General features: G+C 36.3%; 2 protein-coding genes across 3 annotated transcripts in view; one reads left to right on the forward strand and one right to left on the reverse strand.

The window, feature by feature from the left end:
• Window positions 1-3481: 3481 nt before the first annotated feature.
• On the reverse strand, window positions 3482-52403 carry LOC100164109 (neurogenic locus Notch protein). 2 transcript variants are annotated; one of them, XM_008181815.3, is made up of 19 exons: window positions 51739-52402; window positions 45745-45832; window positions 28151-28428; window positions 26031-26229; window positions 23748-23881; window positions 20461-20817; window positions 20113-20268; window positions 18693-18875; window positions 10476-11019; window positions 9627-10393; window positions 9249-9543; window positions 7619-9172; window positions 7347-7542; window positions 7110-7280; window positions 6494-7045; window positions 6085-6423; window positions 5740-5985; window positions 5387-5606; window positions 3482-5263 (listed from the first exon to the last, which is right to left on the reverse strand). In XM_008181815.3, exons 1-19 carry the CDS (start codon window positions 51827-51829, stop codon window positions 4329-4331), a joined length of 7305 nt encoding a protein of 2434 aa, XP_008180037.1. In that variant the 5' UTR covers window positions 51830-52402; the 3' UTR covers window positions 3482-4328. The 2 variants fall into 2 exon arrangements, with proteins under 2 accessions (XP_008180037.1, XP_001948396.1); XM_001948361.5 differs by having other exon boundaries at window positions 3482-5606; window positions 51739-52403.
• Window positions 52404-62440: 10037 nt separating this feature from the next.
• The window catches only part of LOC103308451 (A-kinase anchor protein 9), a 9871-nt gene continuing 8976 nt past the window's right edge, over window positions 62441-63335 (forward strand). The window contains exon 1 of the mRNA XM_016802006.2: window positions 62441-62544. The gene's annotated coding sequence lies outside the window, so the exon portion shown is untranslated. The remainder of the gene's footprint in view (window positions 62545-63335) is intronic.

The following is a 63335-nucleotide window of genomic DNA, read 5'->3' on the forward strand; positions in this document are numbered from 1 at the left end:
AAAAAAAAATAGTTGGGGTACGCAAAAAAAAAAATTAAAATAGTAGAGGAGCTCCGTCCCCTGCGCCCCTCCCCCCAATTCGAGCACTGGCTATACAGTTTTAAAACAAAAATAAATATTACGAAATTGACTCATTTATTGAAAAAATCGTAATTTTTTCCCAATAAAAATTTTGATATTTGAAATTATTTCGATAATCTAGATTATTGATCAACGTGCAGACTACAGACCAACAGGCAACAAAAACTAGGTACATAATCGCATTCTGCAGGCTTGATGTTAAATAATTGAATTCTAAAAGATTTAAACTTTAAAGTATTAATTTTTATTATTTTATGTTATCTTATAATCACATTACCCATGGCATAATTGATAATTATTATAGTATATTTTAAGGTATACCTAAATAGTATATAGGATGAAATGTAAAATAGATAATATATTTTAGTCTATGATTAGCCAACGAAAAAAAGTCCAATAACATTTCGTGGGTTCAGAACCAAAAGGTGCCATCTCAAAATATCAAATTGTTCAAAAGAGCCATTTTAAACTTGAAACTGTATTATTTTTTTCCAAAATTAATGATTTTTAAAAATTGGCACATCTAAAAATTCACAAATTTGTTGTGCGTTAACACTAGCAAATTGTTTTTTTCTTTCAAATCAAAACTTAACGAAAAAACAAAAACAAAAATGTAAACAATTTCCGATAAGAACCAAAAAGTTCTTCAGATTATTGAATCGTTTGGTTGTTAATATAATTTTTTCCACTTAATTAGAACTTTTTCGTACTCAATTAAATGAAGTAGATGTTTTTACTAAGACGTTACCAACCTCAAAATAATAAATAATGTGGCATTAGCTTTTCATTTAAATAGATACCTATTTAAAAGACACTAGGTACACGGATAGAGGGCGAAGGGTTCAGCCACCGACCCCCGCGAAGTTCTCTCAGATTATGCAATCGTATAAATAATTAAACATGAAGTTATATTGTTTTAATTTTCATACCCACCCAACCCCTCTCTAAAATTTGTTCTGAGTATGCCCATGCCTACTTAATTTATCATTTACAAATTGTTTATAGAAATCTTTGTTTTTTTGATAAATATGCAATAATTATTAATATTGTATCTACTATCGTCCATCATATTATTATTGTATGGTTGATACAATAAAGATGAGATAGTACTTTTTGGTTGTCACTGGTTTATTTTATCATGTAGAAAGAACCCTTTGATTTTAACACTATCTATTGATAAGAACCAAAAAGTACTATTTAGATTACTATCAAATAACAAATGTGTAAATTTTATCAATTTAGCAGCACCATTGAGTTCTTAATAACTCTTTAAATAATGGCCCTATAAGATTGGATGTGGGCTTTGATTATTCAGTATTGTCTATTGATAATTAAACCCGTGTGTGTGTAAAAAATCGATTTAGCATCTTTTGGTTCTGGGCCCACGGTTTGTAGAAAAAAACTAAAAAAATTGAAAATGTCCAGAAACAGCTCAACATCATCATGAGTGAAAATATTTTTAAAATTGTATGGAGTATAGAAAATGTTAAACTACTAATATAAAACATCTAGTACAATAACCAAAATCAATTTTATCATGAATGCACCAATTTTTCCATCGGAAAACATACTGAAGTTGAAAATTAAAGCATTATGTCGACTACTTATCGTGAACACAAATACGAAAAAAATTTTAAAACATACATATGTATGCATATTTTATATATCTGATATCAATAATCAATCAAAACTGTCTGATTAATATAAGTATATAATATAAATGAATAATCATTTGAAGTATCAATCAGCATTCAATCGACCCCATTATTTGCAACTTTACTATTATTATTCAAGCTTACATGGTAATTGATAAGGACACCTCCCAAAAAAGTAACGGTTACGATTTATCTAAATTTCAAAGAATGGAATAAAAAAAAACGAAACAAAAACATGTGCGTAGGTTCCTTGCATGGATTTAGAGTAGAAAGTTGTCTATATCATTACGAGGACTGTCTCGTGTATTTCCGGTTAAGATATAAATGAAACCGATGATCGGAAACAATCATTTCCTGTTTCAGCGACAACTTCCGGTCGACGTCTTCTTGTACAGGCCTCACGTCCGTTCCACCCGCCTTAATCACATGTACCATTCAGCCACCGCTTGCATTAAACACAATATTACATATTACTAAATCCTACATTCCCGGACGTTATTGACCCACATATTAGTAATAACAGCTATATCTAGAAAAGTATTTTCAATAAACCATAAAATACTTTTGATTTTTGCATAATACAATTTGGTATAGGTACCTATATCGCTGATTGTTAATTTGAGTGGTACTACCTACTATGTTTCGAAGATCAAATGTACACATTACAAGAACTTTAAATTACTTGCAATATAACTTAACCTAATTAATTTGTATCTCATATTTAACTAAATGATAAGCCCAAATCACGATATATAATGAATATATAATACAGTTTATCTAATCAACTCATATAAGATATATATACAGCAATATAATCCTCTCCTTCTTATCATTGAAGTCGACCGCCATTTACAAAGCCGGCAATGTTTAATAACACCGTATATATGTATGTATATAATATGTATTTTGTATATGAATAAATGTAAACATTGCCTGCTTTATGAAATGGCGGTTGACTTCAACATCATAAAATAAAGATAGTATGAAGATGGTCTGGTTGTTGTATAATATCTATAGACAAACTACGTCTTATTTTAAAGTAAAAATAAAGTAAAATTGAAGAGGTGTGCAGGTTCGGGGTATGCAAGAGGTATGCATCTTTTCATCTGTGGAGGAGTTATCCTAATTAGGTATATCAGTATAAACCTTATAAATACATGACAATGAACATACAGCAACAATAAAAATGCCTATCAACTATGAGTTGATACCATTTGTAAGTTGTAATTTTCTTAAAAAGTTAACTAAAACTTTTTAATATCATAAAGTTATAACATACCTGCCACAGTAGGTTAAATAAAAAAAGGGGTGAAAGTTATCCAAGTAGATTGTTTATGGAATATGACTGTTACATGTTAATATTGCCTACTAGAATATTGCTAAAATACATTTCGAGAGATAACAACTGTTCAATTAAAAATATATAGATTTAATTGTATTTTAATGTAGTTGTTTAAATACAAAAAATATTACTTTATATTATTATTGTATAATATAAAATACTATATAATAATCCTAGGTTTAGGTATATTATAAAGGGAGTAATGGGATTTTTGCTATAAATTAAACCCATAATATAGTTCTAACTTTACAATATAAAAATTCAGGAAAGGACTAATGATTTTATTTAAATTTATTATAATATATAACATACAGAATTTTATAATATATATATATATTATGTATATATATACATCAATAAATTTACATGTATTATGTACATGTACGAATAAAAATAAACAATGTATTTTTTAATTAATCTATTTGTCCACAACATAAAATTACGAGAAAAAAATTATTACAATAATATTTCAATAACAATAATATTAAAAATGTCATGTGATGAGATCGTGAACGAACAATCCCTGGATGATACAAAATGTTATTTACAAAAAATAAAAATAAAAATACATTTAGATCCCTAGCAGTCTTGTCGTTGTGCTTATTAACCACCGAATAAGTCTAGTAGATTATTGTAAGATTGTTCGATAGATTGTTTTCCATATCTCGACAAGACAACGAGACAAATTAATCAAAAAGAGAACAATAATAATAATAATAATAATAATAATAATAATAATAATAATGATAATAATAATAAAATAATAATAATAATGATAATAATAATAAAAATTGGTAGACACCATGGCCATTATGGTACATAAATAATGGGTGGGGGGAGGGGGAAGAAATGGTATACGATGTCAATATTTATAATAAAAATAAAAATGTACACGAAAGCGATAAAAATATGTATATGCATTTATAAATAAAATCTGTACTTTAAACAATATACATATGTACACAGGGTAAAGAGAGAATTCGTTTAAAAACATAGAAAAAAAAATTATTCAACATATTCGTAGGTTATAAACACAAAACATAAAAATGATAAAATAAAAATAATAATAATAATTGTAAGCTAATATGGTTGGTATTGGTGACGACGGTCGCCGAAACTGTCGACGATGGCACCGAAACGATAAACGCAAGGTAAAAGGACAATAACAACGTTATAATTATTCACTCGGACCTGTCTCAAAAGGGGACAGACGCACACGGATGAAGACTTTACCTCGCCCATAACTCGTTTTAAATGTAAACGGCGTCCGACACTTTGTTCAGGTGACCGTTATTGTTGTTGTTGTTGTTGTTGGGCGGCGACGATATGCCTTCTGACCAGTCGGAGTTAGAGTTGGGCGAAGACGAGGACCAGTGCCACGGTGAGTCGGGTGACGGCGTCGGGAAACTCTCGGGTGCCGCATCCGATGGGGGTGTCAGGTACTGCTGCGCATGCTGTGATTGGGGAGGTTGCAGCGATTGGGGCGTCTGCTGAACGCTGCCGTAGAAGTGATGGAACTGGCTGAATGGATCCACTGCTTGCATGGTGGCATGTCGAAGCGCCTGCATGTGTGTGGGTGACGTAGGTAACGACGGTCGTGTCTTGCCGGGTGACGGCGACATTACCACACTGTGTGGCGGTGACGGTTCCTGGAACGACGTCTGCATGCCCATCATCTGTTGATGAATGACTCGGTAGTCGGGTTGCTGCTGTTGCTGTTGTTGCTGCTGCTGCTGCTGCTGATGCTGTTGGTGGTGCATCGCCGCCCCATAGTTGGCCATCGGTCTCTGGGACGCTGAGGGCAACTGCGACAGGCATTCCTCATAGGCAGGAGGCTGTTGCGGTATGCCACCGACACCACTACCATACAGCCTGGACACGTCCAACGCCATCAGGTCCATGTTGTTAGGACCCCCAGCGCACGTCACGTCTAACCCAAATGGCTTCTTGTTGCTAGGTGCCGCCGCAGTGGACGACATGGCTGACGACGGTGGTAGGGGAGGGGGTTTTTTCACGCTACCCTTCCGCTTCAACGACAGGTTCGAGTCCATCGAGTCGGCAGGACTCGTCGGGTTCGACGGTTTTGACCTCTTCTTGCCCTTTGCCGTGCCACCACTACCTCCGTTGCTCAACTTCATTCCGGGTATGTTTATGTTGGAATGGGCGGACATCATATGCTGCGAGTCTGTGAACAAACACATCCCAAGGTCAATCTCCGTCGCTGGCGTTGTCGTATTTGTCATCGTCGACGACGTGTTCTTGGGTAGTGGCACTAACGGCCGTGAGACCCGGTTTCGTTGCGACTTACTCATGAAGTTGTTGTTAACAGGCACCATGGTCTGGGCATTAGGGTGAGCCACGTGGGAGTCCAACAGTCTAACAATGTCGTGGTGCAACCGTTCGCTGGCCACATCCCGAGGTAACCTTTCCATATGGTCTGCGATCTCACGGTTCGCGAAATTATCAAGAAGCGCTTTGCATGCTTCAAAACTGCCTTCTCTAGCTGCCAGAAACAACGGTGTTTCGTCCTGGATACAAAATAAAACAAAAGTATCGTTTAGAAAAATATTTTAAATCTGTGCTTAATGCCTGTAAAATTTAGAGCTTATTCGCTAATTGAATTAAAACTGATAAAAAAAAAAAAAACATATATATTTTTACCTTATCGTCTTGAGCGTCTTTGTTGGCGTTGTTGGCCAGCAAAATATTGACTGCGTCTACATTATTCACTGATGCAGCCCAGTGCAAAGCCGTTTTTCCACTATTATCTGGTATGTTGATATCGGCGTCAGCATGAATTAGGTCCTCTACCATTCCTTCGATGGCTAACCTAGCTGCTAGGATCAATGGTGTCGTACCGTCGTGCATCCTCGCGTTTAAATTTGTCGACCGGTTTCTCAGTAAAATCTACAAATATAATTTAAAAAAATACCATTAATAAAACTGTTTTTTTTTCAACTACAATACATTTTCTTGTGTGTTTAAAATAAAAATAAATTAACTTACTTGGAAAGCACCCATTGCGTCAGCGGCTACGGCGGCATGCAATGGTGTCCGGCCAGTATGGTCTTGAAAGTTAACGTCAGCACCCATATCCAACAAGCGTTTGGCTGCATCTGCTCTAGCATATCTTGCGGCCAAATGCAATGAAGTTTCACCAGTCTTATCAAGCGTAGCGTTCAACTCTGCACCTTGTGAAACTAATTCTGATATCATGTTAGTTGTAGCGTCTTGATCTCCTTCGTCCTCATTATCAATGCTCGTGTCCAATCCAGCACCACCAGCTACTGTCACATCCATCAGTCTAGTCAACCCACCAGGGAGTCTTTCATTAACTTCGGTTTCCTATGAAAAATAAATAAGCCTCGTTTAGTAATATACAAATTAAACATCGTAAATATTCTTATAAACTTACTCTAGACGGTGGTGTGTACATGACAGTTGCCTTATTATCGTTAGAATTTAAAGTACAGTGACTCCAAACATCATCGTAAGGGTTATCCAAAGGTTGTGACAATATCGGAGCTGGCCTATGTCGTTTTGCTGGAGGCATATCACCCTCAGCATCTTCGTCTGACCAAGCACCAGCACCTCTTCCCATGGTCATTATACCACTATTCATGTCCATACAGCTCAAGGTCATGTTATTCTGTTTCATCGTTCGGAGTTCCTGTCCATCGGGTACTCTTCTTTGAGTACTTGTTCTACTGCTGTTACTGCCAGTACGTAAGAATCCTTCTGGGAACCATGTTATACCATTCGCTTTCTTGCGATGTGTGGATATCAACACTCCAAGACTAAGGCCGACTACTAGTATCAAGAACATTCCAGTCAACACTAACGCTGTACTACTCCTAGGTTGTTCAATTGGAATTTGACTTCCCGGTCCGACACCTTCTGCCTTGTAAATAGGAAACGATGTTGATAGCGCATGACTAGCGGCTGAAGCAGCTAAAAATCCAGCAGCCTAAAACAATGAATGCACACTATTAGTAAAATCTCTCTTAAATTTTTTTTTCTGATTGACTTACCCCTGTGCCACTTGAGAAACATTCAACATCTCTGGTAATCTCACATTTCCTATTATCGATTTCTAAATAAACCACGACAGCTCCAGGAGGACTTTCTGCGGGGAATATCATCTGTTTTCCGGTCAATTCATCTTGTTTCACTCGGACTGTAGCTCGTAACTCTCGACCCACCTAAACAATTTGTTTTATGTCAAACATCTACAATTATTTTTTAACCATTTTAATGGTTCTACTTACCTCTCGCAAGAAAGAAGTTAAATTAGACAATAGTTGATGATAGTCCATCCGTAAAATGAGACGCATGGCACCTTCAGCGATTTTAGGTGGTTCTCTTTCACAATCCAAGCCATCCCAATTACATTCGGCATTATTGCATCCATAATCACAATGTCCATTAGCATAATGACTTTGACAATATGCATCATAGATCGGACTAAAATACATTAAAACAAATTAATATAATGTATTCATTAAACATACAATAAATCAACAAAATATAAAACACATACTTGCAAGGCATTAGAGTTCTTTCACAATCTCTACCATCGTACAAACATTCAGGTGTATTACACTCCGCGTCACATCGTCCATCAGCAAAAACTTGCCAGCAGTTTTTGGTTGTAGTACAATTTCTCCAAGGGTTCAATCCGAGAGAACAATCACCACCGTCGAAATCACAGGCAGCTGTATTACATTCTTGATGGCATCTGTTATCTTGAGACTTAGCAGTGCATCCATTAGTTATACAAGCAGCCAGCTCTCGTTCCCAATCGTAATCTTTTTTTGTCATAATGCCTTTGGATGGGAATTTTCCCAGACCTCCTTTAAACTTGGAATCATAAATATTACAATTTTTTCCTGACCAGTATATTGGACAGAAACACGCATAATCTCCGAGTTTATTTTGACAAGTACCGTCATGTTCACATGGATTACTTTCACATTCATTATAACTATCGACTTCACAGTGAATACCTGCCGTGCCCGGAGGACATTCACATTGATATCCTCCATGTTCTAGTGAGTGACATAAACCATCACCTTGACAAGGACTAGAGTCACAATCTACACCGAAGAATTCACAATTCCTTCCAGAGAACTCTTTCGGACATACGCATGTATGACCACCTTCCACTTGAGAACATACACCACCGTTTTGGCACGGACTGCTTTCGCAGAAGTTGACTTTAGTTTCACAATGTCTGCCCATGTATCCAGCACGACAGTTACAGTGGAAATTGTTGACTAATTGAACGCAGTCCAATGTCCCATATGGATCACAAGGGTTTGATAAACATTCATTTATGTCTCCTTCACATCTGTGGCCAACAAATCCAGCTGGGCAACGACAATCGAACCCTCCAACTCGATCAATACAAGTGCCGTTGTTGTGACAAGCTTCGGGTGAGCAGTCATCAATGTTTATGTCACAAATAATACCCAGTGTACCTGGTGGACATGAACAACTAAAGCTATTGATTAAATCACGACATGTTCCACCGTTTTGACACGGATTGGGATGACAGTCGTCAACGTTCAGTTCACAATTTTGTCCCTGGAAGCCACGTGGACACTGGCAAGAGTATCCCGCAACTAAATCTCTACACGTTGCTCCATTTTGACAAGGCGCTGAATCACATTCATTGATTTCTTTCGTACAATAGCTACCAGAATAACCGTCGGCACAATGGCACCTATGACTATTACCAATATCTTCACAAACACCCCCATTATGACACAGAGCATCACGTCGAACACCTTTACGCAACGATGCATCGTTACAGGATACCATTTCCACGTCACATACTTTGCCCGTCCAACCGGGCTGGCAAACGCACTGGTAAAGGTTCTGAATTTGTTTACATGTTGCTCCGTTTTCACAGGGTTGTGGTATGCCTCCGCCACCACTGCACCAGTCTACCAATGATTCGCAGTTCTTGCCCGTATAGCCGTACGCACAATGACATGTATAATACTTTCCGTGATCGAGGCATGTACCACTATTCTCGCAAGGTGACGAATCGCATTCGTTTATTCTAGTTTGACAATTTAATCCAGTATACCTACATAAAACAAATTAAATTGTTTTTATTAATTGAAACGAAAATATTTAGGCAACAAAATAATTATTTTACTTACCCAGTTGGACATATACAAGTGTAGTTGTTAATACCATCGACGCAGGTGGCGCCATTCATACAGGATGAATCTGTACAATCCTGGTCATTAGTTAAACAGTGCATGCCAGAAAACCCAACGGGGCACGTGCAAGTGTACGAATTTACATATTGTTTGCAAGTGGCTCCATTCAAACAAGGTTGAGATAGACATTCGTCGACGTCTACTTCGCAGTGACGACCAGAAAACCCGTCAGAACACATACAAGTATAATCGCCAATGCCATCGAGACATGTAGCTCCGTTTTGGCAAGGTGCTAAATTCAAAAATTAATCATGGTTAGAAAATTAAAACTTGGGATATCTAGATAACAACTTTAAAAACAGTAAATTGACTCACAAGAAGCGCATTCGTCAGTATTTATCACGCAATCACGACCCTGAAACCCAGGAGCACAGGCGCATTTATATGATCCGTCAGTGTTTTGACAAGTGGCACCGTTCCGACAAGGTGCAGTCAATGCACACTCATCCACATCTTCGTTGCACAAGCGACCTTTCCAACCAATCGAACATTCACATGCGAAATCTAAAAAGTTGCTGGAAGGCGAACACTTAGCGCCGTTGCGACACCTGTTCGGTGTGCATGGGTCCAATCTGCTCTGGCATTCCGAGCCAGTAAACGGTAGTTGACAGACACATTTGTAAGCGTTCACCAAGTCAATGCACGACCCTCCATTTTTGCACGGGTTAATGGCACAGTCATCGATGTTTACATCACAGTTGTGCCCAGAATACCCGGGTTTGCATTGGCACGTGTAACCGTTTACACGGTCTGTGCACACTCCACCGTGCTGGCATGGGTTCGAACTGCACTCATCGATATCAATGTCACAACGTTTTCCAGTGTATCCCGGCCTGCAATGGCATATGAACTGGTTGAGGCCGTCCTCGCAGCGCAACGCATTCAGGGAACACGGGTTGCTGGCACATTCGTCGATATCGGACAAACACCGGGGACCGTAGTAACCTCGAGGACACTCACAACGCCAACCAGCCACTAGGTCCACACAAGTTCCGCTGTTGGCGCAAGGGCTACTGGCACATTCGTCCACGTTCATCTCGCAATGCAAACCAGTGAAACCTGCCAGACAGTCGCAAGAATACCTGTAAAAAAAAATATGAATCGTTAGTGTGAGCAGTACATATACAAGCATCAGTAGACGAAGAAGATGTAAAATCGCCTTACTTGTTGATTCCATCGATGCACTTCGCCCCGTTCCGGCAGGGGTTGGACACGCACTCGTTGATGTTGACCTCGCAGTTGGAGCCAGATGTGCCGGCTCGGCAACGGCACTGGTACCCGTTGATCAGGTCCTCACACGTACCACCGTGCTGGCAGGGCGCGGATGCGCACTCGTCCAGCTGGTCCTGACACAGAAGTCCCGTGTAACCCGGATGACAGGAGCACGTGAATGAGTTCTGACCATCGATACATTCACCATGCTTGCATGGGTTCGACAGACAGTCGTTGATATTGTTCTCGCAGTTGAAACCTGTGAAGCCCGGGGAACACTCGCACTGGTAACCGGCTATAGAGTCGTGACATATGCCGCCGTGTTTGCACGGGCTGCTCACGCAGTCATCGATGTTGGTCTGACACCGTGGTCCTGAGAACCCGGCGGGGCACGAGCATTTGTACCCGTTGATCATGTCCGTGCATACACCGCCGTTCTCGCATGGGTTAGCTTCGCACTCGTCCACGTCGATCTCACATTGCGTGCCGGCAAACCCTGTTTAAAATCACCACCGTCATTAGTAGTGGTTAAAATATTATATTATTACACCTAGCACAATATTATATTATGATGTTGTGTGCGTCACCGTAGGTAGATATCTATTTTATCATGGGAAATACGGCTAAAATAAAAAGTTACAGCGAATGTGTGTTCCAGATTATAGATGCAGGTCACATATCGCGTCGTACATAATATTATATCATATCAAACGTAGAGAGAGAGCGCGCATAACAGGTGTGTGTTCGGGGCTACTGAGTGTGTGTGTGTGTGTGTGTGTGTGTGTGTGTGTGTGTGTGTGTGTGTGGGAAATGAATAATTCCAAGGAATCGACGGGATCCAGTTCCACGTTTGGTAATTAAAGGTTGACGGTCTGGTTTTTAATCGCGCGGGAACGAAATTAATTATCCGACGCAGAACTATCGCTCGACAGACCATCTGTCTCCAGGTTTGGTCGACAAGGACTGTTTGTTACGCGCACGTCCACGGAGAGACCTCAGTCCGGTTTTAGTGCACAAGAACAATACCAAATCCAATAAAGACCGGCAAATTATTACAATGTTTCCCTACGATTCGCGTATTATTCAATCAGACACGTGAAGAAAATTACTAAGCTGTCTGCTCGCGACAACAGTAGTTTTATTTACTGCATTTTTTTTACCGGCTATTAAATGTGGTATGATAAAACTGTTCACACGCGAAATATTCGATCACATAATAAGTAATGTTTATGGTTATAAGTTTTTTTTATGATTATTTTTCATCGGGCGATGATTAAATATTATTTAACATAGTTTTGGACTATAGCCAGTGTTAATGAAGACATTACCTAATGATAAATTATTTAATTATGAAACCTACAAAAAAAAAAACAATTCAAAGCTTTACTTTCAGTCTTGAATTCAAAATGAAAAATAATCCCACGGTAATTGTGTCATACATAATATTCTTATGCATTATGTTATTCACTCATATTGAACTAATCAGAACTAAATGAATACCATGTTTATGAAGCATTTATGTTACAATTCTATAATTAATTTATATGGAATAGTAAAATATAATTGAAACCCGATAGATTGGTTATTTCATTATACACATTATAAGTATAAAGATAATTAAATGTTTGAATGTCTCGGGTTTAGATTACCTGAAACTCAATACCACGGTTTTTATGTAATCGTAACTTGTTTATAGTTTAGAAATCAAATCATTCACATTCATACATTTACAGGGCATGCTTTAGTATAACATTCAACGTGAAAAATTACATTGATAGTATTTTGTGACGCTGTATACGCGTATTTTATCAAGAATTATGATGTGCATGATGGGTGTGTGAATTATTGTTTCATATTTCAAGTAAACATCACCGATGTTAATATTTATAAAACCAAACTCTGCAACCATATGTAATGAAAATAAATATCGTAGTTTTTTTCCTTTCCGTCTCACTTGCGTTAGTAAAAAAATGATTTAGAGAGGAAACTGTCTTTGCGCTATACTGAACCAAACCCGATGCCATCTGTTCGTTTAATGGGTTCAATTTGAAACTGGGTTATAACACATTTTTTTTAACGGCAGTGTAAAAGTGTTAAAAAATATATATAAGGATGTAATCCTTCTGCACATTTAGCTAAATATAAAACAATGTGGGAACAAAATATAATAACTCGTCCTCCGATTCGTTTCGTCGCGTCTGTTTAGCGTTAATGAATATGAATATTATTACGATGTGCAATTTAAGGACCGTTTCCCGGGACAAAAACAAAAAAATGTCATCGTTACGGCCCATTTGTATATGCGGTATAAATCGTAGTCAATATGGTACATAACAAACAAAGTGTATGGAATATAATATTATGTGTAACGTCGTCCGTCGGTTACTGCGATATTATAAATTGTAAAAAAGGCAAATGTTTACGTCGGGTCCAGGCCGAGTCGTGTAAACAACACACGCTGTACGCGGCTGCAGATGACGAATAATCGCCGATACCTTATCTCGAATGCGGTTCCGAGTAGAAAACACACACATAACATCATTATACATAGTAATAAAATATAAGATACGAGCGAAATCGCAATGGGACAATATATTATTATTATAATAGTAATAATAATATTGAACGGAGAAGGAACGCGCGGCGTATGAGAAAACGCGCGTTGGCGAAAAACCCGAGTAAAAACCGATGTAATGTCTCTCCTCGGGACGTGTACCCACACTTGCACGTGCACTCGTACACACACATTATAGGTACACCACACGCGTAATACACGACATACGCGTAATATAATGTCACGTGTAGGTACACTGCACACTCTCGACATACGGCAAAGTCTGAAACGCGTATTTGTGTGAGTGTGAATATTATTATATATTATTATCATATCATATTTTATACGCCATAGCTGGTCGTGCAGGACACTCGGCGAAACATTTGTCCTACACACGCTTACACTCGCGCGCGCACACACCACGACTTTATACATAACACAATGTTATGATGGCATTTCAAACATTAACCGCCGTCGATCCTACATTATTATATAGTACATACACAACTACGGTCCCGCGGCGAAGACAAGACGACGACCACGGTATAATAATACATACCAACAAACGTGGCACGCGGTCGATATTTCGCGCCGGTTTCCATAATATTTTATAACCGGAGGTGTCGTCTTCGTCCGCCACCGCCGCCGCCGCCCGGTCGTGTTTGTCCGGCCGGCCAGCGCGTACCGTCGTCGTGGTTATAGGTACGTGGTTATGGGTACAACACGGCCGTACCGCGAATGATATACGTTGCGAATCTGCAGCACGGAGTGTGAATAACGCCTATATTATATATCGTTCCTCGGCCGTCTCGTCGTCGCGACGGACGCGTTGAAATTTATGAACATATTTTATTATACGGATCCGCCGCAGTGCCCATACGATAGTATTATAATAATAATATAATGCCCGAGAAGAATTATATTATAATATAGTACTATATACACACGGCCGATACCTGCGTATCATGTGCGTTAGATACCGTAGTGTGATACATACCATAATATAGTATAATATCAGATACAAACAACACGGGTACCCGAGTATCCGTGAGTGTACAGTACGTATATAATATTATGTCCGAGTGTGTGTGCGCAAGAGTACCTATATATATATATATTACACGGTGTTGTAAACGCGCGCATGATAATGTTATAGACTCGCGTATAAAATAATAATAATATAATATTATGTACTCTCGGGCAACTGGTACATATATTATTATTATGTGCGCGTCGTCGTCGTCGTCGTCGGCCGGCGCGACCAGTTCTTCTTCCACTCCACTCCGCGCGGGCCGAGTGTCAATCACGCCGTGGTCGTCCGGCGCGAGCGTTATAAAAGGTAAAGTAACACGCAACCGTTGTCGTCCTCATGTCTGTCGATTTATTCGCCCGTTTGATTTGTAGAACTCACTTACTCACTACCTACACTATACCTATACACCAACTGGAATAACCGTGGCCGCAAGGAATATAATATAATATTTTATTATATATATAATAATAATACAATATAATATACGCGCCGAGCGAACGATAGAAGCGGGAATAATAATAATAAATAATATATGAAGCGTTCGGAATCCGGTTGGATCGGTAATGGTTTTTTTATTTATTTATTTTTTCACGTCACTTACTTTCCGCGCCATCACTACACATACGACCCTTTTAGGAATTGTATCCACTATCGAGCCCCCGGGACCGGACCAGTTTGTACTTTCCACCAGGACTCGCTACGATTGGCGCATATTGAAAAGACTTGCGATCACACACACGTACTCGCGCGTTATCCAATATACCTATACAATATGTTTTATTCTGCCGGACGCGGCTAATCGTTAGCGCCGCGATCGTCCGTCGTCGTGAAAACTCAATACAAATGATATTCCATCGTCGCACACGCACAACCATCACCGCCGGTCACACGAGATGCGATAACCTCGCTCCACAGTGCACGGGACATGGCGAACGCAACGCCTGCGAGAGACGGCCGTAACGGATAAACGAATAATAATAATAATAATATTGCGTCCGCAGCTGATGGGCGGGGTATGCGATTCGTGATTTACCGTAACGACTGCGAGCACGACGGCGGCCGGAACAACGCCGCGTGCTTCGCGTTCAAAAATGATAAAACCCAAGTGTTGTACACAACTCTGACGACGGAGGGATTGGAAACGTCGAAATACGATCAATACCCCGATCAGCGCCCGATCGCGTATTATTTTTGATATCGTACATGCTACGTGTTAAATGCTGCAGCGCGGTCAAATACAGAACCCGGCCACGCCACACCAAAAAATAACAATTTTATAGAATCAACATCCGCGATAGAGTGTACTGTGGAGGTAACGAACACGCAGTGCGACTGCAGTGATATCATTGAAATACTATGAACGACGTTTGATGCACCGCGGCCATTAATATTATACGGACGAAGTTTCGTCGTCGCGTACGCCTGAAACCCGTTTTGTTTTTAATGCACCCGAAAACGGGCGCGGACAGACTCGGAGCACGATTCCCCCCGAAATACTTGTTTGCGGACCGATAAAATATTTACGACCCGGCTAACCGCTGCTGCAGGTGCCCGGGTGTCAAACGGTATAATTTATAACGAACCTTAAGAAGGTATTAATATTGTTATTTGGTTTTTTATTGTTACGTTTGTCGAAACGGAAACCGATTCGTCCGGAATCAATAGTCTCGACTACACGACACAGTGGTGCGCCGTGTATACTCCGATCCGTATAAGTCACGTTGTTTTATGTCAAACATAAAACTCACACGTCGATAATAGGAGCTATATAATATATTATTATTATTATGCTTTCACGTGCGAATTATTAAGGCGCGCTCGTTGTGAAGAAGACTTTTATCGCGCATTATAATATTGTGTGCGGCACCAAATTTAGCGTTCCGTAAAATATATCCGTTAACGGTTTCCGGTCGGGCCGATCGACAATAATCGGTATTGCCTGCACTAAAGCTCTCACATGCACACACACGCACGCTCACACACTGTAGCAATAACATTCAATAAACGGTAACAAGCGCGTTCGTTAGCGGCGGTCGCGCCAGCGCCCGCTATACAACGAAGCAGCAACAACGCGATTCCGTGGCGTGGGCGTGATGGTTTTGTACGTATAATATAATATTATACGGACAACAACAAAGCGATAATAGATTAGGGTCAACGCGAAACACGGCGCTGGTATAAGGCGGAGAGGAAATGTAGAAGAGAAGGTAAAAAAAAATAATAATAATAAAACGATGATAATAATAATAATAATAAAATAACTACGTAGCAATATAAAATATACGTAACGAACGGCGATCCCGGAACAATGGTGCATTGTGTATGCATGTGTATACCTACACACACTCGCGGGTTTCGTACCGCCGCAAGTATTGTAGAGATAAATATTTGTATGCCGTACATTCCGGGCAAGCGTGTGGTTTTTTTTTCATTTTTTTAGTCGACGGATCTCGCGGGGGATAGGTATCGTCTGCTCTCGTAGTTAGTGGAAGTCTCCCCCTGCCGGGAGCAACGTTGACGACAACGGCGCTCTTCCAGAAGATAAGCCCCTATATTATATTCTACATAGTCAGAGAGAGAGGAGAGATAGAGAGAGAGAATGATGATATAGAGAGCGTCCATATATAATAATATTATTGTCTGGTTAATGAGGCACCCGGTATTACGCCAATAAAGGAGAACTTTACTATCCATTAGCGATCGCAATCTTCGTACGACGACTGGGTCGCCGCCGGGGAACCCATGTACATTATACGAGAAGACAACGTCAGCCTCGAGTCTCCTCCGACCTCTTATCAGCACGCCGCCGCCTGTTCGATTTGAAACGCTTATAATCGCACACAATATACAATGGACCGTAAATCTTAAAACAAATACCCATTGACAACGACCGCCGTCGATTCCGTGTTGGTGTGCCGCCGCTTATAATACGTGTTTTAATGTGCCCGTTTTTTTTTTATCGAAATAATAGTAATCGATTGTAGTACTTGTCGTTGCGAACGCCACTAAATCCGTTTGGCCAAACATATAGGTACACCTCGACAGCACAAACAGATCATCACCTCTTCGGAACTTTACGGTGGACAAATAAAAATAAATGGTCGTGATACGATCGATGTACCTCTATATATTTCCTCGATCGGACGTGTGCTTAAAAAATATTAAACGGCCGTGTTACGGTGACGGCTGCGGTGGGGCGAACGACCGTTCGGATGTGTTTATCTGGCCGGTCAGATCTGCGGTGCATGTATATACAAGATCACGCGAGATCTGAAAGATAAAGAGAGAGCCGTCGACAGAGCTTTTGTGTGTACCGGTTGGTTTGCTCGCCGCCGCCGACAAACGCGAGCGCAAAAGCAGTCGGGCACGACCCGAGTGACGGACGTCGCTACTCGACCGAAACGGGAAATAATATTCTCTGGAATAGCCACGCGAAAGACTTGAGTTTTTGCCACAATATCTCTCCGAGGACGATTTACACAGTTATAGTATAGTTTAGGACCAAAAATGTAGACGGACGAAGACTAACTTCTCGCAATCATTCATCAGAAATCATTTTTTCAAACGCATATATATACCCCTCCTCCCCCTCACATCAAAATATACTTCTCTGTCTGAATGTCCCTCACTCTGTATGTACTGTCATAGTAAAAGTTCCAACTACACAAAGTGAATTTCAATGACTTATAATACCTATGCAGTTGGATAATTACGTTCAGAATAATAACATTTCCTCGGACAGCGGATTAAAAATTGTTTTCGACGCATATGTATAACGTCTAATTATTTTTAAGCGAGCACATGACGTCCGTCTATAATTCCGACATAATACAACGACCTCTATACACGGCACAACTGCAATTATTGCTATAGATAGGTACACGCGTAATACGACAGACATGTTATATTTTCTAATAACCGTAAATTATCAAATTCCTAAATTAACTATTACATTAAAATATATTACTATATAGGTACTTAATAACCAGCTATTGTTCCCACGCGGTATTGTGGTTAAATCTATATGAATCGATTTTCAAACGATTTTGCAAAATATAAATATAAAAACATGTAATTTTTGAACCATTATATTATGTAAATCAGGAACGTGAATCATTTTTATTTTTTATTTTTTTTAATAGTTTTTATAACGCACTGACGTATAAATAAAGGATTCCGCGAAATCACGTTTACATAGATTATCACTAAGATAGTTCAAAGATAAAAATTGTCACCTCATCAGTTGATAAAAAAATATTATTATTATTATATTATACATTCGTGTACTCATTCGTCACGTTACTACTATAATTCCTACACGGAGGTAGGTTTCTTGCTTCGTAAGCAAATTATAGTGTATAACGTACGGTATATTATAATATGATTATTTTGCAATATCTGCTGATATTATCCGTTTACGCAGACTAGTTTTTATCTAAACTGTAAATTAAAAAGACGATAAATATATTATATAAGACGCATTTTTAGTAGGGCCTTTCGACGGAGATGCAACCTGCAGTATATGTAACGGGAGAAAGAAAATCAAGACAGTACGCTGAAAATGTTTGTAACAAAAGCTTACCTGGCATGCACACGCATCTAAAAGTTCCCGGATCGTCTAGGCAGGAACCTTCATTTTTGCACGGATGCGAGTCGCACTCATTCACGTTGGTCTCGCACCGTGGTCCTGTGAACCCTTGCGGGCAATTGCAGGCGAATGATCCAGGAGTGTTGACGCAAACTCCGTCGTGTTCACAAGGTGATCCTGTATATAGAAAAAAATAGAAATAATTTATATTTTAATAACGACCCAGTGATATGTACAATTCACAATAGTGACGTGTGAAAGTGATCCGTCGCCATCACCACAGCCGTGGAAGAGAGGAGAGTTATATAACAAGACAGTGATGAAAAATCGCTCGCCAACTCACCGGCGGCGGCGGCCGAAAATCTATTACAATTTTTAATTGACTCGTTAACAGAGGCGTGTGCGCCGCTGTTTGTTCACTTGACAATTTAAAAAGATGACTACGTCTTAATTACAACGTTTCACGAAGTGTAATCCATCCAAACGTATACTATATCCATACCACTCTCTTTCTCTCTCTTTCTTTCTTTCTTTCTTTCTTTTTATCTCCCGGTTCCTGATGGGCTCGGCCGCTGACCGTACGGTCAATCGCCGACAGCCCCCCTCTCTTCCATACTCATCACAGGTGTACACACACTCAATCTTCCTGTTTCCGGACGTTGGAATGGCCCTGAAACGTCGAGGAAAACACCGATCGTGTACACGAGCAAGTGCGGACTGTAATACGTATACATGTATAGAGATAAAGATCGCAACAATGTCCACACGGTCACCAATACTATCGGTCTGACCGGTTAAAACCATGTTCACCGTCGTCTATAGGTAACTACGCTTACACACGGACACACATTGTACACGTGTTTGGTTTACCTGTACGGCTATACACCGCACTTGGAGATACCAACGCTGTAGTGTCAACGGTGTCAACCATAAAGCTGGAAAAACCGCTGGCGTTACGCGATAGCCGTACGTAACCATTTTAATTACCGGTCTCTTATCCAAGATAATCTTTCCCCTTATCCCCCACAATCAAATAACACGCACGCCATGGGAACAGGAAGCCGGTAGGCTATTGTTCGGCGGCTTGGATAATGGGGAGTGAAAAAGAGAGAGAGAGCGCGTGATCGGGTGACAGGAGGGAGATCGAGAGAAAGATATGTAGACGGAGTGAGAGAGAGAGAGATACTTAAAGAGCCCTGTGACGACGGTGTGGATTACAAGAATAGTAGAAGAAGTAGAAGAAGAGGTGGCTGTTCTTTTCGCCTCCATCCTCCCTCAACGGAGACGGCGGCGTGTGGTTTTATGTTGTGGAAATGCGATAGTGTGGGAACTTGTGATTTCGGCGGAGGATTCGTATTATATTATTATATTATGCGTGGTTTTATTATTAATAAAAAAAAAAATTTTATCATACCTTGTTCGCATTCGTTGATGTCTTCGGAACAATCGACTCCTTTGTAGCCGGAAGCACACGAACAAGTGTACGAACCGTTGATCGGACTTGTGTCACATATGGCATCGGTGTGACACGGGTTAGACGTGCACGCGTCATCAAGGTGGCACAGGAGACCTGTGAAAAATGCGAACATTTCGTGATTAGTCATTGCACGAAATTATGTGTCGTTGGCTGCAGACAGAATACTATATAGGTACCATCCCGGTATCCTATATATGCTGTTCACCCGCTACCGCTGTTATTCGATGTGTATAACAAACACACGTCTGATACCTTTGGTTGATCTACAAAATGATTGTCACTCACCAGTCTTGCCGTACGTGCACTGGCAGTGGAAGCTGCCGACCCGGTCAATGCAAGTGGCACCGTTGAAACAAGCGGCCCCGGCACAATCGTCAATGTTCACCGAACAGTCTTGTCCGGTCCAGCCATTTACGCAAATACAATTGTACGATCCCAACGAATTGGTACACGTCGCGCCATTGTGACAGACGCTGGGTCGCATGGCGCACTCGTCCACGTCCATCTCACACGAATCGCCCGTCCACTGGGCCGGACACGAGCACGTGTAACTGTTCACGCCGTCCACGCACGAACCACCGTTCAAGCAGGCGTGCGGTATACAATCGTCGACGTTTTCTTCGCAGTTTTTGCCACGGAAACCTGTGCAGGAATACCAGAAAAAATGTGTTAAACAAATTTAATAATTCAATTATTCAGTAAAATGGGTCTGAGAATCAATAAATTACAAACGACAGCGTACCCGACCAACTTGGGTGTTCTAACACCAAATCGTCCGCGTCGATAATTTCGACATCACGCACCTCGGAACGCATGTGTGGTGATGACCATTGCTTATAGGTCTACCCCTACAGATTCGTTCACACTCAACCCCCCCCCCCCTACCAACTCCAGAACATAGCTTGAGAACGATCCAAACATGGGCCAAGTGATTTTTCGTCTATATTATGTATACGACAGACATTATAGCGTATAATATGACAACGACGGAGCGTAATGGATCGCTAAATAATATTAAGAGGCGCGGTAAATGTAATTCATTATGCGTGTAATAATTATTATTATCAAATCGATCGACAACTATATGGTCGACGCGTCGACACGCAAACATTGCTCGGTGTCGGCATGTCGGCGCGTAGGTGGGCGAAACCGGTGTGCGTGTCTCGACGAGTGTAAAATATTATTATTTTATATTAAATATGCTTTAGGTATAATATGTATATGTAGAGCGAAGGGCAGGACGACCGATACTGCGTAAAATCGGTATTTTAATCGATTCGGCCGCCGAACGTCATTATCTGGTGGAAACGCGTCCGACGGATTTCGTTATATTTTTTTCACACGAGCAGATCTCGTTCGCGCGAGCCCGCCGACCCACCGCACACCAATTGATAATAATATTATACATATATGCGGACAGTGGCTGTGCGTAAGGCATGTACAGTGTATACGGATGGAATATTATTATTATTATTCTAGTGACTACTGTGGCGCAATAGAAACGGACCAAAAAAATGCGTGCGGCGTCGAGACGATCCGTTAGACGGGTGTCGGACGGAGAGCATTTAAAAAAAAAAAATAGATACAAACGTAAGCAGGTATATAATAATATGTAGGTACGCAGATATATAGTATTATTATTCTCCGGTCACGATTACCGCGATAAAAACTCGGCGGATCGGCGGGCGAGTCGAATCGGATATAATATTATAATGTGCAGCATAATATGTATGGGCGAGGGCTCGGGCGCGTGTTCGTAAGGTAAGGTATATAATATAAGGCGTATGTATATACCGTGCGTGGCGGCCAAAGCGATCCGTTAGCGGGCTCCGACACGGCGGACAAAAGGGGCGGCGGTGGGGCGGTACAAATACGAACGGCTTAATAACGTCGTCGACAGATGTGAGACGATATTATATTATGCGAACGGTTTCGTGAGATGCTGCAGCGCGTTACACAGGCGGCTAGACGCGATGCTGAAAGGTACGAGACCGCCCGAACCGTCAAAACGCTCAGTCGTCGCCCGATTGACGGGATACGAGTGATCTCGTAATGCACTCGTGTGTGTGTATGTGCGTGTGTGTGTGTGTGTGTGTGTGTGTGTGTGTGTGTGTGTGTGTGTGTGTGTGTGTGATCGATCGTAATGGAAAAAAAATATACATATTATTATTAAATTTCGATGTACATCGCGCGGGCTTGCAGTTGAACAAACACTGCCGACTTTGCGCGGACGGACGGACGCGCTCCACTATTTTTACATCTCGAGTAGGTATATCATTAATCTCGTCCGACAGTCCACAAAACTACACAACCGACGCCGTTGTCACCGTCATAATGCGACTTGGTCCGGATTTATAATAATATTATAGTTCTACGGAAATGATAGATACCGGCAACGAACTATTTCTTTGTACCCGCTAAATGAAAAAAAAGAATTACATTATACTCTGTTTTTTGTTCATATTTCTATTCTCCTCGCCGTATACTACCGAATTGTGATGTCTCTGGGAAATATTTGTTATGTTAAACACCCACACGGGCGATTTTTCATTCCCGAGGTTCATATTCGGTTTTGACTCGGCCGGCGACACGTCGATTGAATACCGTCGACAGATGTTATTAATAATAATGATATAATTCGGGGTCAACGAGTCCACTGCACCCATTCCCCACCAACTACATCGCCACCGAGGTGGTTGTCAAATGTACATACAGGTGACAAAACCGGTCAATGCGCGAATATTTTTCAATATTGATTTTTAATTTTAATATCGCGTGTTCTAGATATTGGGAAAAAAAAGTTTTAATAATAAAATCAATTCTAATGACATCTCGAAAATGTCGTCAACTATTAATTCCCATGGACTGTCGTCTGATAGCCAGTATTTTCCCACGAACCCATTCACCGCCGAGATAACGTAACCATACACAACTTCCGACAAATATCCACATTATTGGCGATTAAAAATTAAATACAACCGCTAAAGCCGGAAACTATTCGGATAAAAACGTAATATATCAATCTTTTTTTTGGTCACGTCGTGCGAAACCCGAAAGGTACACTTACGCGCACATGACCGGCAATATTTAGGACATCGATAAATCATAAAACGGCCCAATAGCGTAGGCCTAAAAACACGTCGGTTTAGTCGAAAATCGATATTATAATTAATGTTTTTCTTCATTTTTTCGTTTTGTTACTTACCCACCCATCGCGCAGTTATATCATTCATTCGTTGTAAATAGATAAATAATTTGACGTCGGTTGGTATACTGATGATGTCTGAACAATATTATTATTTATATTGTTCACTGGACGTATCCAAGGTATGATTGTCTCGTATTATGTTCCCGGCGAGATTTAAGGGTCATTGAGCGTGTATGTGTGTGTCTCAACACAAGTAATAGAAGAACCCCCGTCGACTGACCCATGGCAAATATCATTTATAAACAGAGATCACAGCCAATACCCGGTCGTTTTCAAATGATCAGGGCATACTTAATATTACGTATTTTGGTCAAATACACAGTCGTTTATACATATTATGTATTACTAGGATAAATGATCGTACCCGACTTGCACTTGCACTCGTAATTGAGATCGTCGATTTGCATACACCTGCCGCTGTTCATACACGGCGACGGATCGCACGGGACGTATACCATCTCGCAGTTCTTGCCTGTGTAACCTGGTTCGCAAATACACCTGAAACCAGAAATACAAGTTAAAGTTGTGTTTAATACATACATTACACTTCATAAACAATAATTCATTTTGCCCAGACTTCATTCCGATTTATCACTTTATAACGCGTCAGTTTCGAGCTTAAGACTTAAATCATATGTGTTTAAATTACATATATATATTATACCATGTAATATATAAAACCGTTCGAGTAAAGGGAGTAAGCATATTTTTTTTATTATTGGATTAAAACGAATAACATTTTAATTGCTATAAGATGTTTACTACCCATATCATAAAACATCATTATTAACGATATGATGAAATATTTATTTTTAAATACCAAACTTAAGTACCTAGTTATTACTTTTAGTCAAATTTAAATCAGATTAAAGAATGATTTAATTTACATTATAATTTGTTATATTGTAATTTATATTAAAGTAACAATAGACTATAAAATTAAGAATTCTTAACAGAATGTAGTTATTATGTAGATACATCTAGTTTTTCCCAACAAAAAAATTACGAGCAATTAATAATACCTAATAATAGAGTATAAATACTACGTAAATACTTTTAACGCCTCCGCGAAATTCAGTATTTATATTACATTTTTTTCTTTATTTTTACGGAGAGGCGAGTTTATTGTTGGTAAACTATGTTTTTTTTGCGTATTATATGATAAAACAACATGGACCCGAGACAATGGGCCAATTGTGTATAGCCGCACTGAATGATTGTTCCTAGCTAAAAAATCGTGTGAACCGAAAAACGAAATAGTATAAAAAATTTAAAAAAATTATCGCTCGCTTTTGCACACAAACAACAGTTGTGTAGTATTGTGTACGAATTTAGCGTGGGCGGCTATTTCTTATCTTTTGGTATGACAAACAAAGTAAACAAAAATTTTAAATAAAAATAATAAACACACACACAAACATATTATTACACTGTACACTATAAAGTATATACTGCTAATTGTCCCACGGCAATGTCCTACTATAATACCTATGTGTTTTTTTTCATCTATTTTGCTATATTTTTCAAAAACGGTACAGACGTTCACCTATGACCCAATTTGGTGAAACCCAAACACTCAAACACGCCAAAAACGTCAGTTCCAACGACAGGAATTTTGCAAGAACTAGGTACATATAATATGGGTACACTTTTAATTATATATGTATATATGTGAGTGAATGTGTGTGTGTGACCAGTGAACCGGAACGCGTGCGTGTAAAAGATTAGATGACCGAAGTCTAGACAAGATCGCGTGCTCTATCGTTTTTAATATATTTTATTATTATGTATATTATTATTGGTCTGAGTATTAGAATACTCGGATTTCCTGCGGGCGATTCGCGTACGCACGTCAGTGAAGCTGTTGTGTACGCTACTTTAAACGTGGTAAAATATGATGTTTTTCCTTGTGCACGAGGTATGATGTATGTATAATAACATTATATAGGTACATGCATATTGTCCAAAGGAACGGGGGAAGAAAAAATAAAACTCGCTCGCGTGGATCATTATGCAGTTATATGGTCAAGAACGCCTACGGAAAAGAAATAATTACACGTCCGCGGACGACTTAAAAATTATGGACCGTCGGTTTGCGTGCATTGAATTTTTTTTTATATGCGCGCGCACTCGCACTCACGCACACACTCACATAATACACATGCATATGTATGCGTATATAAATACACACCAGAGTGTTTTCGTCTACAAGTTTTTCATCATTTTTGATTTGAATGTTCCTACTCGAATACACATAATATTATAATATATTAGGAATGTTTATAATCCGGTTTTTTTTTTATTTGCGAGGGGTTTTCGACTCTAATTAACGTTATCCACCGAAATATACCGGATGACGGAGGTTATCGTCTATCTCGTCGTCGGTTCAATAATAACAACTGAATATAATATATACATAAACTACAGCGACAATATTTATTATATTATATTATCTATGCACGTTCCATAGGCAGGTACCAGAATATTACATTACTACCTACTGTGCCTAATATTTTATTTTCAAAACCGTTGGTAAAGCGTATCACCCGTGCGGTGTATTCGGTGTCACAGCGATGAGACCACGGACATAAATAATAACTAGTTTTCGAGAACAATATATAATACGTAACTATTACAATATACTTACGCATACGATCCATGAGTGTTGACGCATTGTCCGTGCACGCAGGGTTCGGTTGTTGAACATTCCTCAATGTCTTCGGAACATGTTGTGCCCGTGAACCCTGGGGCACAAGTGCACTCGTAAGAATCGTCTTTAGAGGCGCATTCTGCTCCGTTCTTGCACGGTCCCGAAGCGCAATGGTCCTCCAACTCACAATTAGGTCCTATGACACAGAAAACCAACAAACATGTTAATCGAATATATACTAAAAAGATAAAAACTTGTAGACATTTTATACGATCCAATTTGGTGTGTAAAATTCACATTTATCAAAATAAGCCCAACCAGTTGGACGAAACTGGTCAGTGGCCAGTATATAATATAGAGGTAGTAATATACATATTATTATGATGGTGAGATAAATCAATTGACACAGAATGTCAAATTTTGAATTAATTTAATGACCGCACCTATATTATGTTTATTTATTTGCAACTGTTTTCTAGAGAAAAGCTCAATATTAAAATACTTGCCTTTTATTATGACTTGTCGATCTGTCCCTAGACAAAAATAGGTTCAAAGAGACGGGAAGCCTGCAGAAGAATAGACTTTTGAACGATATAAAACAATGTTTTTCTACAATATCCGAGAACATCGTTATTCACTAAGGTAATATTTATTATTTATCTGTCCTCGGCAACATTGTGTAATTGAGAGCCAGTATAAGCACATCTAGTCGCTGTGTGATATACTCGTTATATTATTATTATACCTGATAGTTGATACCTATCCAGTTATGCAGTGCCAGATTGACGGCTTGAACTCAGTTTTCATAACGCGCTTTATACAAATATGGACAGTAGGTAGGTATATTAATATATTTATATTTTGTGTCGTATTGAGAAAGTCGGCAGGCTTTGTTTAAAACACATCGTCAAACTGTTAATAAATCTCAGACGAGTAAAGAGGATGCGCCGAGCGAACGCGGTCGATCATCGCTCATTAACATATTAAACCCATAATGATATATATAGATACCTAGGCATAGTATACCCGTGTCGTAGGGTCAGCATAAAACGTTACGTAACCACAGCTAGTGCACACATGTTATGTGCGCACACATGCGTCGAATACGTTATCCAATACCGTTTGAGTAAAATATACGCTGTCAACCCTCCCCACTCCCGTATAAGGGTTGACCCGCACGCAGAGAGCGTAAATAAAATGTGTTTCGCGACCAGTACAACATGTATTAGTCGTGGAAATCGATTACGCCGGAACTCCGCGGAGATGACGGTTAAGCACATACAAATAATGGCAAGTAGAAAAAGAAGACGAATCGTTGTGCGCGCGCTGTTTTGTCGGAAGAAAAAATAATAATAGAAATAACCGAGAAGAATGACCGACGGTATAACACGGCGACGACGACGGAGGCGTAACGATGTTGTATGTACACGTACAATTTGTTAGCTCGTCGCCGCCATGCAATAAAACGTTGCACACGACATATTATATTATATTATATATATAGAGAGAGAGAAATAGATTCCGCCGCCGCCGCGTTATACGGTGCGAGTTTTATCGGGAGGAAAAAAAGCAGTGTTCACGGAATGCTTTTTTTCTTTGCCGTATACAGCGATGCTCGCTATTATTTTTATTGTCTTTTCCCCTTACGAGTCGACAATACGATCATCTAAACCCGGTTCGACACTCTTCGTTTCCTACAACACTATAATAGTACATGGATACCCAATACCTCCGCCTATATAAAAATTATAGCCGTGGATAGCCAAAACGTCTATGGTGACTTCCACATAAAGTGACTTGATATCTATATTATTATAGAAGTCAGACGATGATGTGTTATTACATTAAATGGGGGTATAACGGTATATTTCGGGGCGGACCTCAGTGCCGGGCCACCCCTATACGCGCCCGTGCATGGATAACCCTGCAAAGCGACGATCAGGCGGGAGCATATATAATAATATAATATGTTGTAATACTACTTCTCATCAGATCATCCTCGTCGTCCGACAGACGCTATGTCGTACAATCATTATATTTTGATCTGGTTAGGCCACAGCCCACAACTTTTGACTGTCAAAAAGTAAATGTATGATACAAAGTTATATTATGCATACCTGTAAATCCGGGAGCGCAGTTGCACCGATGTTCCTTGATGTTGTGCAGCCAACACGTGCCGCCGTTTTGGCATGGTTTCGAGTCGCACGCGTTCGATATGGGTATCTCGCACAGGGACGCGGTAAATCCCAGCGGACACTGGCACGAGAATCCGGGCTGAGAGTGTGGTGATACTTGCGTGACTGCGCACGTTCCGGAGTTTTGGCACCGGGGAACGGGACCTGTGTGACAGGGATTTTTCCATTGACAGTAAGGTCCGACGAACAGTCCAGTACAGCTGCAAACAGGACAAAAACATATTAAGCTCAGTTAGGCAATAAATATTATGGTGCATATATTACTAAAGTTAATTTTCCGGTGCGTTTGGTTTATCCGAAAGCAACTACCATTATGCCATATACCCAAGGTAGCTAACTCATTTCATTTCAAATTGACTGTACCATAATTACACTTGCGAGGAATCGATCAACCCCCCCCCCCCCCACCCCAATATATGGGTTTTCGACATCGCCAAATGCCGAGGGCAAATCCATTTTTCATTAAAATTACTAAATTGAAATTATGAAATTGCTACCGTCCATAATCTCTTAAAAGTACCACATTCGCAATACGCAGAATATAGGTTTCAATTCTATAGGTACTCGTTCATAAGTTCCGACATAAGCTGATGAGGTGGCTTTCAAAGTGTATACTTATGGTAAACTCTGAAAACCCCACAGTACACACCGCGTATAATGATATTAATAAATTATAATATCGGTATTATTATTATTATTATTATTATTATTATGCTTACGACAGAAACAACGATAGCGTATAATAATACAATATATTATAATTTATAATACGGTATACGCGGTATATCAACCACGCGTGTGGTGGAGATACAATATAATACACAATATTATCCAATCGCGCGCGGGTGTGCGTGTGTGTGCATTACACACGTATATATCGGCCGCCCGGAGCACGTTCTTCTATCCGCGCCCGGTCGTGTGCGTGCGCGCGTGTGTGTGTGAGTGAGCGCGCGCGCGCGAGCGTTGTAGACAAGGAGCGGTCACGAGATGCCGAGATAAATAAAATATTATACGCGGCGGCGGCGCAGGGCGAGGCGAAGACCACTGGAAATATTGTTTAGAACAAAAAACCAGATCGTATCTCCGACCATAATATTCGGATTCGGTCGACCGGTTCCACGGCCACCGCCACCACCGCAGAGAACCTTACCGCGTCTACCTCCTCTATGTATATAATATTATTATATACACGCGGTGGATCACCTGCGGGCGACTTGCGCATTCTCTCGCTCTCGCTCTCCCTCTCTTTCTGTCTTCTTATTATTATTATAATCGCGACGCATCGTTATATGGGTTCGTGAGGGTTTGCGCAACACACAGAAACACACACACACACAACCCTCACGCGCGGCATATACCCGAGGTTTTTTAATATTTTACGTTCTATACCCACACGTATTATACATGGTAAATGTAAAAGAACTTAAATTCTCCGTCGTTCCGGGTCAAAGTAGGATTTCGAAACAATTAAGTATATAGTGTATAGATGTATAATACGTCATATAATGTATAATATTGTATGCGTGTGATGTGCAGATGGCAAAAATCGTACGATGGTATATTTTACGGGATCGTCTGCAGTGAGAAAAACGCGATAGTGGAAAAATGTATCCTCGACAGTATTAGAGATATAGTTGGTAATATATTTAGATCTATATATAGTATGATACCTATAGTAGCTGGTACCTATGGTCTGGTATACGGCCGAAGTGCCGACGCGACAAAAACGAATTCGTTTCCGTTGTTTCGTTATAAACACTAAATCCACACCGAAAGCACACTGGCTGACTGTTTTGTCCATTAGCCTTCGGGCGGTCTCGTAGGTAACTAATATATTATTTATTCCTCCATTCTCGTTTTGTCGTCAAACTTAGGCCTGCGGGTCGGATTACTACCCGGTGGCTTGCGCGTTAATGGATTGTTTCACCGACCGTGAAGAGAATTACGATGGAATAGAGACGACGGCCGAACGAAACAGCCTAATGATGCCGAGCCTAATATTTTAACAACAACAAACGATATTATATATATGATTTTTATATTTTCCCCTCCCTTCTCTTCCTCCTTCAGCGCGCGAGACAGGGCGAGAGCGCGCGCACGTCCACCTCGCAGTGAAGAAAAATTATTGTGCTCGGTTTTGAACTCGTTTCGACAACGGCCGGAGACTTAAACGCACACTCATCGTTGTCGGCAGTCGGCACGATATCAAAACAAAATCCATCTGTGTATAGTTTTTTTATTTTCATCTCGCCTCACCCATGCACCACCTGTTATTATTTTATGACACTACGACAATGACTACGAAGCACGGGTTAATATAAGTAATACGTATTAATGTACAATATAATATGTGTACAGGGCGCCGCGCCATGAAAAACGAGAAACATTCCAATAATAATAACGATCGGTCAATAACAGTACATCGATTTATATATACAAATATATTATAAATAATACAATATTTATAAGGTATACAGTATATTATACTGCCACCTGTCGATTTCAATATACGATACGACGTATCTATTTATTATACATATATTGTAGTATTGTACCTAACCTATACACACATTTTGAATTGACACTCGCGTGCACACGAGACTATAATATTATTATAATATATTATAATGTTTGTATATAAAAGTTTTACGTAATCATCGGACAACCCCCGTCCGGCAATATAATATAGGTGATATTAGTTCCAGATCGACGGCGTCGTGTCCGGCTGTGACTTTTAATAAATTAACGACGCAACGGGGCGAAAGAAGTATCCGCCAACAAGAGTTCGCGTTCTCCGATAATCAATTCCGACGCGTATAGTCTTCCAGTCTTTGTGCATAAGTATGTTTAATAATATAACATACACGCATCCTTGATCCAAACACTCGCACATACTCTCATGAACATATTATAATATATACACACACGGTCGCGACCAAAGACGTCACCGATGGCTCTGCCCAGTCTCGACGACAACCGGACGCCCTCTGCATACGAAATCACCTGCGCATATATACCCATGATAGCCCATAGGTGCCGAGCAACAAACGTATAAACGTACACACAATATTAAACGACGACGACGTACGAGCGACGAGCGTGTACGACGCCAATTTGTTACACGCACACATACACGGTATGTATATATATTTACGTATGAGGACATTAAATCACCCCACACGGGCGAACACCGTAAATCCCATAGAGCTCGGGTACGATATATGCAAAATACGCGCCCGTATGATTATTCTACCTACATAAACATAATACGCATAATATATATACATATATTTACATCGTACTGCTGCTGCACGGTTACGAAAACCGGAATCCGTGTGTACTGTCCCTCAGCGGTGCGTATAGTCTCTCCTCCGGAGTCAGCGCGAATTATCGACAGTGCCGTGTACATAATATAATAATATAATAGTCGTTACTCGTTTAGCGATCTTTGTGCACATTCGAAATGCCGCAATCGTACGCTGTGCCTCGTGCATGTTTCGCATATGTTTAGCCGCTCGTTTTTTTTTTAATAATATTATATTATACTATTTTACCCGCCATATATTATTCATCACGCACGAACGAGTGCGCGTATACCTCCGTAGCATACACATCATGCAGGTATTGCCCCGTGTGTTAAATAAACAAAACCTCCATTACAGATTTATGACGGTTATACGATATTTGCAGTGAATTTCAATAGACTCGGCGTGCACCGTTGTTGATATATCTTATTCGACGTTGCGCGTTCTTAAAAAATATCGAAAAAAGTACATATCGAACCTATGGGTGAACACGCCGGCCACGGATTACCGTGAGGCCGCGTAAACAAGCTGCTAGACGTAGATACCTATTACAATGTATACTACAAAACTACTACCAATAGTCGGTCGTTCGGTCCGTTGGTGGTGCAGAAGCGCATATGGTCAAATTATACATCTGACTCGACCGACTAAGCGCGTGCTGACGATGTGGCCCGCTTCAAAACAAAGACCCACTGTCACAGTTCGTGCATTACAAGTTACAACGGATTAAACGGTCGGTAATATTTCGACCACATGTCTCTCTGTGCATACGATGTATACTATCAGGCCGCGATCTTAATGCACATAATAGAACCCTATATAGGCTACGTGCAAATACTATCATAATATAACCGTCATTTATTTCCGAACGCGTTTTACTCGTATAGCATAATTATTATTATAATGTATAATGAGCAGTAATGCAGCATAACATTATCATATTATAATGTATACACTGCAGAACATCATAATATTAAACCCGCCAATTTTTTCTGAAAACCAAAAATAAAAATGAACCACAATCGCCAATTAGTTATTGGAGGGGACAGGGGGACGGCCGGCAAGCGAAAAATTACGGGTGGTGGGCGTGGCCGACGGTAGAGCTAGCGCGAGCCATTCGTAAAATGGGAAAGAGACAGCGCACACCGTGTACACTGCACATCTCCAGCCCGCGCTAGGTCAAAGTACCCGGACGGCGGCGGCGGCGGTCCAAGAGAGACCTTCGGGCTCCCGGTATTGTACCGCTGCCACTATTATTATTAGCATTCTTCTGCTATGGATATAATATAATATACACGCCTCCGGTTCGTTGACGTCTTTTACGTTTATACGCACGCACGGGTAAAAAAAAATATGTCCACAGGCCACCGAGTGCACAGTATATAATATACCTATGTAGGTTTATTATTATTATTTTCGTATATAATATTATGTATATATATATAGCCATATAGGTACACAATGATAGTGCTCTATTGTTACACCGTACGGTTATAATAATAATATCATAATATATAGGTATAGGTACAACACCGCTGCAGTGCGACATAATATTATAATAATACATAGGTACGTATAGGTTCGGCGCGGTGCAGTGGGTATGGGTTATTATACAATGTATAATATTATTATTATTATTACAAGAGTTTCGGTATTGCACTTCGGCGGCACCGCGGCGGAAAACGACACACTATCTAGACATCGCGGTCGTCGTGCTGGCTCATTAGGCATACAACAATCAGCCACCGCGTGTGTAATTGCATTTACATGGCCAATTAATTAATTAACCGGCGGCGGCGGCGTACCGCTAGCGCAGAACACAGTGCAGCGCGCGTTGCGTCGTGACAAATACTCTCGCGTGACAGATGCTCGCCGGTTGATAAGCGACAATAATAATAATAATAATAATAATTTATAAACGGTACGACGACCGTCGTCGCACAGGTACATATTATGCACGTCGTGTGCGAATATAATAATATACGCGTTTCCGGAGAGTTTGCATCGCGAATGATGACGATAGTAATAAGTTTACGCGTACACGGGCAGTATCGTAATAATGCCGGCGACGGTCGGCGCGCGGCGCGGTCTCGCGCAGAGGGGTCCTCCGCGCATCCGCGTACCGTCGGATACCGCGCGCGAAGAACGATAATAACAGGACGAGAAGGGTCCCGCCGGTCGAACGTGCGCCCCCGGAGGAGACCCACCGCCTCCCCCGCCACGCCGGCCTCGGACAGACCGCGTGCGCCGCGCTATATCATTACGGGCCGCGGCGGCTAACCGATCATTTTCCTATACCAACCCTGAGCGTTCAGGTAATAATCTCTCTGCACTATTATATTATTATTATTATCATTATGCACGCATAAGGCATACACGTCGAGGCAAGAGCGATCCGACTGGAAGCTATATTACGATATTATTATAATAATACATACCTAGCAACAAATACTAGTTCAACACGCGGCGAAACGGTCGCGTTTTTTTCCTCTATATACAGAACTTAATATTGTTATTGATATTATAATTATTATTCGTCGTTGTTGTAGTAGACTGCTGCATCAGACTGCAGAGGTTCGTTCCGAGTTTGTCTATAAGGAACCACGGACGAGTTTTGTCACTGCCTTGTGTATAATAATATCATACGCCATCGTTACTGCATAGAATACGATGTACACAATAATATAATATTATAGTGGGATCGAATTCTGAGCATATATTATATAGGTACTGAGATTTCGTGCGTGTACCTATCCATATTGTAAAAGACCCTATTGGTCGTTGTTCTCGATCTGATATAGAAACCCGGGGGGAGGAGGTTTCTGTAAAGAAGCGAGACGCGTTTTATTACCAAACATCTGTCATTTTCTCCCGCTGCAAACCCGCCGACGTTGTTTATTCGTTGGGTTTTAATAAAGATATTGAACGTTTTACCGTTCTCATTCATTATTTGTAAACCCTCGAATTCGAAACGATTCACTGTACATACCTACTGTTATTATTGTTCCAAACTATATGCGTCTACGTGTATGTTTTAATATTTTTTTAATCAGATAAATTTCTAGGTGTACTCAACTATAGGATAACAAGTGTTCGTTTTATTTTAGACGTCAGATCGTTTAGAAGAAAAAAATAATTGGCCGATTTGAATACGATTTAGCAATGCATATGGCGTATAAAAACAGACGTATATTCGGGACGATACTTTTCAAAAAGAAAATAAATCAATTCTCATATACTAGGTATATAATATGTACCAATTATATAATCCTCAGAGTATTATACCACTGAAGTTCATCCACACATTTGTAAATATTATGACACATTATATTTTAAATGTATATTGAGTATAAAACGAATAATACCACCAATTTACACCACCAGAAGGATAACGTTTTGTAATCGTTCGAATGATTGAAATTCCGGGACAATTGCTCCGTGTTGTTTTCTTTTATCAAGCTGCCGGTTTAAAGAAAGAAAAATGGAATGCGAGATAATAATTATTGTCTGCGGACAGTGGTTAATGGATATGTGGAAGAAGGGAAAATCGGGTTTTTTTTATTATTTTTAAACAATCTCCGACAAAGAATCTTTGCCCGAAGGCAAATGCTCGACATCTGAAAATGTGCAGAAAACTATGAGTAACCGATAGGTATGTATTTTTATATATTTTTTTTTCATCTCGGTGACAAACAATGGACCGTCCGAAATACGAATAATAATCCCGCAGTAAAATATGTGTGTACATATTATATAGGTAGTACAATCGTAATATTATTATTATTACCATTATGAAGCCCTCCCCTTACATGGACTACATGCAAAATCACACATTGATATACGATATTCAAAAATTTGTTTACTAGAGTGTTGGAAAAAAATCATGAACGAAAAAACAGAAACGTTACAAAGGAATAATGCCGGCGGGAGACGATAAAAAACCAAAAGGTTCGTATTTATTCGACCAGAAGATATCGGATTCGAAAGGACAACCTTCGTTATATATTCAGATACGTCGTCGGTAATGCGAGAAGATGAAAACCCGTTGTCACCTAACACCATCGGCAACACGATAATTTATTACAAAACAGTAATATTGCTCGATCAACAAGGGGCGACACTGTGCCCAAAGTTTATATAGGTACATTTTTTTTACAGGTTCGTTAAATTTTTGCAATGTATATAATATCCTTAAAACAATTATTTATTTTCTGTATTAAGAACATGATGTTTAAACTGCATAAAAACTGTATTTTTATAGCTATGGCAAATCACTCAAATATGAATGACGCATATATACTATTGTAAATAATATAAATCCATATTTTGCTTTATCAACAAACATACCTACAGAAAATGTAAAATGAGCTTAACAGTTAAATTATTTGTATAGGTACACATCACACATGTTTGATCACAACATGTTTAGTTTGAAAATAAAAATACCTAATAGTCTTTAGCAATATTAAAAATGGATATAACATATAGGTATATATACAGACTAACCTAGCATAGTATTATATAACTTACAAATCAATTATTTTGTAAAAAAATCATCGTAACAATAATTTTTTGAAGTCAAAATCAATAATCCACCCACCATTAATTACTAGTGTAATAAATAATAAATTCATATATTTTTTAATCCAAGTGATATTACGTCTGAATATTATAATATTTCTTCGATTCATAGCTTTCTGGTTATACCGATAAATCATTTAAATGTAATACATTACTATATAGCCGTATTAAATATTAATATATCATATACAATCGTGTACTTTACAACGTTAACGAATATAGAAAATATGTTTACTAAGCAGGATTTCATAAGCCTATAGCACACCCAAAACAGAGACGTGCGAAGTTTTGAAGATAGCACACTTAGATATACAGATTTGAAATGAAGAAAGAACTGCAGTCATAAAGCATGACTTTCTCTTTTTTCTGTAGCCCACGACAGATACAGAAGAATATAAAGGATCTCGGGCAAATCAACGAATCGTGATGATCGATACGGATCATTGGTCCCGACTTTTCATAATAGTGTCATTACATATGACTATATGAGTAGGATTCGCAAATTTTGGTCGGCCGAATATTGAAAATCAACCATTTCTCGCTACGCTACTGTCTTGAAATGTCCGTTAAAATGCAAAACAGCTGCTGTTTCTGCAGCTCTGCACCCCTTCTCCGATCTCGGAAACCTCGAAGGGGCTCCACAATGTATGCTTGGTACTCGGTAATACCAAAAGGGTGAAGATAGACCGGTTACCTTAATACAACCCCTATATTATACTCCTGTATAATACCTATATACACTCCGGATAAATGATCATCTAGAGCGGCATCGGCGTGCGGCGGCGATCGATCGGACATGGCAATGATGACGCAACAGAATTCCAATGTCAAGACGATCACAATGTAAACACTGTGTGTGTTGGACTATCGAGTCTGTGCAGTATACACTCAACGTAGAAAAAACCGTCACGGTTCGAGTGTTATACGGCCAGTAAAATAGAATAATATATTATATATCCTATCGAATTGGTATAAACGCGTCGTGTGTAGTAGAACAACGTTCCACAGAGGTTAGAAGACGGACAGTGTACATCATAATTCTTGGACGTGTATGGTAGCCTTATACACAATAGACGTCTACTTGGGACGTGAAAGCAGCGGTTATCACTGCTGACGGATTAGATATTGAAATAATAATAGAACGGACTTTTGAAATACGAGTCATTGTTTTCTCAGCGACTTTACAATTATTATTATTATTATTTTTTTTTTTAACTCTTCCCATGCAATAAAATAAATGTAATCCTTAAAGATTTAAACGATCACATGTGCCGAACACATGCACTCGTTTATTACACGTAAAAACTAAATAGAAAAAAAACCCGTGTGAATGTACACAGTACATACACGTTTTGTATAAATGTGGGTGAAAAATCAACACTAAAATCGTCCAGAGTAACTGAGTATGCGAACTGTGGTCATTTAGGGAATAATATTTTGTGCCAAAATCAGGTACGGTCATCAATGTTTATTCCTACCCACACACAACGATGTCCCGGAGTTCCGAGAACATCGTATATAAATAATACGATACAAGTTGATAAAAATCGTTTATTTCGTGGATGGCCATGTTTTTTTTTTTACCTTTGTACGCAATTACGTATTCATAAATATTATGAATTTATGATTGTCGTTCCGAAAATCCGCACGATTTATTAACCCGTCCGAGTGACTTACCGGTGGTGACAAAACAAGATAATTTTTACTCTCCGGCAACCCATCAGAAACTTATATCATAAAAAACCGGTTCGTGTCCCGTCGGGTTACTGCCGCGTTATAGACGTTAGAAGCGCGCGCGCAACAGTCGATTTCAATAAACTTGTAATGACGACAACCAAATGATTAATGCCTCTAGATGGCCCCTGGGGATAATGAATATAAAATACAATATAAAAAGATATTTTTGTTAATATCAATGCTTTTAAGCGCCACCACCACAGCGGCCACCCGCAAATGAAAAAAAGAACAGTAAAAATTGTAGCTCTACGTTTTCCGGACAAAAGACGGCAGTAGTTAAATTCAAAGCTGAAAATTAATGACTTTAAGAATAGCCCAATACAAACCCCCTTCTATTATATTCATCCAAATTACTCTAACGATTCACCCGAATTGTCTATATAACCTCAGTTACCCGCCCGCCTCTTACAACGTAAAACATGTCTTGTTTAGAGATTTACTTTTGATCAAAAACTGTAATCCTATTATTTTAAAATAAAATGTACACAAAGTTGTAAATAATATTTATTTTAAATTATAATTCTAAACTAACTTGATATTTAAAATGACTGAAAATAAATAAGATGCCGTAGATAAGTAACAATTAAAATAAATATGGTCACAGAAAATAAATATCCCCTTAAAAATATAAACTAGAATATTAATCAAATAATCATTAGGTATATATAAAACAAGAAATGCTAGTAAAAAATGTAATAATTTCTGAGAATTAAAATGTATTTTAAATCGCCAACTAATCAGTTAAACATAATATAATATCAGATACCTTTAACTGTTGATGTATAAAATGTTGATTAATTAATAATTAATAATTGCATTTTATTTGGTATTGTGTGTTAAAATATTTAATATTTTGAACCTTCTCAAAAAAATCTATTACATAAACTCAATCGAATGAAACTTGATGAATTTAAAAAAGAAATCAATACCATTGAACTGTGAAAAATAAGGACAACTATTATGATAAAATATTCATTGTTTTCTTTGAGCATAATTAAATAATTTTCATTTAAAATTTGTTGATCTGACTTATTCGAAAATGATTTATTGTGTCACTAAAATATGCCACCATAATCACTTATCAGCAATATAAATAAATATTGATAAAACCAATTATATTGCAATCAGTATTAATTAATTTAAAAACACCTAATATTCAACGTAATAGTTAAAAGTATGTTGGGAATACTTGTACCTAGATTATTAAATAAGTATATAGGTATACAACTATTATTTTGCTATGAATAAATTTACATTTATTTTGTAACTTAATATGCTGTCCCTTTAGAATTTGGTCATCACAAAAACCGTTTGTTTAAGTAAAACAATGGGCCCGCGTCTTTATTGTCCTCCCCCTTCTTGGTTATAATACATTATGCTTAACCCAGCATAATTTAAAGGTTCGATGCTATGCATAAATCAATATTGTTGCTGACCATGGCGGTCTAATGGAAATCTTAGAACGTTATGATGGGCTAAGCACAAATTTACCAACAGAAAAATTTGCGTAAATATCTTTTAGTGTGCATCCTACGCAAATATCCTTTGTCCAGTGATACCCAAAAATAAAAAATAAATATTAAATAAAAAATAAAAACGAAACACGCTGTGTGCATACGAAACATTATTCTACGTGCAGCTATTGGTACCCGGAGGTCGCTATAAGGACACCATGAGTTGCGACCGTGCAAAGAATTTAGATTATATACTTAACGTCTTAATGTTTTATTATAATTTATAACTAAACAATAATAACCTAACCAAAATGTAAAAAATATTTCTAAACATTTTCAAAGAAATGTTAGTAAAAAATGATTCAACGAAGTCTGACTATAGGTACTATACATTTTGTTTTTTACCCGTTTTCCAAGCTAATTTGTTACACTCTTCTGTACTAACTACTAAATAACCCCTAAAAGAAAGAGGGCATAATATAATCTCCTTCACGCGTCTATACAAAACCAGCTCAACGTATTCGAAATGTTGCAGGTTTGCCTTCCAGCACGTTCGTATCGGCTAGTCTGAGACATAAAGAATAATAACTTTAAAAAATAATAAAAATAATAACAACGAGTACTTGTTTTCTTGTAATCTGGCGAGAGGTCATAAGCACTCTAGTGTGTTATGTCTCACTCCGGATTTATTACGACTATAACGTACATTTTTTAAAACGTGAAAAAACAACAAACCCCACTTATCATCCAGCCAAGAGTGTCGTTAGAAGTCACTTAATACAAGAGCCTATCCCCTCTTCGTATGCTTACATATACATTATAATATATTATTATGTATGCGTGTATGCCTAAAACGTCATATGTCTCTATATTATGATTGTAATACACGCGGTAGGGATTTCGTATGGATACAACAATTTCGCCATCTGTTGGGCCGACCGTGAGAAAGAGCTTGCCGACAAATCTAGATGTGTCACATATGAGGACGTAATGTTTTGATCAAACTGGATTACATATCGAATAATTAATAAACAAAAATAAAATAAATAATAAACATACGGTAAAAATATTTGAAATATTATATACATTGGCAAATTAGGTAAATGCTTAAAAACAAATTTTTTTTTTCTAAATAATCCGTACAACATTCGTATCATTGGTTTGTTTGTAACAATCAAAGAGTGTTTTTTATTTATAAAATAAACTCTGATTATGTATTAGTTACAGATTAACTACAGATAACGTATTACGATACACGAATGATAAAATTAAGCATAATATGTTGTTATTTCAGTTCACAATATCAATTGGTCAGCAATAAAATCCGTAGTTTTACCAAACCTTATAATTCAAAACTATTAAGTATGCAGTCACCGTACTATTTTTATTTTTCATGATACAGACAAATTTCAGATAGATCAATATGCACTTACTGATTTGGAAAGTTAAAACATTTCGGCACCGTTGTCATATTATAGTAGTTCAAGTGGTATTTACTATTTCCTAGCTATTACGAAGACAAACAAAAGTTATCCGTAACGTCACGTTCCAGTGATTTTACAGACAGATAAGACGGGGATGAGTACGGGCAACCACATAAAAAGACGCGTACGGGCCTCTCCGGTTCTCCCGCGCGGGGTAATGGCCACGCCGACCAAATTGCCGGGTCGGCTCGGTTTTCGCCCGGAGCCAAACCGCTCTTAAGTGGTTTCTATTTTTTTTCCTTCTTCTTCTTAGTTATCCGCCCCTCCTATCAGGCTTATTTTAAGTGGCACGTTGCTCCGAACCCGGAGTAGGAGTAGGCGGTACCGGGATGACAGGACCTCTAACGGATACATATACAATCATAATTCTTCTGGCGAAATGGACTACCTTCCGAAATTATAGGGGCCGCCGAAATCTCTTCGTAATGGTTTTTGTTCTACCGACGTTTATACAGTATCGCTCCTATATATACACCTGCCTGAAACCTTTTTTTTTCAATCACATACAACACAAACGACCGACACAGTTGGAATATTTATTTGAAAATATATGCATGCATTTTAGGATATGTCACCTCGTGTCCTGCAACACAATACCAAGCTTAATTACTTCGAAACATACTCGGTTAACCGTGACCAGATGGTTTGTACTCGAGGGCGTACGCTGTACGTTAAACTGCACCCTTTCATTGGTAAAAAAAAAATACAGTGGGGATTGAACGACGTCGATCTATCTACCCAAAATTGTATATATTTGTATGTGACGATAAATATTACTGTACACACTCACACATATACACACGCGACAGATACAATGAACATCTCTCACGACTCACATATTTTAATATTTTTGGTTTACTGCGAATAATGATTATGTTAGTTATAACATAAAATCTAAAATACGTAAGTCCCCAATCGAGTACCTAACGGTACTATGGACTACAACATGTAAATAATAATATAATCCCTATTGTCCCGGGGGACAACGCCTCCTACGCAGATAGTTAGCTAATTAAATAGTAACATTAATAATTATAAATGTAAATATTATTTATATGTAGAAATCTAATGTTTCGTCAGTTCTTGAAAAAGTACACAGTCCGCTTCCGTCCAGTCGGCCGGTTTCTATGTTGTAAATGAGGATTCGCCAGCATAACTATAATTACATGAGTCATTACGTATATTATGTAGGGGCCCAAGAATGAGTACCACGACTGCCAGTGCTGTCGCTATGTACACTAGCAGACACGCAACTCGTTTATATATATAATGTACTTGTGCGGGGTCGTGATAATTCGGTATACACAACGCATTAATATAAGTAATAATCTATACTATATGTATGTGAAATACTTTGTACAAATTCGAATACATATTTTTACGAATGCTCTTGTAGACAACGTATAAAAAACTGGTTTCTCCGTTGGGTTTGAGTGCCAAATGGTGTTTATGGTGCACGAGGGCGGTGAAAATTTTTTTATCGTTGAATTAACCCCGGGGAGTACATACAGGAGGGGTGCTACGACATGGCTCAGGGACTTCAATTGTTTAAAAACCCTCACATTTATTTCGGTACGCAAACGCTCGTAATCTAGTTGCCCCTTTTTCATACCGTATGTCAACCGATTTTCAAAGGTCCAATGACTTGGCGTAGTGCTATCCGTCACAAAACGAGATAATCGATGACAAAACTTCGATATGTACTAAAATTTTAAATTAATATCCTATAGACGATTTTATTTCAATCGCATACTAAAACTACTCATATTATAGAATCATTAAAGTTTTATTTCTTAATTAAGTGCCTATTTAACCACACATTTTTTAACAACTGGATATTTCAGAAAGTACGCATTAATTCGATAACCATAAATTCTATTGACTCAAACATGGTATACATTTATTTTTATATTCACGCAATCGTTGTTAGTAAAAACCAGTTTTATAGCAAAAAATTTAAATGTGTTTTTTAAACCTCCAAATACCACTTTGATATACCTACCTACTATAATTTTATTGCACCAGAACATGTTGACAGGTATTAGCAAAATGTCCAACTGATTTTTTTTCAATCTTAATTATTCGATATTGCATTTGAAACAATACAAATGGCAACGCTGTGCATAGTCATTTCTGAAGAGCCCCCGGAAGGCTGTGCGCGCGTAGCTGCTGCTGCTGTTCACCTGACCAGGTACTATGGCCGACTGCTCTCCGTGGGAACCTCACGGACCGTGCCCTTTCTCTTCAAGAAAAGCCCCGCAGCAAAATTAAAAATAATAATAATAATAATAATAACATAACATATCCAATCGTTGCCATTTTGTTTTCGTCTCATTATTACTCATAATATTCGCCGGTAATAATTAAAAATGTACAAAAATTAAATTAAAAAATCGAAAAACTGAAGATTTATATTTTTATAGATACATTATCTACACAGTACACACCTACATAGTAATATATACGCTAACATATTTGTTGTGAATGTCGTCGTTAACAAGTCAACAAAAGGCACGGGCTGCAATTAAGGCCGACCCTATACTGCAGTAAGACGCCACTGTTCGGATTACACCAGATTGATTTCGAGGACAATAAAACGTCGTGTTTAAGAACGTAGAAAAACTTACACGAATTATTATTACTGTCTTGTGAGAGAATCTTTTTAATAAAATTTAACATGGTGGGTATATGCATATGAGTTTTGTCATTACCGATTTGACTCGCACACACTACGCATCCCAAAATGTAAATCGTGTTGTTGTTGGCGCTGTTATTAGTAGTAAAAATGTGACGTTTTTTTCTTTCTTTCTTTTTTGTTAGAGTTACCTATTAGCTCCCACAATACACCGTGCATAATGTAATTTCCATCTCCCACGAAAGAATGCCAATCATAAAACTCCCGGAGTCGCCTCTGGTCAGGCCCGATATCTATCGAATGACGTCATTTATTTCCCATTGGAAATACTCGATAAAGTTTGGTCGAATTTTAGGACGGTAATAATTTCAAATTTTAAACAAACAAGATGATTGAATAACGTAAATTCGTATTGTACCTATAGTAATCTTAGTTATTTCTTACTAATAGTTACCTACCGATCGTCAATGAAAACCCAATAATTATTTTTTCCCATACCGATGGCGTTATGTAAGGGATAAAAAAAATATTCGATTAACTTTAAAAGACACATACTCAAGATAATCGATTTAGATTTCTAGCCAGTTTTTCTTTTTGTTCGAAGCCACAGCCCTGCAGCAATGTAAACAAGAGCACTATGTGTGTTTTACTCTGCGGCGTCCGTGACAAATTGTATTATCTTTGGTCAACGATCTCCTCCATAGATGATTACTGATCACCACCACGTTTTACAACCAAAAATTCAAGGTTGCTCGCCCACGCCGTTGCCGCGATGATTTACTGATCTTGGTAGGACTTTGGACACGGTCCACGGTATTACGTGTATGTTGTGTACATAGGTATAATAATATATGGAACTATAGAACGACGATAATTATTATCCTGGAGGAAAACAAACCGTCCACAAAACGAGTTCATTTTATTTTTTTTTATTTCTAGTTATAATCCGAGAAGTGAATTAAAAAAAACACAGCACAGACAAAGATATGGAAAAATATATATATTTAAATTATACATATTATTTTTCGAATATGGTGTATTATATAGATTCTATGTATACTGTATATACATATAAAAGGCCCTACATAAACTCAACTTCTATTTTAAAGCCAACCTGGACAGATAATAAAATTTCAAGAATAGCTTAAATAAATATGCTCTAAAATGTTATAAGACTTGTGTACAGCAACAAATACACCATTGATATAATAGTAATTATGAATACTATCGAAGTGTTCTTCAACAAAATTATTACACAGAAAATATATTAATATCGATATTATATTTATTTGATCCCATGAAAATCAATGGAATCCTTAACGGATAGGTACAATGAATCGTCTTGAATGAATAATATTGAAGCTATTACTTTCAGTAATTTCAGACCAATTTATAATATGTATAATGTTTATGGTAAATTATATACACCTTATTCCTTCTCGCCGACCAAACAATAGATACCTAGGTAATTGTATCTAATTTAATTTTAATTTTACTGAATCGTCAGGCATCAAACTATTCAAATACCTTAATGTCAAATAATTGAAAAATAATGATAACAACATTTGGTTAACATTAAATTCTATGCCATAAAAGAATACGTTCGAACGTATGAATGGTCACATTCCAATATATTATATCCACTGGTAACTGGTAAATTACTGAAGTTGTGAAACATATACGACTAAGATAGTATTATAATATATTTATATTAATTCACATTTGGATGTAAACATATAAATATAAATTTATAAAAAAAAATGTAATATACCTAATCAAAATTATCTCAAGATACTTTAAATGAAACCATAATTATATATTTTTAACATACTTAACGATAGTAGAATGATAAAAAATTAACAATTATCAGATCGCGTTACAAAAACATATCACATATTATGTTAACACACCATCGTAAACAACTGGTTAGTTATTTCATCATAAAAATATATATTAGTTCGACGCTATTAAACTATAACGGTATTTTAAATCAAATGCAATCACGATGATTCCCAAAACCAATTGAATAGTATATTTGTCCAGCAGCCCTCATTTTTATCTACATTTAAATAGACTAAAATTTAAATAAATTACTACGGTAGGTATGTAAGTATTATTTCAAAAACACGTTCGGTCAATGACTGTTTTTTTTTTTGTTATTTGAATTGTTTTTACAATCGATAATTAACCATGAAATGATTTTCGTATACTCTCAAGCCAAATTAAGAAATCTCGGCATTCGTGCACGGGCATTGGTAAGCACACAAAACAATGGAGACTCGACATTTAAAAACTAATTGTTGTCCTTTTCTGTACTCACTTGCAAGCGTATTCTCCGGTCCTTTTCATGTAACAAGTACCTCCGTGAAGACATGGGTTAGGCGAGCATGACACGATCCCGGTAGACCCTAAAAATAAAAATATAATTAATAAAATAAATATTGTACATCGTTTTTTTGTGTGTATGTACACAGATATGTGTATATTTTTTATTTATATATTCTGAATTAGCATATTCCTCAGAAAGAGTATATTGAGTTTTGTTTGTTCAGCGTTAAAAAAACGAAGACATTCCGAGGCACACCTTTCAGCGGTCAAACAACACCTTGATTATTATTTTAAGTTAAAATATTAAATACGTTATGTACACACATGGTTCTTAAAAATTCCTGTTTGACCAACGATTTCTTTAAAAATGGACACACGCTCACTCAGCATGTAAAGACAAATAGGGTTGTAAAACTTTATACCACGCACACGTGAAAATGCATTACAAGAGGGCAGATTATTTACGATGGGTCGTCGTGGAACGAATCGGTTATGTTCCAAAGAAAGGGTTAACAATATCGTGAGAAACCGTGTCGCAGGGTGTCTGTAAATAATGGTATCGGTACTTCATACAACAACGGTGATTTTTGACCTAAATCTGTCGAAAATGGATCATTGTATATTTATATTGACCAAATCCATGTTGCATTTTGTGTAAGCACGAGCTCAAAATAAAAATTAGAAAAAAAAGGAAGAAAATTCAAATGTGTCGCGTGATCCTTTAGTGAGCCCGCGCCTGGCTAAATGATGAACTCATCCGGTCCAGGCCCAGGCAGGAAGTATTCCATTAAGCGATCGTTAATTCGCCAACAGCTAGGCAACTGTCCATGATATCATCAAGGCGGTGGTGGCAGCGGCGGCGGCTTAATAGAATGAAATAAAAACGAGTTGCTCAAATATATATATATATTATATGCCGTAATATACACATACGTATATTACTATTATAGGAGAGTGCAAAGACAAAGAATCATGGCCCGGTCGCAATTCAATTCACTCAGTCCAAACAATGCGCCAAGCGCAATAATCATTACACACAAATACACGATGGTACTTTTTTATCTTAGGTTTAATACATAGGTACGTATATATATATTATCTACCGTTATTAGTTTTATTGCGCTGTTGATGAACCACCATCGAACTACACAGACTAGTGCAGTTTTATAGACATTAATAGAATATAAAAATAAGAAATTAAAAAATAAAAAATCAGAGGCTACATTCAGACACACACACATACATACATATACAGACATCGTCTATCTTTATACATTATGTATACCTAGTATTGTTGTGTTGAACACACGGCCGCCATGCAATAACCGGCCGGATTGAATTGAACTTGTGTGTCAGTGTATGTATACGTACCGATGTGACCGCATAATACAATACAGTATTATTATATACACTTATATATGTATAATATGTAATATACGAGCGGGACTGGCAACATGGCGGATGGAAGACGCGTATATTACGTACACGACTACAAGGAGACCACCGAAAACCTTGGCTATTACTACCTGTTGTTTGCCGCCGTCGCCGCCGAGGACGACGACGACACATAGGGCTCACACGTGCTCATCCGTCGCCACTTTCATCGACAAAACTTCGAATAACAGACAATAATTTTTATATATTTATAGGACATTTATCGGTTTTGACATTTAAAAAATTTCCTAAATAATATAAGCTATAACGACGCTTTATATCGATTGATATTTAATTAAATTACATCATTGTTCTCTGTATACTGTAGTTCAATAACAAACTATAATATATGTTGATATATGATTAAATATACACAACTCTTCGACAAACTGAATTGTCACTTTACCTACGTATTGTTGTACTATTACATATCATGTACTTTTGACGCATTGTACATTTGTATGTAGGTACATATTTAGATTTTAAAAGTAAAATATCTTAGTAAAACATTTTCCATCTACTAACAACAATGGACGTAATTAGTGTGACTTGGTAGACAATTACACAGTAATGTTAATACTGGAATGGATCATTGATATTATTTAGAAATTAAAATTGTGTGTGTAGGTGGTAATTATTGTCAATCAGACCCGTTTCGTTTGAAAATATAAAAAAGCAAAAACTATCATAAAATCATAAACGTCCAACATCCACTCCCGAATGAGACATTAATTATGTTAGGAAAATATACTAAGTACTAAGTAGATAAAAAGTAAAAATGTTAAACTTTAGTACAATAGCTCGATATTGGTAATAAGGTGAATGTTGAATGCCTATAACACAATAAATAGTACCTACGTAGAACCTACATTTTAATATGTTTTCCCATTAGGTTTTTATACCGCCGTGAAATACGTTAATACGTCAGTAGGTATATCTACATATTCAACATAATACGGATTATTAATTAAGAGGCACAATGATGTCATCTCTAATAAAGCTGTTATCAAATAAATACTAATGAGTACCTACCTAATGGCAAATTAAGTCTCTAAGAGAACACACACGAAGAGATTTGTAAAAAAAAAAAATTGTGATTTGTAGTTTTTATCTGATTTATTTTTAAGGTAATTAAATTATTGAAAATATTCAATAACGTTTGCCGCCCTAATTAATCATTTAAAATAAATATAGCTATTATAATTTATAATGCAGCATAAGAATGAATTGATCTATAACCACTGAGTATAATACTATACTGAATTAAATAATCAACTCTAGGGAAATGTACAATAAGAATATTATGTAGGTACCTTTATAAATCTAACATACATGAGTATTTGATTTTTTTCATTTATTTATCAACAGCTTCAGTACATGGGAACTACATAATATTAACATATTATTCACGTACATTATACAATTAATTAAGAAGAGGTGGACGTACGTAATATAATAAACAACTTTAAGTAAATACAAAAAACTGAATTAATAAATATTTCAAATCTCTAATAATTAGTGACAATTTCGTGAGAACAAAATCAAACTACTCGTGTCGTAACCCAATATCAAATTTATTCGGATAGACTGCTAAACTACTTATAATAATATTATCTAATTTCGTCTGAAGTAACTTTTTTTTTAACTCGTCGGTCCCGAGGGTGGTCTTTGCTCTCCTTTCTCGCAATCCACAAGTTGCACACATAGGTACAGGTAAAAGTGCGTTTTGTAAATGGAAAACATAGAAGGAATCTGAAAGGATTTAGTTATTCAGTTTTAAACAGTCTTTATCTATTTTAACACGGTGGGCATAAAAATAAAGTATATTATGCGATTATAATACAGTTGACGTCTACGGATGGGAATCAATTAATTTTCACTCTGACGTGCGCGTGTGGATGTCCGGGCAACAGAGATCGCGAGGTGGGTGGAGATTGGTGGCTAGGTCATAGAGCGAACCGCCCGCGTAAAAGACTAAAACGCGGAACACCGGGTCCGCAGACCGAGTTATTTTGACGTTGTCATCGCATTTCGTCCGTCGATCACAGCGTGCTCGTTTTGTTTTTGATACGATAAATTAATAAAAATCGGATAGTCACGAGCGAGCGCTTCTTAATAACCGCCACCACCATCACTACTGTTCCGTTCCGACAAACGCGATATTTTCTGGGCAATTTTTTGGACTATTTTTCTGCATCCGTCTGTTTACCTCAATGATAATATATATACCTATAATTATTGTAATATTCTTATTTATACGACTTATAAGTTGTATTATAATATAACTATAAACACCGTCGCCGCCGACCGATCGAACCGACAAGCGCGGGACCCCCGGTTTTCGGTTGGGTCTCGTGTCCTGTGTTTTTGCGGCACTCCGCATGAGGCCACTTGTTTGCCGATCGCGTGTTGGGCGGACGCCCGAAAAATACAGTGTATACATAATATGAAACAGCTGCAACTTCATACTCGGTGGCGGCGGTTACGGCACACATACCGGACGGAGGAGTGAAAAACGTGGAGAGAGCTGCATATAGAGGTGGAGAGAAAGAGAGTTAGAGAGAGAGTGAGAGAGAGAGAAGAGAAAGAGGAGTTCGTCGTCGTCGTCGCGCAGATGTTCCGACGGACGGGCGGCCCGTCGAAGGCGGCGGGTAGGGGTTGTTTTGTGTGTGCGCGGCGCGTGAGGGTTTTTCGGGCGCCCCGACCGACCGTGACGACAATATTCACCCGGCCCGCGTGCAGCGGTGACGGCGGACAGGGATACCCAAAGCACTGCGCCCCGCAGACCGGAGCGTTCCAGACACGAGCACTTGGGTGGTGTGCAGTAAGGCCGTAAGGGGGAGGGCGAAAAAACCGTTACGACTGGCCCCAACAAACAAAATGCGAATTTATAATGCGGGCGCAAGTTGATATGATTATTAATAATAATTATACTATCGTGCGTGCGTTCGCAATATAATGCGTCGATACGGTACACTCGATTCACGAATAGGTATATTCATTTTATTGCTATTATATCATTAGGTACGATATTATTTACGAAACCAAATAGCCGCGCTGATGAATATACGCGATGTATCATAATACGTTAGTGTCAGGACGCTTGGCTTAAAACTTATATTCGGTCGAGTCATTTGCGATAAAGTTTAGATTAATTTTCGCAAGTTAGGTGTCCGATCGAATCAGCCGTGTAAACAAACACAATATTATTTAAATTTAACTGCATATAAAATATTATAGTATTATAAATAATACATCGATACCGTACGGCGCGCGTCCGACGAGACGCATAATAATAAGCGCTAATTGGACGATAACAATGTTACGCGGACTGGAGTGTGTGTTTGGTCTGGCGTGCAATTCACCAGCGGCCGCACACTAATTTAAAGCCAATGAACCAATTTAAATAGCCGATGTTACCAGACGCCAACGCCGCGTGGTCACGGTTGAATATAAAAATTATAATAATATTATTATCATCATCGCCGTTGTCGTCGTCGTAAAACCGTTTGTCAATCGCGCTGCCAAAGATTACGACGCGCACGGCGCGAGTAGGTTTGCGCAGACGATATCGAGTCGATAGCGCACACGTTGGGAACACCTGAGTCCTGAAAGTTATTATATTTTTTTGGTTTCATTTCCAACTGTATAATGATGATTAAAGGTACACACACGGTCTGCCCGTCGATCATCGATGTAACGACGACTGACACGCGCACGTCGAGGCTGATGTCACACAGGTGACTTGTTGATCGAAGTCGGAATATAATAATATACAAATTACATTGGATGATAATCGTTTTCAACCGAATAATATTGTTATGAACTTTCGACTAGGTATTGTTATTATTATACCTACACGCCGAAAATGTCAACAAACGGCATAGCGATAGCGTTTGCGTCTTTGCGACGCCGATAACTCTGTCCAAATTTCAATCTGACAACTCGCAACGGCGTGTCTCCGTAATATTCTGAAAGTTATGGCGGACGTATTTTTCACCAAATCCACCACCGGAAACGTCAAGAATCCAGCGTTCAAATCTCTAAGGTCAAAAGTCGCAAGTTGCATAACGCGTTCACCAAACAGTTCGCGTCCCAGTCTCCCGAAATTACGTTAAATTGAAATTCAATGTGTTAATAACCATATAAAAATACGTTTATTTACAACTATTCACATTTTTATTTCCCAAACGCCTACGTAGGATTTTAGGTCGTAACATTTTTGATAATTGAAATCGAAAAAATGTAACACAATATTATACGATGAAAATATTACATAATATTTCAAAGACGCATCCATTATAAAGGTTCGAGATTTGACCCGTAACAGCATGAAACCGATCAATGACAATAGGCTAGGATACACCGGGTAGGTCGGTCCAGGTAAACGACGATTTTATTGTAAAATGTTACACAATTTACTTGCATAACCCATAACTCGTACGGTCACACGAATTACTTTTATCAAGAGTAAAAACGCTATGATTCAAATTCATAATTTCTTAAAATATGCCTATTACATCTAATAATTGTTCTTTTATTTTTTATTTACCTGATGCTCCATCGGTGCCCGCAGCTAACGTCCAGAATGCCAATAATATGCACGTACCGACGAAAGTCCGGCCTGGGTTTCTTCTCCTCATGGTTCGTCGTATTACTTGTCGAATAACGTCGTAATCGGCGCACCAGTACGAGGTATAATTAAAATTAACAACAAAAAATAAATTTTAAGAGATTTATCCGAACTCGATAGAACACGTCATGATTACCGTCCGCTTCGCACGCACTTTTTTTCGCACATGAACAACAAAAATACGCAACCGGCCGACGGAACAGTAATAATAAAATAATATATATATATTTAATTATAAACACACAAGCGATTCGGATTAAAAATCAAATATAATTTTATTATTACTATTAACCATAAAAAAAAAATGTAAATGCGGCTCAGACAACTACACGGAGCGCACGACACGACGGATTATTTGAAACTGGCAGACGGTCGGACCGCCATGAAAAATACCGATGCCGTATTCGTACGCCGCGGGATGGGGGCAAAGGACACCGGATGGATCGACAAATTTCTGGTCAGAATTTGTCACCGTTTTCGCAGAAATTTAGCTTGTGACGATGTCGATCACTTCGACGGTAAAAAATTGCAAATAAAAATCGAAAAACACACGAAAACGAGTAAAATACGTAGGTACTGCTCTCGTTCGGTCCGCGGACTGGTTCCTTTCTTCCCTTGGGCGTCGTACGTTGCGCTGCCAAGCGGACGCCGTGCTCAACGACAACCACCTGCTCTTTTCGAATTCAGTGGTAATCAAAATGGTAGGTAAGCTTAACTCCTTGTGCTTTATTTTCTCCATCCGCCGCCGTCACACATGGTTGATTCGAAATGCTGAAAAATAATATTAAATGTGCGTATGTAAAAATGTCATAAGAAACCGACCAGCAAACAAAAGAAGTAGCTAGTACCTAGCTACAATAGGAATTTAATATTAAAATTCGTGTAGATTGATTTCCTACTTCGTGTCTTCACATAATTCCTATTTCTACTTCAAAACAATTATTACAATATTAAAAAAGATCTATATAGTACAGTTTATATTTTGTTCGTAAAAGTTTAACTTGAACAAAATACCTAATCAACAACGATTTAAAACTCATTATTTTGTTTTCTATACGTCATTCAAATTAGTTTTTTCTCTAAACGGATAGATTAAATAGTATCATATTATTTTCATATTAATATAATATTATAATATAACCGGTGTATACGGATATAACATAAATACTCATGAGATATGAGTAGGTACTGCGATATTATTAATTATATTCAGTTTTTCGTTTTCTTTAATTATGAACATATAAAACATAAATTATTGTCAACCTATCTCATTATTCCAATCCGTTGTTAATTATTGTATCAGGATAAATACATTTTAAAGATTTTTAAAGTAACACACTTTCAAACCCATAGTATATATCAAAAAATTTAATTCATAAATTGTACCTATAATATGTAAATTGTACATTTGTACCGGTATGATGATTGTATCATAATTTCTATTTCTGAAATTGTAAATTAACTACAAAATTTAAATTATAAAATGCAATATTATTTAAATTGCCTGCTCGTGAAGCTATATTTTAGTAATTATTTATTAAACATTTCTCTATAAATAACTGTCAAATATTTGTGTAGGTTTCAATCACACTTTTTCATAATTTATAATTATTCATTAAAACTCATTATATAGTGGTAAGCTACGAGTATACGACTATATAATATTATAGTACACATAAATACATTTCATATGTTTATATTGCTTGTGATGAGAACTCGCTTTTTTATAGAGTTATGAAAGTATTCATGATATCTTACTATAAAATGGTTTTTTATCAATAGAAAAATCTTGAGTGAATAGTCATATTAGCATATTATTCATGAAGTGGATATAACTCACAATATGAATACATTTTGTCAAAAATCAATAACTGCAATACTGTACGACTTTTCAAACTTAATAACTTGAAAAGATTTTAAATACTTACAATTTACTTAAATCAAAATAAATGTAGATATAGGGTATTCATTTTATTTTATAACCATAAATTTAAAACGCAATTTTACTAATATCTAGTCATAACCGATATGTATTATTTTTAAAACAACTAGTCATCTACCACTTTAACTGTGGGTTTTAATAGATTTATTAAATATTTTATTATGTGTTAAATATTTATAACATCATTGAATCATAATTTTGAAGTGTTAGCAAAGTTTATACGTTAGTTAAAAATTCCCATGACACTACAGTTACATAGTACTTATATATACCTTTTAAAAAGCCAATCGGTTATTGTATTTGAGTGGACCTGTCAATATATTATGTTATACCCGTTATAAGCGACCGTATCTGTATTATTTAAATGAGACACTCATGCACGAGTATATTATGCTTAATGCCTATAAATATTTTTTTAAGAAAAATCGTGCATGTTTCATGTGTAAAACCAAAATCAAAACGATACACGATTGATAAAAAAAAATTCAATTACACATCATTATTAATAATTTATTATGTTCTGGATATCTCAGTAATTCATATTCATTAAAATTTTTAAACAAAGAACATCTTATTATTAGTAGTAAGTGCAGTATTAGCTACTCTAAAAACTATAGTAGATACCTATATAAGCTACAACAAATCTACAATCACATCTGATATCTGTTGATAATAAATTATCTATGAATCATAGACTATGATTTATAAATTAATTATTATCATACAAACCAAGACACCAAATAATTTTCTATTCTAATTTGAAATTTGAGCACGCTACACTCTTTATTTTTTTTGTAGCTCCCAAAATCTGGAACAGGAAACGCGGGTACCTATATACTATAAAGAACTCGGATTTCGATATTATATTACAAACACGACTACAACATCATTACACAACGTGCACTTAGTCGCTTACAGTAATTTTACTCTAAATAACTCGTGTCTTTTTTTCTATTTATTCTTTATTTTAAATGTTGTACACATGTTACATTCATTTACAAATCTGTTAATTTGTTTCTAATAATCTAATCCCAAGAAGTCAAAAAACCATTTGATTCATTGTTCGTTTCAAAATTAATGTAAAACAATTCATATAATATACAATATGTTTCCACTATACTTAAATGTATCTACCTTCCTATATACACGATTTTAAGAGAATTTATTTATTTTCCTCCTATTAACATTTTAACACACATTTGAACCTACCTATCAAACAATTAATATAGGTATTTCATTATTTCTCATAGTTATCATTTTCATTTCCTTTAATACTTAAAATACTTAATTATAATAATCATTAATGCATTTTTGATTACCTACATTTAATTTGAATAATAATAATAATAATGATTGTTATTTGTTTTGTTTTCCTCGAAATGATAATACAGTAGGTATAATATGTATTATACAATAGGTATACATTATTATATTAAATGTAAAATGCATAAAAATGTCCAATCAATAAAAATTAAATCGTAAAACAACAAAACAATTACATTTTATAAAAATATACATTTATTAGCAGATATATATAATTTAGTTAAATTAGCTAAAATAATTTAAAATACAGTCAATTAAATTTATCAATAAACAGAACATTGAAATCAATTTTTTTTAAAGTTTATTTTAATAGGTACATCATAATTTATGACTATTTCTTTAGGTATCTCTAGTCCGTATACAAATTTGGCAAATATCCGACTAACAACATTCGTTGATTAAATTATAAATTAAAAAAAAAAAGTTGCATCTACATAAACTTATAAGGCGTTTTATCCCGATTATTAATGTATTAATTATAATATATTTGACTATAATAATATGACTATCTGATTCCATACATATAATAACATGTACCTATTGATATATTTGATTTTGTCTGCAATTGATAGCTGCCTATTTAATGTTGAGTACCTATCATGCACCTATTTTTTATGCATGCTTAACGTTTTAGTCATAGACATATTTTGAACATATTGCCATTTGATTAGGCAATATTATACTATATTATTAATATTGTAATAATTCTATTTTATGTCGCTGTTCATCTATTAATTTGATTATTATCTTTATTTTATTTTACTTATATCCATCTATATTTTATTCTATTTTACCTATGACCTATGTGCTAGAGTATTGAACGGTAAACTGTGTCGTAGCTCGTAAGGCAACTCACAAAGCGAGCAGTCCGCTATATTTATATTAATAAAGTTGTTTATATATTCCAATAATCATTATTTGTTACCTATATTTCATTTCATACTTGTAAAATAGGTAAGTATAGGTAGGAACATGAGTACTTGACATGCTTATAAAGAATACTTTGCTGTAAGTATACTAAAACGAAAGTCAACCTTATACATTTTAAAAATTTCATCTATGCTTGATATGGTTTTATAATTATTGTCTTATAATATGCATAACATATATTTTGTGAATATTTAATAACTACCAATTATTTTGGACTTAGACACACTGATCATTCTTATTCCTATTTTTAACACATACATTTATCGTATCCTTAATATTTTGTTTTGTTAAAATACTTTTGTCAGTACTGTATAATAAGAGCCACATTAATTATAATTTAAAAAAAAAATATTATTTATAAAGAAATAATAATAACATTAAAACTTTTAAACTTTTATAATATTGCTTTAACTGATAACTATAATATAGATAGGTACCTATCTACATTATACCTATATTACCTACCATATTATTTTTAACATATTTTATATTTTTATATCTTGAAAATAAAATGTTAAAAAAAAAAATTAAGTTTTTAAAAATGTTATATCATAGAGATGCATATAATCGGCGATATAAATTTCAAGTATTATCTTGATTCGCGATTATCACGATTTGTGCATATTTTTTTATACGCTTGAAATATAATAGACTCATAACCGTGAATAACACAATTCCTTACAATTTGTGTACGAATGAAAGAATGGTATACCTACCATTGCATATAGTAGGTATATAAGCGGTCATGTTTGCGTGTGTACATATAATGAATAATGATAAACCGAGATAAGTAATGGAGACAGTTTTATGAAAATAACCCGTGTCCGCGTTTTAATTGTACAGTATAATTCTCGTTTAATGTGCGTTTAATATACACTCGTTTCTTCAATTTCATTGCTCGTTAAGCGACAAACATATTATTTTGTATTTCAACCTGGGGAAAAAAATGTCGCCATACACTCGATACTTGTAATAAGTAATGTGCCCTGCTGACGCCCTTCTGCTTACATACCTAGAAGACACAACGGCTATGCTTATGTAGGTAGATACTCAACGTTGCTACATATACACTACCACAATACAGTCAATACGAATTTACATTACCCACTACAATCGCACCCCAGTTTTACACACACTGACACACACACACCTAAAATATTTGTAGTCGTTAGATTTGTTTTACTTAATATTAGAAACGTTAAATATTATCTTGTGCAATAATGATCAAATCGTTTAATAAAAATACGAGCTCGGTCATAATGAATGTGACATTTAATTAGGTAGGTAGGTATAAATTATAAAGTGTTTTACTTTTTCTGAAAAGTTATTAACTATCGTTTACCCACCTCGTAAATAAAGTAATCATTATAATCACACACGGGTGTACGAACGAAATTTAAGCTATAACGATCTAGGGTCATTTTTTTTTCCAAGTTAATTATGACGGGTTGAAAACATACTCTCAGATCCTATATAGATAGATATTCAGCCAACTGTGTGAAATCACTATCCTGAGTGGGTTCTTTATGAGTTATGACTATAAAAATATATGCAGTACATACATCAAGATAGGTACATTATTTTAAAAGTTAAAAATAATTTATAGATTTTATGACTTTGTATACTATAAATGCATTGATCAAGAACAGTGATATTATGATGACGTATTCTTAAATTTTAATAAAGTAATTAAATTAAACAAACATATTATATAGTATATTTCGGTGTACATTGTATTATGTTCATTCATAGTTTTAAAATACACTATAAATTATAGTTATAATATGAATAATGAGCCAACATTTTTTAGAACATTTGTTGTGTGTAAATGTTGAAACATTTTTGTTGTGTCTATATTTTTCTGTAACTTATAAAAAGTGTATTGTTATCCGTCTTCTGCGATCACAAAAAAAAAACGTACATATAATTTTTGTTCTTTGACACCGTTATATTTTTACTGCCCTGCTAGTAACGTACGGAGGTAATTTGTTACCTTTATAAAAATCTTGCCTGTGACTATCCGAAAATATTTTATAATAACATGCTTAATATAAATATATACCTACTTTATATAAATATAAATGCGTTGCATAGACAGAAAGTATACCTGCAGAAATATAATATTGCTCCAGTAGTCGTAACTTGTATATGTTTTATAATTTTAAAAAATTTAAGCAGATATACATGCGTGACAGATAAGCATTAATATTTTAAAAAAATAATAAAATATATGTTGTCTACAAGTGCCCATTTTTGTTTTAATAACTTACGAACAATACATATATGTATATCGATTATAGACATTATAGATATTGATTATAGGTATATAGCTACGAACGATGTAATGTCTCTATACATCGTGCCTTGTTACTTTATTTATAATAAAAATCGCTTTTGTTTTATGTCCTTGACTTAATTATTGTCTATAGTTCAAGATTAATATCCAAGTTGAATTACCATTACCATTATGGAACACTGATAATAAATTAATAATATATTATTTAGTTACAATTTTGTTAAATATTTTATGATCTTTGACATCAATCAGAAATATTTTTAAGAATAAATATCCATTATAAACTTAACTATTTACCTGCTGTTACTGAATATTGGGTATAATTTATTATACCCAACTATATAATATAGCACCACACTTTATGAATATTTCAAAATAAAAATAATTTTTAATTTTTATTCCAAATTAAATATTTCTGAATCAAATTGAATTGTTAAATTATTAAATAAAACATATATTTTTGTATAAATGTTCGTGAGGACGTATATTATACGTGTATCTTATAAGTATATATAGCATTATAAAAGATAACCAAATAAATATATATATATATATATATATATAATATGAACAGTGGGGCCCATTATCTTCTTGAAGAATAAAAAATAAATAAATAATATATTATATATAGGTGCTTATTTAATAATTATTATATCCTGCATATAATGACTATTGATTATAAAATCAAAAAAATCGAATTTCAAATGTACATTGATATATTATTTCATATTTCATCAATTAAGTCCAAGCATATAATTAAATTAAATTATGTTAAAAACATTGAATGTTTCAATAACGGAAATCTTTCAGATATCAGTAGGTAACTACAGATCGTTTATTTTTCGTTTGAACATAATATCATGAAAAATAACACAACACAAGTTATAACTATTAAATTAAGTTTTTTATTATTTCATTAATATCCACTATAAATACACTATATCATACCGACAATTATGTATATATAATTAAATTAAATTATATATGTTTTTAAACGTGTGCAGGAATAACAGTCTAATTAAAATATAGATACAAGAATATTGTAGGTACCTGCCTGCCGTATGCCAATCGAAAAATACACTAAAAGCTCATAATTATTTTCTATTCATTTTTCTTATTCTATGTAAAATATAAAGTAAATAAAATTAATTTATAAGTACCATTATATCATTATTATAGGGCCTATACTTTTGAACTTCAAAAATGTTTTGATTCACAATGATTTGTACAGTTATTTACTTATTTAATATATTCAACAGTAGGTATATTTTATACGAAGTGCAGCTTCCCAATTACGTGCTTATAATATATTATAATAAAATGTTTTTGTCTTGCAGACGATTTGTAAACCATTCTCAACCAAGGTTTTCATCTTGTTAGGCATTTTAATAGATTGTTTAAGACAGATAATCGTCAGAATTATCAAGCCACAAGATCTAGTAATAGTTCTTAAGCCCAACAATGAATAAAGATTGACTTGTGCAGAAATTAAATTACCAAAAACAATAAACATCTGGTAGTTTTCTTATATGTCGAACTTATTATAAGAGACGTCGGTACATTTTTAGTTGAACCCGATAACCATCGTTTGATGTTCGATGCAGTGCTTATCGATCCTGATTGATGCGCAAATAAAATGTGTTCTTCGGGTTAATGAGGAATTGTTGGATGACATTTAATGCATGTTGGATCAAAACGATGAAGTCAAACTGTCATTAGGCTAAAGGTTAATTGAAAGCCATTGGAAATCCGCTTTCTTCGTTAGACATTTAATACGATTATATTTATCATGAATCGGAGTAAGGCTTCGAATAATAGTGTATTTAGTAGGTATAATTATTATCCGTATCCATATTCTTTTATCTTTTCGTAGTAGGTAATTTCTATGAATATTTTACCTGATGCACTTCAGTAAACAAATTCGGATTTTTCGAAAAATGTAATATTACAATTTCCCAGATAATATAATAAAATAGCATACTATTGTAAATGCTTATAAATTATAATACCTAATAGTTATGATATAGGTAGACTTAAGGTTGTTTATAGTTATCATAATATACATGTAATTTTTAATATATATTAAAAACATATTTTCATGAGATAACTTACTACAGTACACCTAAGAAAGTAATCAATTATTTTTGAAAAAATAAAATATATAATTTGAATGTATCATTACTTTTCAGAAAGATACCAACGCAAAAATAAAAGAGATTATGGTCCTAAAATCCTCGGACATGTGAATTCAAATAATTCAATCATTTTTTAAATTATAAGAGTTTAAACCTGCATACTCTAAAGTCTAAATATTAGGTTTGATAAATTATACCCAAGGATTTTCGAGAAAAGAAAACCAGTCGTATTTTCTAACTATTCCATATTCAATGTCCATTCGGCCATACATACTATTACCTATATTAAATTAAACCCAACAACAATAATGCGAAACATTAAATAACCAACTTAAATAATTTATTCTCAGGTATCTGAAGATTGACGGTTATATTTAACATTTCACATACAGGTACAACTGTATAGGTATTTATTTCGTTCTTGTCTTCTTAGTGAGTCGTAGAGGTAACCTATACTTAAAACAAATTAATACAAATAAAAACACATGTCGAATTATATTAACGAATTATTATTTATTTCCTCTAGTTATTGTGAATTTTGTTAATATAAATAAATAGTAGTAGTTGTATGATAATTATACAATAGTTATTAAACTATAATATCACAAGTTAAGCGTTTAATCTATTGAAATTAAAATATTATTTATCTACCTACCTAACAAATATTTACAATTGTATGTATAAGGACTTTTGCACAGTCACTTGACAACCATAATAGTCATAAATAGTATAATGCCGGTTTATAGTGTACACAAAATGTGCATTTAATAATAGTTTAGACTGACTTTTGAGCCGTGACGTAAACATTGATGCCCAAATGGCGTCAACACACACATGTTATGAAACGGATCACCGATCATATTATGTCCACATTGAGCACCTGATATAATAATTTTTTTTTTTAGTTTGTTTTACAAATATTTATAATATTAAGTAAGTACATACTACATAGGTCGGTACTTGTAATTTTATTATTGAACCAAATCATTTTAGTATAAATATTGAATTAAGAATATTGTTAACGTTTTTGACTGACCAATATATTAAAAACGTTTTCTAATTATATCATTATTCATATTATTCTATACAGCTATAATATAAGTAGATATATTATAATATGCCTAATATATAGAATATCCAATAGGTAACTTTTAAATACTTTTACGTTTTTAAAACCCCCGTGGGCCTGTGGCATATATTATGTATTCATATTTCAGTTTCGGAATGAAGATCAAATTATCAAAGTATTTACATATTAATACGTACGATCAATTTGAAACGCTGAAAGTACAGTAAAGAAATACATACAATTACAAAGATAAATAACATAAAAATATTATGTCCATTAACTACTTTAGTTTTTATTTTACAAAATAATTAATACAATAATACTTCTTATTTGCTTACAAGTTTCATGAAGGCCCGTCGCTAAGGTACAAGCAAGTTATGCACTGATTTAGGGCGGCTTGAATTTGCTTAAAGACATTGAATCGGTAAAATTAAATAAATATTTTGTTAAATATAATGTTCGCTTTATATCAAACGACGGGCCTGATTATTTAATGTAGATAAGGTTTTGATGGATAATAATTATGATAGATAATGATTAGTGATTACATGGGTACAAAATACAAATATACATTGCACATTAGAATTCTTAAATCTTAAGTAAATTCTATGGATAATAAATCTAAAAAAATGAATCACATGTACCACCTACTAATGATTTGTATGGCAAAAAAATATCAATCAAAAATAAAATATATTTACGTTATTGAATTTATCTATTACAGTCTACAGATTTAGAAACATACGTAGGTAATACCTAAGTATATGGCGAAAAATTAGATTTTACGTATAGGTACCTACATATGTTATTACCTACCTATCGTTAAATCTTAAAACCGGTCTCATTCGATTACTCATGACGAACTATAATGGAATATAACAATATAATAAACCTATTGAGTGTAGATACATAATTTAGTACTTTACTCGATGCGCCGAGTACACGTGAGTCGTTCATGAAGAATGAGGATACTAAAATAACGGCGATGCTGCAGTCCCATATAGTTGCTGATTACGTCTTCAACCACAAGGTCAATACATACGTATTATTTTTTTAAACGTAAATAATTAATATTACTATAAATATGAATGTGGATTTATTAGTATTTTTTTCTAATTAATTGTACAGAATTACAACAGTTAATTGAATAAACGTTACATCGTTGCATACCTAAAATATCGCTTGAGACTTGCGTAGCTTGTAGACCTTCCTCTCATTAAGTTAATCTCAGTAATGGATTTTCATGGTCTCGAATCATTAGGTACAGACACGCAGTTATATTAATATGGGATAAGTCCAACTTGTCAACCTACCTAACAATTTTCACAAACTCAAACTTGTTACATGAATCTTACTAGAAGTTGAATTTGGGAACCTTTATTCATTTAATTTAAAATAAAATACATTTTTGATTTCAATTGCATAACATTTTAGATTCTGAGTGGAAAGATGAATGTATTGATTTTACAATGATGTGTGTTTTTTTTTTATTTTTTTTTTATTTTTTTTTATTTTTTTTTTGTGTCTGTCATCACCTTTTAGGACAGTAAAACTGCTTCGATTTTCTTCAACAGTAACTTTTATGATTGGAAAGTGAATCTAGTTGGTACTTTGGGGGGTCAAAAGTAAAAATTTCCCAGTAGTTTTCAAAAGCGACGTGAAAAACAAAAGAAAAAGGTGAGTAAGTGGATGTCGCTCTGCTGTACAGTAGGTTAGAAGTGGGTCACTGTATAATGGACAGTATTAAATTTGAATTCAATGATATAATATCACTGTATAAGAAAAACGATTCTGAGCGGAGACGGTATATCAGTCTATGTA

Source organism: Acyrthosiphon pisum, chromosome A2 (assembly GCF_005508785.2).
Source record: "Acyrthosiphon pisum isolate AL4f chromosome A2, pea_aphid_22Mar2018_4r6ur, whole genome shotgun sequence".
In the NCBI taxonomy this organism is placed as follows: Eukaryota; Metazoa; Arthropoda; class Insecta; order Hemiptera; family Aphididae; genus Acyrthosiphon; species Acyrthosiphon pisum.

Excerpts from the sequence above, each read along its gene's own strand:
- LOC100164109 (XM_001948361.5), bottom strand. The coding sequence starts at position 51,829 with ATGAGGAGAAGAAACCCAGGCCGGACTTTCGTCGGTACGTGCATATTA. Across the intron at positions 9,544-9,626 it reads TACTGACGAATGCGCTTCTT|CACCTTGCCAAAACGGAGCT; the intron begins GTGAGTCAATTT and ends TTTTGAATTTAG. Across the intron at positions 5,986-6,084 it reads ACGCAATGGGTGCTTTCCAA|ATTTTACTGAGAAACCGGTC; the intron begins GTAAGTTAATTT and ends TTATATTTGTAG.